The sequence below is a fragment of the Platichthys flesus genome, chromosome 8 (genome assembly GCF_949316205.1).
Source record: "Platichthys flesus chromosome 8, fPlaFle2.1, whole genome shotgun sequence".
In the NCBI taxonomy this organism is placed as follows: domain Eukaryota; kingdom Metazoa; phylum Chordata; class Actinopteri; order Pleuronectiformes; family Pleuronectidae; genus Platichthys; species Platichthys flesus.
The window spans coordinates 27,302,800-27,374,888 of record NC_084952.1 but is presented as its reverse complement, the minus strand read 5'-3'; the positions used below and the strand labels follow the sequence as shown (position 1 = coordinate 27,374,888).

The 72,089-nt window shown below is 40.6% G+C and overlaps 1 protein-coding gene and 1 long non-coding RNA gene across 3 annotated transcripts; one reads left to right on the top strand and one right to left on the bottom strand.

Moving 5' to 3' along the window:
* The first annotated feature begins 39,576 nt into the window (after positions 1 to 39,576).
* LOC133958571 (uncharacterized) lies at positions 39,577 to 40,672 on the top strand. Its single transcript, XR_009921699.1, has 3 exons — positions 39,577 to 39,805; positions 40,204 to 40,280; positions 40,534 to 40,672. It is a non-coding gene; the product is annotated as an uncharacterized LOC133958571 (long non-coding RNA).
* A 4,910-nt stretch (positions 40,673 to 45,582) lies between these two features.
* polr1h (RNA polymerase I subunit H) lies at positions 45,583 to 69,751 on the bottom strand. 2 transcript variants are annotated; one of them, XM_062393462.1, is made up of 5 exons: positions 69,623 to 69,751; positions 69,085 to 69,204; positions 47,177 to 47,280; positions 46,978 to 47,087; positions 45,583 to 46,137 (listed from the first exon to the last, which is right to left on the bottom strand). In XM_062393462.1, exons 2-5 carry the CDS (start codon positions 69,200 to 69,202, stop codon positions 46,113 to 46,115), a joined length of 357 nt encoding a protein of 118 aa, XP_062249446.1. In that variant the 5' UTR covers positions 69,203 to 69,204; positions 69,623 to 69,751; the 3' UTR covers positions 45,583 to 46,112. The 2 variants fall into 2 exon arrangements, with proteins under 2 accessions (XP_062249446.1, XP_062249445.1); XM_062393461.1 differs by having other exon boundaries at positions 69,524 to 69,683.
* Between the last annotated feature and the right edge of the window lie 2,338 nt (positions 69,752 to 72,089).

The following is a 72,089-nucleotide window of genomic DNA, read 5'->3' as shown; positions in this document are numbered from 1 at the left end:
AGCACATGTAAAGCCCAACATTGAGTGCTGAGAAATTCCTAGAAATGTCTCACTCTTTGTGTTAGGTAAAAAAATGACATGGGACACTTGTAGGCACTTTACATTAAAGCAAGAATGCCTAGAAATGTCCCAAATGTTTTGTTAGGGAAAAATACAAAACATGGTAGAAAAAAATTGCCAGCACCAGCCAAGTCTGGGGAGCAAATGTAAAGCCCAACATTGAGTGCTGAAAAATGCCTGGAAATGTGTCACTCTTTGTTTTAGGTAAAAAAATGACATGGGAAACTAGTAGGCACTTTACATTATTGCAAGAATGCCTAGCAATGTCCCAAATGTTTTGTTAGAGAAAAATTAAATACATGGGAAAAAAATTCTCCATTACCAGCCACGCCCAGGGACCCACTCTAAAGCCCCACCTTGAGTGCTGAAAAATGCCTAGAAATGTCTCACTCTTTGTGTTCGGTAAAACAAATACAAATACATGGGACACTTGTAGGCACTTTACATTATAGCAAGAATGCCTAGCAATGTCCCAAATGTTTTGTTAGGGAAAAATTAAATAAATGGGAAAAAAAATTATCCATTACCAGCCACGCCCAGGGACCCACTCTAAAGCCCCACCTTGAGTGCTGAGAAATGCCTAAAAATGTCTTTATCTTTGTGTTAGGTAAAAAAATGACATGGGACACTTGTAGGCACTTTTCATTGAAGCAAGAATGCCTAGAAATGTCCCAAAGGTTTTGTTATGGAAAAATTAAATACATGGTAAAAAAAATTCTCCAACACCAGCCACGCCCAGGGACCCACTCTAAAGCCCCACCTTGAGTGTTAAGAAATGCCTAGAAATGTCTCACTCTTTGTGTTAGGTAAAAAAATGACATGGGACACTTGTAGGCACTTTACATTGAAGCAAGAATGCCTAGAAATGTCCCAAATGTTTTGTTAGGGAAAAATACAAAACATGGTAGAAAAAACTTGCCAGCACCAGCCAAGCCTGGGGAGCCACTGTAAAGCCCAACATTGAGTGCTGAAAAATGCCTGGAAATGTGTCACTCTTTGTGTTAGGTAAAAAAATGACATGGGACACTTGTAGGCACTTTACATTATAGCAAGAATGCCTAGCAATGTCCCAAATGTTTTGTTAGGGAAAAATTAAATACATGGGAAAAAAAATTCTCCATTACAAGCCACGCCCAGGGACCAACTCTAAAGCCCTACCTTGAGTGCTGAAAAATGCCTAGAAATTTCTCACTCTTTGTGTTCGGCAAAACAAATAAAAATACATGGGACACTTGTAGGCACTTTACATTATAGCAAGAATACCTAGAAATGTCCGAAATGTTTTGTTCGGGAAAAATGAAATACATGGGAGAAAAAAATCTCCAGCACCAGCCAAGCCTGAGGAAACACTCTAAAGCCCAACCCTGAGTGCTGAAAAATGTCTAGAAATGTCTCACTCTTTGTGTTAGGGAAAAAAATGACATGGGACACTTGTAGGCACTTTACATTATAGCAAGAATACCTAGAGATATTCCAAATGTTTTGTTAGGGAAAAATGAAATACATGGGAGAAAAAATTCTCCAGCACCAGCCACACCCAGGGACCCACTGTAAAGCCCCACCCTGAGTGCTGAGAAATGCCTAGAAATGTCTTACTCTTTGTGTTAGGTAAAAAAAATTACATGGGACACTTGTAGGCACTTTACATTTTAGCAAGAATGCCTAGAAATGTCCCAAATGTTTGTTAGGGAAAAATACAAAACATGGTAGAAAAAATTGCCAGCACCAGCCAAGCCTGGGGAGCCACTGTAAAGCCAACATTGAGTGCTGAAAAATGCCTGGAAATGTGTCACTCTTTGTGTTAGGTAAAAGAATGACATGGGACACTAGTAGGCACTTTACATTATAGCAAGAATGCCTAGAAATGTCCCAAATGTTTTGTTAAGGAAAAATGAAATACATGGGAGAAAAAAATCTCCAGTACCAGCCAAGCCTGAGGAAACACTCTAAAGCCCAACCCTGAGTGCTGAAAAATGCCTAGAAATGTCTCACTCTTTGTGTTAGGTAAAAAAATGACATGGGACACTTGTAGGCACTTTACATTATAGCAGGAATGCCTAGAAATGTCCCAAATGTTTTGTTAGGGAAAAATACAAAACATGGTAGAAAAAAATTGCCAGCACCAGCCAAGCCTGGGGAGCCACTGTAAAGCCCAACATTGAGTGCTGACAAATACCTAGAAATGTCTCACTCTTTGTGTTAGGTAAAAAAATTACATGGGACACTTGTAGGCACTTTACAGTACAGCAAGAATGCCTAGAAATGTCCCAAATGTTTCGTAGGGAAAAATACAAAACATGGTAGAAAAAAATTGCCAGCACCAGCCAAGCCTGGGGAGCACATGTAAAGCCCAACATTGAGTGCTGAGAAATTCCTAGAAATGTCTCACTCTTTGTGTTAGGTAAAAAAATGACATGGGACACTTGTAGGCACTTTACATTAAAGCAAGAATGCCTAGAAATGTCCCAAATGTTTTGTTAGGGAAAAATACAAAACATGGTAGAAAAAAATTGCCAGCACCAGCCAAGTCTGGGGAGCAAATGTAAAGCCCAACATTGAGTGCTGAAAAATGCCTGGAAATGTGTCACTCTTTGTTTTAGGTAAAAAAATGACATGGGAAACTAGTAGGCACTTTACATTATTGCAAGAATGCCTAGCAATGTCCCAAATGTTTTGTTAGAGAAAAATTAAATACATGGGAAAAAAATTCTCCATTACCAGCCACGCCCAGGGACCCACTCTAAAGCCCCACCTTGAGTGCTGAAAAATGCCTAGAAATGTCTCACTCTTTGTGTTCGGTAAAACAAATACAAATACATGGGACACTTGTAGGCACTTTACATTATAGCAAGAATGCCTAGCAATGTCCCAAATGTTTTGTTAGGGAAAAATTAAATAAATGGGAAAAAAAATTATCCATTACCAGCCACGCCCAGGGACCCACTCTAAAGCCCCACCTTGAGTGCTGAGAAATGCCTAAAAATGTCTTTATCTTTGTGTTAGGTAAAAAAATGACATGGGACACTTGTAGGCACTTTTCATTGAAGCAAGAATGCCTAGAAATGTCCCAAAGGTTTTGTTATGGAAAAATTAAATACATGGTAAAAAAAATTCTCCAACACCAGCCACGCCCAGGGACCCACTCTAAAGCCCCACCTTGAGTGCTAAGAAATGCCTAGAAATGTCTCACTCTTTGTGTTAGGTAAAAAAATGACATGGGACACTTGTAGGCACTTTACATTGAAGCAAGAATGCCTAGAAATGTCCCAAATGTTTTGTTAGGGAAAAATACAAAACATGGTAGAAAAAACTTGCCAGCACCAGCCAAGCCTGGGGAGCCACTGTAAAGCCCAACATTGAGTGCTGAAAAATGCCTGGAAATGTGTCACTCTTTGTGTTAGGTAAAAAAATGACATGGGACACTTGTAAGCACTTTACATTATAGCAAGAATGCCTAGCAATGTCCCAAATGTTTTGTTAGGGAAAAATTAAATACATGGGAAAAAAAATTCTCCATTACAAGCCACGCCCAGGGACCAACTCTAAAGCCCTACCTTGAGTGCTGAAAAATGCCTAGAAATTTCTCACTCTTTGTGTTCGGCAAAACAAATAAAAATACATGGGACACTTGTAGGCACTTTACATTATAGCAAGAATACCTAGAAATGTCCGAAATGTTTTGTTCGGGAAAAATGAAATACATGGGAGAAAAAAATCTCCAGCACCAGCCAAGCCTGAGGAAACACTCTAAAGCCCAACCCTGAGTGCTGAAAAATGTCTAGAAATGTCTCACTCTTTGTGTTAGGGAAAAAAATGACATGGGACACTTGTAGGCACTTTACATTATAGCAAGAATACCTAGAGATATTCCAAATGTTTTGTTAGGGAAAAATGAAATACATGGGAGAAAAAATTCTCCAGCACCAGCCACACCCAGGGACCCACTGTAAAGCCCCACCCTGAGTGCTGAGAAATGCCTAGAAATGTCTTACTCTTTGTGTTAGGTAAAAAAAATTACATGGGACACTTGTAGGCACTTTACATTTTAGCAAGAATGCCTAGAAATGTCCCAAATGTTTGTTAGGGAAAAATACAAAACATGGTAGAAAAAATTGCCAGCACCAGCCAAGCCTGGGGAGCCACTGTAAAGCCAACATTGAGTGCTGAAAAATGCCTGGAAATGTGTCACTCTTTGTGTTAGGTAAAAGAATGACATGGGACACTAGTAGGCACTTTACATTATAGCAAGAATGCCTAGAAATGTCCCAAATGTTTTGTTAAGGAAAAATGAAATACATGGGAGAAAAAAATCTCCAGTACCAGCCACGCCCAGGGACCAACTCTAAAGCCCCACCTTGAGTGCTGAAAAATGCCTAGAAATGTCTCACTCTTTGTGTTCGGTAAAACAAATAAAAATACATGGGACACTTGTAGGCACTTTACATTATAGCAAGAATGCCTAGAAATGTCAGAAATGTTTTGTTCGGGAAAAATGAAATACATGGGAGAAAAAAATCTCCAGCACCAGCCAAGCCTGAGGAAACACTCTAAAGCCCAACCCTGAGTGCTGAAAAATGTCTAGAAATGTCTCACTCTTTGTGTTAGGTAAAAAAATGACATGGGACACTAGTAGGCACTTTACATTATAGCAAGAATGCCTAGCAATGTCCCAAATGTTTTGTTAGGGAAAAATTAAATACATGGGAAAAAAAATTCTCCATTACCAGCCACGCCCAGGGACCAACTCTAAAGCCCCACCTTGAGTGCTGAAAAATGCCTAGAAATGTCTCACTCTTTGTGTTCGGTAAAACAAATAAAAATACATGGGACACTTGTAGGCACTTTACATTATAGCAAGAATGCCTAGAAATGTCAGAAATGTTTTGTTCGGGAAAAATGAAATACATGGGAGAAAAAAATCTCCAGCACCAGCCAAGCCTGAGGAAACACTCTAAAGCCCAACCCTGAGTGCTGAAAAATGTCTAGAAATGTCTCACTCTTTGTGTTAGGTAAAAAAATGACATGGGACACTAGTAGGCACTTTACATTATAGCAAGAATGCCTAGCAATGTCCCAAATGTTTTGTTAAGGAAAAATTAAATACATGGGAAAAAAAATCTCCATTACCAGCCACGCCCAGGGACCCACTCTAAAGCCCCACCTTGAGTGCTGAGAAATGCCTAGAAATGTCTCACTCTTTGTGTTAGGTAAAAAAATGACATGGGACACTTGTAGGCACTTTACATTAAAGCAAGAATGCCTAGAAATGTCCCAAAAGTTTTGTTAGGGAAAAATTAAATACATGGTAGAAAAAATTCTCCAGCACCAGCCACGCCCAGGGATCCACTCTAAAGCCCCACCTTGAGTGCTGAGAAATGCCTAAAAATGTCAAAATCTTTGTGTTAGGTAAAAAAATGACATGGGACACTTGTAGGCACTTTACATTAAAGCAAGAATGCCTAGAAATTTCCCAAAGGTTTTGTTAGGGAAAAATACAAAACATGGTAGAAAAAAATTGCCAGCACCAGCCAAGCCCAGGGACCCACTCGAAAGCCCCACCTTGAGTGCTGACAAATGCCTAGAAATGTCTCACTCTTTGTGTAAGGTAAAAAAATGACATGGGACACTTGTAGGCACTTTACATTATAGCAAGAATGCCTAGATATGTCCCAAATGTTTTGTTAGGGAAAAATGAAATATATGGGAGAAAAAATTCTCCAGCACCTGCCACGCCCAGGGACCCACTCTAAAGCCCCACCCTGAGTAATGAGAAATGCCTAGAAATGTCTCACTCTTTGTGTTAGGTAAAAAAATTACATGGGACACTTGTAGGCACTTTACATTAAAGCAAGAATGCCTAGAAATGTCCCATATGTTTTTATAGGGAAAAATACAAAACATGGTAAAAAACAATCTCCAGCACCAGCCAAGCCCAGGGACCCACTCTAAAGCCCCACCTTGAATGCTGAAAAAAGCCTCGAAATGTGTCACTCTTTGTGTTAGGCAAAAAAAAAAATTACATGGGACACTTATAGGCACTTTACATTATAGCAAGAATGCCTAGAAATGTCCGAAATGTTTTGTTCGGGAAAAATGAAATACATGGGAGAAAAAAATCTCCAGCACCAGCCAAGCCTGAGGAAACACTCTAAAGCCCAACCCTGAGTGCTGAAAAATGTCTAGAAATGTCTCACTCTTTGTGTTAGGTAAAAAAATGACATGGGAAACTAGTAGGCACTTTACATTATAGCAAGAATGCCTAGCAATGTCCCAAATGTTTTGTTAGGGAAAAATTAAATACATGGGAAAAAAAATTCTCCATTACCAGCCACGCCCAGGGACCAACTCTAAAGCCCCACCTTGAGTGCTGAAAAATGCCTAGAAATGTCTCACTCTTTGTGTTCGGTAAAACAAATAAAAATACATGGGACACTTGTAGGCACTTTACATTATAGCAAGAATGCCTAGCAATGTCCCAAATGTTTTGTTAGGGAAAAATTAAATACATGGGAAAAAAAATTCTCCATTACCAGCCACGCCCAGGGACCAACTCTAAAGCCCCACCTTGAGTGCTGAAAAATGCCTAGCAATGTCCCAAAGGTTTTGTTATGGAAAAATTAAATACATGGTAAAAAAAATTCTCCAACACCAGCCACGCCCAGGGACCCACTCTAAAGCCCCACCTTGAGTGCTAAGAAATGCCTAGAAATGTCTCACTCTTTGTGTTAGGTAAAAAAATGACATGGGACACTTGTAGGCACTTTACATTGAAGCAAGAATGCCTAGAAATGTCCCAAATGTTTTGTTAGGGAAAAATACAAAACATGGTAGAAAAAACTTGCCAGCACTAGCCAAGCCTGGGGAGCCACTGTAAAGCCCAACATTGAGTGCTGAAAAATGCCTGGAAATGTGTCACTCTTTGTGTTAGGTAAAAAAATGACATGGGACACTTGTAGGCACTTTACATTATAGCAAGAATGCCTAGCAATGTCCCAAATGTTTTGTTAGGGAAAAATTAAATACATGGGAAAAAAAATTCTCCATTACAAGCCACGCCCAGGGACCAACTCTAAAGCCCTACCTTGAGTGCTGAAAAATGCCTAGAAATTTCTCACTCTTTGTGTTCGGCAAAACAAATAAAAATACATGGGACACTTGTAGGCACTTTACATTATAGCAAGAATACCTAGAAATGTCCGAAATGTTTTGTTCGGGAAAAATGAAATACATGGGAGAAAAAAATCTCCAGCACCAGCCAAGCCTGAGGAAACACTCTAAAGCCCAACCCTGAGTGCTGAAAAATGTCTAGAAATGTCTCACTCTTTGTGTTAGGGAAAAAAATGACATGGGACACTTGTAGGCACTTTACATTATAGCAAGAATACCTAGAGATATTCCAAATGTTTTGTTAGGGAAAAATGAAATACATGGGAGAAAAAATTCTCCAGCACCAGCCACACCCAGGGACCCACTGTAAAGCCCCACCCTGAGTGCTGAGAAATGCCTAGAAATGTCTTACTCTTTGTGTTAGGTAAAAAAAATTACATGGGACACTTGTAGGCACTTTACATTTTAGCAAGAATGCCTAGAAATGTCCCAAATGTTTGTTAGGGAAAAATACAAAACATGGTAGAAAAAATTGCCAGCACCAGCCAAGCCTGGGGAGCCACTGTAAAGCCAACATTGAGTGCTGAAAAATGCCTGGAAATGTGTCACTCTTTGTGTTAGGTAAAAGAATGACATGGGACACTAGTAGGCACTTTACATTAAAGCAAGAATGCCTAGAAATGTCCCAAATGTTTTGTTAGGGAAAAAAAGAAAATATGGTAGAAAAAATCTCCAGCGCCAGCCAAGCCCAGGGACCCCCTCTAAAGCCCCACCTTGAGTGCTGAAAAATGCCTAGAAATGTCTCACTCTTTGTGTTCGGTAAAACAAATAAAAATACATGGGACACTTGTAGGCACTTTACATTATAGCAAGAATGCCTAGAAATGTCCCAAATGTTTTGTTAAGGAAAAATGAAATACATGGGAGAAAAAAATCTCCAGTACCAGCCAAGCCTGAGGAAACACTCTAAAGCCCAACCCTGAGTGCTGAAAAATGCCTACAGATGTCTCACTCTTTGTGTTAGGTAAAAAAAATGACATGGGACACTTGTAGGCACTTTACATTACAGCAAGAATGCCTAGACATGTCCCAAATGTTTTGTTAGGGAAAAATACAAAACATGGTAGAACAAAATTGCCAGCACCAGCCAAGCCTGGGGAGCCAATGTAAAGCCCAACATTGAGTGCTGAAAAACGCCTGGAAATGTGTCACTCTTTGTGTTAGGTAAAAAAATGACATGGGAAACTAGTAGGCACTTTACATTATAGCAAGAATGGCTAGCAATGTCCCAAATGTTTTGTTAGAGAAAAATTAAATACATGGGAAAAAAATTCTCCATTACCAGCCACGCCCAGGGACCCACTCTAAAGCCCCACCTTGAGTGCTGAAAAATGCCTAGAAATGTCTCACTCTTTGTGTTCGGTAAAACAAATACAAATACATGGGACACTTGTAGGCACTTTACATTAAAGCAAGAATGCCTAGAAATGTCCCAAAGGTTTTGTTAGGGAAAAATTAAATACATGGTAAAAAAAATTCTCCAACACCAGCCACGCCCAGGGACCCACTCCAAAGCCCCACCTTGAGTGCTGAGAAATGCCTAGAAATGTCTCACTCTTTGTGTTAGGTAAAAAAATGAAATGGGACACTTGTAGGCACTTTACATTAAAGCAAGAATGCCTAGAAATTTCCCAAAAGTTTTGTTAGGGAAAAATTAAATACATGGTAGAAAAAATTCTCCAGCACCAGCCACGCCCAGGGACCCACTCTAAAGCCCCACCTTGAGTGCTGAGAAATGCCTAAAAATGTCAAAATCTTTGTGTTAGGTAAAAAAATGACATGGGACACTTGTAGGCACTTTACATTAAAGCAAGAATGCCTAGAAATGTCCCAAAGGTTTTGTTAGGGAAAAATACAAAAAATGGTAGAAAAAAATTGCCAGCACCAGCCAACCCTGTGGAGCCACTGTAAAGCCCAACATTGAGTGCTGAAAAATGCCTGGAAATGTGTCACTCTTTGTGTTAGGTAAAAAAATGACATGGGACACTTGTAGGCACTTTACATTGAAGCAAGAATGCCTAGAAATGTCCCAAATGTTTTGTTAGGGAAAAATACAAAACATGGTAGAAAAAAAATGCCAGCACCAGCCAAGCCTGGGGAGCCACTGTAAAGCCCAACATTGAGTGCTGAAAAATGCCTGGAAATGTGTCACTCTTTGTGTTAGGTAAAAAAATGACATGGGAAACTAGTAGGCACTTTACATTATAGCAAGAATGCCTAGCAATGTCCCAAATGTTTTGTTAGGGAAAAATACAAAACATGGTAGAAAAAAATTGCCAGCACCAGCCAAGCCTGGGGAGCCACTGTAAAGCCCAACATTGAGTGCTGAAAAATGCCTGGAAATGTGTCACTCTTTGTGTTAGGTAAAAAAATGACATGGGAAACTAGTAGGCACTTTACATTATAGCAAGAATGCCTAGCAATGTCCCAAATGTTTTGTTAGGGAAAAATTAAATACATGGGAAAAAAAATTCTCCATTACCAGCCACGCCCAGGGACCAACTCTAAAGCCCCACCTTGAGTGCTGAAAAATGCCTAGAAATGTCTCACTCTTTGTGTTCGGTAAAACAAATAAAAATACATGGGACACTTGTAGGCACTTTACATTATAGCAAGAATGCCTAGAAATGTCAGAAATGTTTTGTTCGGGAAAAATGAAATACATGGGAGAAAAAAATCTCCAGCACCAGCCAAGCCTGAGGAAACACTCTAAAGCCCAACCCTGAGTGCTGAAAAATGTCTAGAAATGTCTCACTCTTTGTGTTAGGTAAAAAAATGACATGGGACACTAGTAGGCACTTTACATTATAGCAAGAATGCCTAGCAATGTCCCAAATGTTTTGTTAGGGAAAAATTAAATACATGGGAAAAAAAATTCTCCATTACCAGCCACGCCCAGGGACCAACTCTAAAGCCCCACCTTGAGTGCTGAAAAATGCCTAGAAATGTCTCACTCTTTGTGTTCGGTAAAACAAATAAAAATACATGGGACACTTGTAGGCACTTTACATTATAGCAAGAATGCCTAGAAATGTCAGAAATGTTTTGTTCGGGAAAAATGAAATACATGGGAGAAAAAAATCTCCAGCACCAGCCAAGCCTGAGGAAACACTCTAAAGCCCAACCCTGAGTGCTGAAAAATGTCTAGAAATGTCTCACTCTTTGTGTTAGGTAAAAAAATGACATGGGACACTAGTAGGCACTTTACATTATAGCAAGAATGCCTAGCAATGTCCCAAATGTTTTGTTAAGGAAAAATTAAATACATGGGAAAAAAAATCTCCATTACCAGCCACGCCCAGGGACCCACTCTAAAGCCCCACCTTGAGTGCTGAGAAATGCCTAGAAATGTCTCACTCTTTGTGTTAGGTAAAAAAATGACATGGGACACTTGTAGGCACTTTACATTAAAGCAAGAATGCCTAGAAATGTCCCAAAAGTTTTGTTAGGGAAAAATTAAATACATGGTAGAAAAAATTCTCCAGCACCAGCCACGCCCAGGGATCCACTCTAAAGCCCCACCTTGAGTGCTGAGAAATGCCTAAAAATGTCAAAATCTTTGTGTTAGGTAAAAAAATGACATGGGACACTTGTAGGCACTTTACATTAAAGCAAGAATGCCTAGAAATTTCCCAAAGGTTTTGTTAGGGAAAAATACAAAACATGGTAGAAAAAAATTGCCAGCACCAGCCAAGCCCAGGGACCCACTCGAAAGCCCCACCTTGAGTGCTGACAAATGCCTAGAAATGTCTCACTCTTTGTGAGAGGTAAAAAAATGACATGGGACACTTGTAGGCACTTTACATTATAGCAAGAATGCCTAGATATGTCCCAAATGTTTTGTTAGGGAAAAATGAAATATATGGGAGAAAAAATTCTCCAGCACCAGCCACGCCCAGGGACCCACTCTAAAGCCCCACCCTGAGTGCTGAGAAATGCCTAGAAATGTCTCACTCTTTGTGTTAGGTAAAAGAATTACATGGGACACTTGTAGGCACTTTACATTAAAGCAAGAATGCCTAGAAATGTCCCATATGTTTTTATAGGGAAAAATACAAAACATGGTAAAAAACAATCTCCAGCACCAGCCAAGCCCAGGGACCCACTCTAAAGCCCCACCTTGAATGCTGAAAAAAGCCTCGAAATGTGTCACTCTTTGTGTTAGGCAAAAAAAAAAATTACATGGGACACTTATAGGCACTTTACATTATAGCAAGAATGCCTAGAAATGTCCGAAATGTTTTGTTCGGGAAAAATGAAATACATGGGAGAAAAAAATCTCCAGCACCAGCCAAGCCTGAGGAAACACTCTAAAGCCCAACCCTGAGTGCTGAAAAATGTCTAGAAATGTCTCACTCTTTGTGTTAGGTAAAAAAATGACATGGGACACTAGTAGGCACTTTACATTATAGCAAGAATGCCTAGCAATGTCCCAAATGTTTTGTTAAGGAAAAATTAAATACATGGGAAAAAAAATTCTCCATTACCAGCCAAGCCCAGGGACCCACTCTAAAGCCCCACCTTGAGTGCTGAGAAATGCCTAGAAATGTCTCACTCTTTGTGTTAGGTAAAAAAATGACACGGGACACTTGTAGGCACTTTACATTAAAGCACGAATGCCTAGAAATGTCCCAAATGTTTTGTTAGGGAAAAATTAAATACATGGTAGAAAAAATTCTGCAGCACCAGCCACTCCCAGGGACCCACTCTAAAGCCCCACCTTGAGTGCTGAGAAATGCCTTAAAATGTCAAAATCTTTGTGTTAGGTAAAAAAATGACATGGGACACTTTTAGGCACTTTACATTAAAGCAAGAATGCCTAGCAATGTCCCAAATGTTTTGTTAGGGAAAAATACAAAACATGGTAGAAAAAAATTGCCAGCACCAGCCAAGCCTGGGGAGCCACTGTAAAGCCCAACATTGAGTGCTGAAAAATGCCTGGAAATGTGTCACTCTTTGTGTTAGGTAAAAAAATGACATGGGAAACTAGTAGGCACTTTACATTATAGCAAGAATGCCTAGCAATGTCCCAAATGTTTTGTTAGGGAAAATTTAAATACATGGGAAAAAAAATTCTCCATTACCAGCCACGCCCAGGGACCAACTCTAAAGCCCCACCTTGAGTGCTGAAAAATGCCTAGAAATGTCTCACTCTTTGTGTTCGGTAAAACAAATAAAAATACATGGGACACTTGTAGGCACTTTACATTATAGCAAGAATGCCTAGAAATGTCCGAAATGTTTTGTTCGGGAAAAATGAAATACATGGGAGAAAAAAATCTCCAGCACCAGCCAAGCCTGAGGAAACACTCTAAAGCCCAACCCTGAGTGCTGAAAAATGTCTAGAAATGTCTCACTCTTTGTGTTAGGTAAAAAAATGACATGGGACACTAGTAGGCACTTTACATTATAGCAAGAATGCCTAGCAATGTCCCAAATGTTTTGTTAAGGAAAAATGAAATACATGGTAGAAAAAATTCTCCAGCACCAGCCACGCCCAGGGATCCACTCTAAAGCCCCACCTTGAGTGCTGAGAAATGCCTAAAAATGTCAAAATCTTTGTGTTAGGTAAAAAAATGACATGGGACACTTGTAGGCACTTTACATTAAAGCAAGAATGCCTAGAAATGTCCCAAAGGTTTTGTTAGGGAAAAATACAAAACATGGTAGAAAAAAATTGCCAGCACCAGCCAAGCCTGGGGAGCCACTGTAAAGCCCAACATTGAGTGCTGAAAAATGCCTGGAAATGTCTCACTCTTTGTGTTAGGTAAAAAAATGACATGGGAAACTAGTAGGCACTTTACATTATAGCAAGAATGCCTAGCAATGTCCCAAATGTTTTGTTAGGGAAAAATTAAATATATGGGAAAAAAAATTCTCCATTACCAGCCACGCCCAGGGACCCACTCTAAAGCCCCACCTTGAGTGCTGAAAAATGCCTAGAAATGTCTCACTCTTTGTGTTCGGTAAAACAAATAAAAATACATGGGACACTTGTAGGCACTTTACATTATATCAAGAATACCTAGAGATGTACCAAATGTTTTGTCAGGTAAAAATGAAATACATGGTAAAAATGATTCTCCAGCACCAGCCAAGCCTGGGGAGCCACTCTAAAGCGCAACATTGAGTGCTGAACAATGCATAGAAATGTGTCACTCTTTGTGTTAGGTAAAAAAAATGACATGGGACACTTGTAGGCACTTTACAAATAAAGCAAGAATACCTAGAAATTTCCCAAATGTTTTGTTAGGGAAAAATACAAAACATGGTAGAAAAAAATCTCCAGCACCAGCCAAGCCCAGGGACCCACTCGAAAGCCCCACCTTGAGTGCTGACAAATGCCTAGAAATGTCTCACTCTTTGTGTAAGGTAAAAAAATGACATGGGACACTTGTAGGCACTTTACATTATAGCAAGAATGCCTAGAGATGTCCCAAATGTTTTGTTAGGGAAAAATGAAATATATGGGAGAAAAAATTCTCCAGCACCAGCCACGCCCAGGGACCCACTCTAAAGCCCCACCCTGAGTGCTGAGAAATGCCTAGAAATGTCTCACTCTTTGTGTTAGGTAAAAAAATTACATGGGACACTTGTAGGCACTTTACATTAAAGCAAGAATGCCTAGAAATGACCCATATGTTTTTATAGGGAAAAATACAAAACATGGTAAAAAACAATCTCCAGCACCAGCCAAGCCCAGGGACCCACTCTAAAGCCCCACCTTGAATGCTGAAAAAAGCCTCGAAATGTGTCACTCTTTGTGTTAGGCAAAAAAAAAAAATTACATGGGACACTTATAGGCACTTTACATTTTAGCAAGAATGCCTCAAAATGTCCCACAAGTTTTATTAGGGAAAAATAGAATACATGGGAGAAAAAATTCTCCAGCACCAGCCAAGCCCGGGGACCCCTCTAAAGCCCCACCCTGAGTGCTGAAAAATGCCTAGAAATGTCTCACTCTTTGTGTTAGGTAAAAAAATGACATGGGACACTTGTAGGCACTTTACATTATAGCAAGAATGCCTAGAAAAGTCCCAAATGTTTTGTTAGGGAAAAATTAAATACATGGGAGAAAAAATTCTCCAGCATCAGCCAAGCCCGGGGACCCCCTCTAAAGCCCCACCCTGAGTGCTGAAAAATGCCTAGAAATGTCTCACTCTTTGTGTTACGTAAAAACAAAACTAAAAATGACATGGGACACTTGTAGGCACTTTGCATTATAGCAAGAATGCCTAGAAATGTCCCAAATGTTTTGTTAGGGAAAATTACGATACATAGTAGAAAAAAATATCCAGCACCAGCCACGCCCAGGGACCCACTCAAAGAGCCCCACCTTGAGTGCGGAGAAATGCCTAGAAATGTCTCACTCTTTGTGTAAGGTATTAAAATGACATGGGACACTTGTAGGCACTTTACATCATAGCAAGAATGCCTAGAAATGTCCCAGATGTTTTATTAGGGAAAAATGAAATACATGGTAGAAAAAATTCTCCAGCACCAGTCAAGCACGGGGACCCACTCTAAAGCCCCTCCTTGAATGCTGAAAAATGCTTAGAATTGTGTCACTCTTTGAGTTATGAAAAAAAAAATGACATGTGACACTTGTAGCCACTTTACATTATAGCAGGAATGCCTGGAAATGTCCCAAATGTTTTGTTAGGGAAAAATGAAATATATGGGAGAAAAAATTCTCCAGCACCAGCCACGCCCAGGGACCCACTCTAAAGCCCCACCCTGAGTGCTGAGAAATGCCTAGAAATGTCTCACTCTTTGTGTTAGGTAAAAAAATTACATGGGACACTTGTAGGCACTTTACATTAAAGCAAGAATGCCTAGAAATGACCCATATGTTTTTATAGGGAAAAATACAAAACATGGTAAAAAACAATCTCCAGCACCAGCCAAGCCCAGGGACCCACTCTAAAGCCCCACCTTGAATGCTGAAAAAAGCCTCGAAATGTGTCACTCTTTGTGTTAGGCAAAAAAAAAAAATTACATGGGACACTTATAGGCACTTTACATTTTAGCAAGAATGCCTCAAAATGTCCCACAAGTTTTATTAGGGAAAAATAGAATACATGGGAGAAAAAATTCTCCAGCACCAGCCAAGCTCAGGGACCCACTCTAAAGCCCAAGCTTGAGTGATGAAAAATGCCTAGAAATGTCTCAATTCATTTGTTAGGTAAAAAAAAAAAAAAAATACATGGGACACTTGTAGGCACTTAACATGATATTAAGAATGCCTAGAAATGTCCCAAATGTTTTGTTAGGGAAAATTTAAATACATGGGAGAAAAAATTCTCCAGCACCAGCCAAGCCAAGGGACCCACTCTAAAGCCCCAGCTTGAGTGCTGAAAAATGCCTAGAAATGTCTCACTTTATGTGTTAGCTACAAAAAATAAAAATACATGGGACACTTGTAGGCACTTTACATTATAGCAAGAATGCTTAGAAAAGTCCCAAATGTTTTGTTAGGGAAAAATTAAATGAATGGGAGAAAAAATTCTCCACACCAGCCACGCCCAGGGACCCACTCTAAAGCCCCACCTTGAGTGCTGAGAAATGCCTAGAAATGTCTCACTCTTTGTGTTAGGTAAAAAAATGACATGGGACACATGTAGGCACTTTACATTATAGCAAGAATGCCTAGAAATGTCCCAAATGTTTTGTTAGGGAAAAATGAAATACTAGGGAGAAAACAATCTCCAGCACCAGCCACGCCCAGGGACCCACTCTAAAGCCCCACCTTGAGTGCTGAGAAATGCCTAGAAATGTCTCACTTTATGTGTTAGCTACAAAAAATAAAAATACATGGGACACTTGTGGGCACTTTACATTATAGCAAGAATGCTTAGAAAAGTCCCAAATGTTTTGTTAGGGAAAAATTAAATACATGGGAGAAAAAATTCTCCACACCAGCCACGCCCAGGGACCATTCTAAAGCCCCACCTTGAGTGCTGAGAAATGCCTAGAAATGTCTCACGCTTTGTGTTAGGTAAAAAAATGACATGGGACACTTGTAGGCACTTTACATTATAGCAAGAATGCCTAGAAATGTCCCAAATGTTTTGTTAGGGAAAAATTAAATACATGGGAAAAAAAATTCTCCAGCACCAGCCACGCCCAGGGACCCACTCTAAAGCCCCACCTTGAGTGCTGAGAAATGCCTAGAAATGTCTCACTCTTTGTGTTAGGTAAAAAAATGACATGGGACACTTGTAGGCACTTTACATTAAAGCAAGAATGCCTAGAAATGTCCCCAATGTTTTGTCAGGGCAAAATACAAAACATGGTAGAAAAAAAAAACTCCAGCACCAGCCAAGCCCAGGGACCCACTCTAAAGCCCCAGCTTGAGTGCAAAAAAATGCCTAGAAATGTCTCAAATGTTTTGTTAGGGAAAAATGAAATACATGGGAAAAAAAATTCTCCAGCACCAGCCTGGCCCAAGGACCCACTCTAAAGCCCCACCTTGAGCGCTGAGAAATGCCTAAAAAAGTCTCACTTTATGTGTTAGCTACAAAAAATAAAAATACATGGGACACTTGTGGGCACTTTACATTATAGCAAGAATGCTTAGAAAAGTCCCAAATGTTTTGTTAGGGAAAAATTAAATACATGGGAGAAAAAATTCTCCACACCAGCCACGCCCAGGGACCATTCTAAAGCCCCACCTTGAGTGCTGAGAAATGCCTAGAAATGTCTCACGCTTTGTGTTAGGTAAAAAAATGACATGGGACACTTGTGGGCACTTTACATTATAGCAAGAATGCCTAGAAATGTCTCAAATGTTTTGTTAGGGAAAAATGAAATACATGGGAAAAAAAATTCTCCAGCACCAGCCACGCCCAGGGACCCACTCTAAAGCCCCACCTTGAGTGCTGAGAAATGCCTAGAAATGTCTCACTTTATGTGTTAGCTACAAAAAATAAAAATACATGGGACACTTGTGGGCACTTTACATTATAGCAAGAATGCTTAGAAAAGTCCCAAATGTTTTGTTAGGGAAAAATTAAATACATGGGAGAAAAAATTCTCCACACCAGCCACGCCCAGGGACCATTCTAAAGCCCCACCTTTAGTGCTGAGAAATGCCTAGAAATGTCTCACGCTTTGTGTTAGGTAAAAAAATGACATGGGACACTTGTAGGCACTTTACATTATAGCAAGAATGCCTAGAAATGTCCCAAATGTTTTGTTAGGGAAAAATTAAATACATGGGAAAAAAAATTCTCCAGCACCAGCCACGCCCAGGGACCCACTCTAAAGCCCCACCTTGAGTGCTGAGAAATGCCTAGAAATGTCTCACTCTTTGTGTTAGGTAAAAAAATGACATGGGACACTTGTAGGCACTTTACATTAAAGCAAGAATGCCTAGAAATGTCCCCAATGTTTTGTTAGGGCAAAATACAAAACATGGTAGAAAAAAAAAACTCCAGCACCAGCCAAGCCCAGGGACCCACTCTAAAGCCCCAGCTTGAGTGCAAAAAAATGCCTAGAAATGTCTCAAATGTTTTGTTAGGGAAAAATGAAATACATGGGAAAAAAAATTCTCCAGCACCAGCCTGGCCCAGGGACCCACTCTAAAGCCCCACCTTGAGCGCTGAGAAATGCCTAAAAAAGTCTCACTTTATGTGTTAGCTAAAAAAAATAAAAATACATGGGACACTTGTAGGCACTTTACATTAAAGCAAGAATGCCTAGAAATGTCCCAAATGCTTTGTTAGGGAAAAATACAAAACATGGTAGAAAAAAATCTCCAGCACCAGCCAAGCCCAGTGACCCACTCTAAAGCCCCAGCTTGAGTGCTGAAAAATCTAGAAATGTCTCACTTTATGTGTTAGCTAAAAAAAAAAAAAAAATACATGGGACACTTGTAGGCACTTTACATTATAGCAAGAATGCCTAGAAATGTCCCAAATGTTTTGTTAGGGAAAAATTAAATAAATGGGAGAAAAAATTCTCCAGCACCAGCCAAGCCCAGGGACCCAATCTAAAGCCCCACCTTGAGTGATGAAAAATGCCTAGAAATGTCTCACTCTTTGTGTTACGTAAAAAAATGACATGGGACACTTGTTGACCTTTACATTATAGCAAGAATGCCTGGAAATGTCCCAAATGTATTGTTAGTGAAAAATGAAATACTAGGGACAAAACAATCTCCATCACCAGCCAAGCCCAGGGACCCACTCTAAAGCCCCACTTTGAATGCTGAAAAAGCCCTAGAAATGTGTCACTCTTTGTGCTAGGTAAAAAAATGACATGGGACACTTGTAGGCACTTAACATTTTAGCAAGAATGCCTAGAATTGTCCGAAATGTTTTGTTAGGGAAAAATGAAATACATGGGAGAAAAAAATCTCCAGCACCAGCCAAGCTTGAGGAGCCACTCTAAAGCCTAACCCTGAGTGCTGAAAAATGCCTAGAAATGTCTCACTCTTTGTGTTAGGTAAAAAAATGGCATGGGACACTTGTAGGCACTTTACATTAAAGCAAGAATGCCTAGAAATGTCCCCAATGTTTTGTTAGGGAAAAATACAAAACATGGTAGAAAAAAAAATCTAAAGCACCAGCCAATCCCAGGGACCCACTCTAAAGCCCAACCTTGAATGCTGAAAAAGCCCTAGAAATGTGTCACTCTTTGTGCTAGGTAAAAAAATGACATGGGACACTTGTAGGCACTTAACATTTTAGCAAGAATGCCTAGAAATGTCCCCAATGTTTTGTTAGGGAAAAATACAAAACATGGTAGAAAAAAAAATCTCCAGCACCAGCCAATCCCAGGGACCCACTCTAAAGCCCAATCTTGAGTGCTGAAAAATGCCTAGAAATGTCTCACTTTATATGATAGCTAAAAAAAATTAAAATACATGGGACATTTGTAGGCACTTTACATTATAACAAGAATGCCTAAAAATGTCCGAAATGTTTTGTTAGGGAAAAATTACAATACATGGTAGAAACAATTCTCCAGCACCAGCCAAGCCCGGGCACCCACTCTAAAGACCCACCCTGAGTGCTGAAAAATGCCTAGAAATGTCTCAATCTTTGTGTTACGTAAAAACAAAACTAAAAATAACATGGGACACTTGTAGGCACTTTGCATTATAGCAAGAATGCCTAGAAATGTCCCAAATGTTTTGTTAGGGAAAAATTAAATATATGGGAGAAAAAATTCTCCAGCACCAGCCACGCCAAGGGACCCACTCTAAAGCCCCACCTTGAGTGCTGAGAAATGCCTAGAAATGTCTCACTTTATGTGATAGCTACAAAAAATAAAAACACATGGGACACTTGTAGGCACTTTACATTATAGCAAGAATGCTTAGAAAAGTCCCAAATGTTTTGTTAGGGAAAAATTTAATACATGGGAGAAAAAATTCTCCACACCAGCCACGCCCAGGGACCGTTCTAAAGCCCCACCTTGAGTGCTGAGAAATGCCTAGAAATGTCTCACTCTTTGTGTTAGGTAAAAAAATGACATGGGACACTTGTAGGCACTTTACATTATAGCAAGAATGCCTAGAAATGTCCCAAATGTTTTGTTAGGGAAAAATTAAATACATGGGAAAAAAAATTCTCCAGCACCAGCCACGCCCAGGGACCCACTCTAAAGCCCCACCTTGAGTGCTGAGAAATGCCTACAAATGTCTCACTTTATGTGTTAGCTACAAAAAATAAAAATACATGGGACACTTGTAGGCACTTTACATTATAGCAAGAATGCTTAGAAAAGTCCCAAATGTTTTGTTAGGGAAAAATGAAATATACATGGGAGAAAAAATTCTCCACACCAGCCACGCCCAGGGACCCACTCTAAAGCCCCACCTTGAGTGCTGAGAAATGTCTAGAAATGTCTCACTCTTTGTGTTAGGTAAAAAAATGACATGGGACACTTGTAGGCACTCTACATTATAGCAAGAATGCCTAGAAATGTCCCAAATGTTTTGTTAGGGAAAAATTAAAACCATTGGAAAAAAAATTCTCCAGCACCAGCCACGCCCAGGGACCCACTCTAAAGCCCCGCCTTGAGTGCTGAGAAATGCCTAGAAATGTCTCACTTTATGTGTTAGCTACAAAAAATAAAAATACATGGGACACTTGTAGGCACTTTACATTAAAGCAAGAATGCCTAGAAATGTCCCAAATGCTTTGTTAGGGAAAAATACAAAACATGGGAAAAAAAATTCTCCAGCACCAGCCACGCCCAGGGACCCACTCTAAAGCCCCACCTTGAGTGCTGAAAAATCTAGAAATGTCTCACTTTATGTGTTAGCTAAAAAAAAAAAAAAAATACATGGGACACTTGTAGGCACTTTACATTATAGCAAGAATGCCTAGAAATGTCCCAAATGTTTTGTTAGGGAAAAATTAAATAAATGGGAGAAAAAATTCTCCAGCACCAGCCAAGCCCAGGGACCCAATCTAAAGCCCCACCTTGAGTGATGAAAAATGCCTAGAAATATCTCACTCTTTGTGTTACGTAAAAAAATGACATGGGACACTTGTTGACCTTTACATTATAGCAAGAATGCCTGGAAATGTCCCAAATGTATTGTTAGTGAAAAATGAAATACTAGGGACAAAACAATCTCCATCACCAGCCAAGCCCAGGGACCCACTCTAAAGCCCCACTTTGAATGCTGAAAAAGCCCTAGAAATGTGTCACTCTTTGTGCTAGGTAAAAAAATGACATGGGACACTTGTAGGCACTTAACATTTTAGCAAGAATGCCTAGAATTGTCCGAAATGTTTTGTTAGGGAAAAATGAAATACATGGGAGAAAAAAATCTCCAGCACCAGCCAAGCTTGAGGAGCCACTCTAAAGCCTAACCCTGAGTGCTGAAAAATGCCTAGAAATGTCTCACTCTTTGTGTTAGGTAAAAAAATGGCATGGGACACTTGTAGGCACTTTACATTAAAGCAAGAATGCCTAGAAATGTCCCCAATGTTTTGTTAGGGAAAAATACAAAACATGGTAGAAAAAAAAATCTAAAGCACCAGCCAATCCCAGGGACCCACTCTAAAGCCCAACCTTGAATGCTGAAAAAGCCCTAGAAATGTGTCACTCTTTGTGCTAGGTAAAAAAATGACATGGGACACTTGTAGGCACTTAACATTTTAGCAAGAATGCCTAGAAATGTCCCCAATGTTTTGTTAGGGAAAAATACAAAACATGGTAGAAAAAAAAATCTCCAGCACCAGCCAATCCCAGGGACCCACTCTAAAGCCCAATCTTGAGTGCTGAAAAATGCCTAGAAATGTCTCACTTTATATGATAGCTAAAAAAAATTAAAATACATGGGACATTTGTAGGCACTTTACATTATAACAAGAATGCCTAAAAATGTCCGAAATGTTTTGTTAGGGAAAAATTACAATACATGGTAGAAACAATTCTCCAGCACCAGCCAAGCCCGGGCACCCACTCTAAAGACCCACCCTGAGTGCTGAAAAATGCCTAGAAATGTCTCAATCTTTGTGTTACGTAAAAACAAAACTAAAAATAACATGGGACACTTGTAGGCACTTTGCATTATAGCAAGAATGCCTAGAAATGTCCCAAATGTTTTGTTAGGGAAAAATTAAATATATGGGAGAAAAAATTCTCCAGCACCAGCCACGCCAAGGGACCCACTCTAAAGCCCCACCTTGAGTGCTGAGAAATGCCTAGAAATGTCTCACTTTATGTGATAGCTACAAAAAATAAAAACACATGGGACACTTGTAGGCACTTTACATTATAGCAAGAATGCTTAGAAAAGTCCCAAATGTTTTGTTAGGGAAAAATTTAATACATGGGAGAAAAAATTCTCCACACCAGCCACGCCCAGGGACCGTTCTAAAGCCCCACCTTGAGTGCTGAGAAATGCCTAGAAATGTCTCACTCTTTGTGTTAGGTAAAAAAATGACATGGGACACTTGTAGGCACTTTACATTATAGCAAGAATGCCTAGAAATGTCCCAAATGTTTTGTTAGGGAAAAATTAAATACATGGGAAAAAAAATTCTCCAGCACCAGCCACGCCCAGGGACCCACTCTAAAGCCCCACCTTGAGTGCTGAGAAATGCCTACAAATGTCTCACTTTATGTGTTAGCTACAAAAAATAAAAATACATGGGACACTTGTAGGCACTTTACATTATAGCAAGAATGCTTAGAAAAGTCCCAAATGTTTTGTTAGGGAAAAATGAAATATACATGGGAGAAAAAATTCTCCACACCAGCCACGCCCAGGGACCCACTCTAAAGCCCCACCTTGAGTGCTGAGAAATGTCTAGAAATGTCTCACTCTTTGTGTTAGGTAAAAAAATGACATGGGACACTTGTAGGCACTCTACATTATAGCAAGAATGCCTAGAAATGTCCCAAATGTTTTGTTAGGGAAAAATTAAAACCATTGGAAAAAAAATTCTCCAGCACCAGCCACGCCCAGGGACCCACTCTAAAGCCCCGCCTTGAGTGCTGAGAAATGCCTAGAAATGTCTCACTTTATGTGTTAGCTACAAAAAATAAAAATACATGGGACACTTGTAGGAAGTTTACATTATAGCAAGAATGCCTAGAAAAGTCCCAAATGTTTTGTTAGGGAAAAATTAAATAAATGGGAGAAAAAATTCTCCACACCAGCCACGCCCAGGGACCCACTCTAAAGCCCAACCCTGTGTGCTGAAAAATGCCTAGAAATGTCTCACTCTTTGTGTTAGGTAAAAAAATGACATGGGACACTTGTAGGCACTTTACATTAAAGCAAGAATGCCTAGAAATGTCCCCAATGTTTTGTTAGGGAAAAATACAAAACATGGTAGAAAAAAAAATCTCCAGCACCAGCCAATCCCAGGGACCCACTCTAAAGCCCAATCTTGAGTGCTGAAAAATGCCTAGAAATGTCTCACTTTATATGATAGCTAAAAAAAATTAAAATACTTGGGACATTTGTAGGCACTTTACATTATAACAAGAATGCCTAAAAATGTCCGAAATGTTTTGTTAGGGAAAAATTACAATACATGGTAGAAACAATTCTCCAGCACCAGCCAAGCCCGGGCACCCACTCTAAAGACCCACCCTGAGTGCTGAAAAATGCCTAGAAATGTCTCAATCTTTGTGTTACGTAAAAACAAAACTAAAAATAACATGGGACACTTGTAGGCACTTTGCATTATAGCAAGAATGCCTAGAAATGTCCCACATGTTTTGTTAGGGAAAAATTAAATATATGGGAGAAAAAATTCTCCAGCACCAGCCACGCCCAGGGACCCACTCTAAAGCCCCACCTTGAGTGCTGAGAAATGCCTAGAAATGTCTCACTTTATGTGTTAGCTATAAAAAATAAAAATACATGGGACACTTGTAGGCACTTTACATTATAGCAAGAATGCCTAGAAAAGTCCCAAATGTTTTGTTAGGGAAAAACTAAATACATGGGAGAAAAACTTCTCCACACCAGCCACGCCCAGGGACCCACTCTAAAGCCCCACCTTGAGTGCTGAGAAATGCCTAGAAATGTCTCACTCTTTGTGTTAGGTAAAAAAATGACATGGGACACTTGTAGGCACTTTACATTAAAGCAAGAATGCCTAGAAATGTCCCCAATGTTTTGTTAGGGCAAAATACAAAACATGGTAGAAAAAAACATCTCCAGCACCAGCCAAGCCCAGGGACCCACTCTAAAGCCCCAGCTTGAGTGCTGAAAAATGCATAGAAATGTCTCAAATGTTTTGTTAGGGAAAAATGAAATACATGGGAAAAAAAATTCTCCAGCACCAGCCTGGCCCAGGGAGCCACTCTAAAGCCCCACCTTGAGTGCTGAGAAATGCCTAGAAATGTCTCACTTTATGTGTTAGCTAAAAAAAATAAAAATACATGGGACACTTTTAGGCACTTTACATTAAAGCAAGAATGCCTAGAAATGTCCCAAATGCTTTGTTAGGGAAAAATACAAAACATGGTAGAAAAAAATCTCCAGCACCAGCCAAGCCCAGTGACCCACTCTAAAGCCCCAGCTTGAGTGCTGAAAAATCTAGAAATGTCTCACTTTATGTGTTAGCTTAAAAAAAAAAAAAAATACATGGGACACTTGTAGGCACTTTACATTATAACAAGAATGCCTAGAAATGTCCGAAATGTTTTGTTAGGGAAAAATTACAATACATGGTAGAAACAATTCTCCAGCACCAGCCAAGCCCGGGCACCCACTCTAAAGACCCACCCTGAGTGCTGAAAAATGCCTAGAAATGTCTCAATCTTTTTGTTACGTAAAAACAAAACTAAAAATAACGTGGGACACTTGTAGGCACTTTGCATTATAGCAAGAATGCCTAGAAATGTCCCAAATGTTTTGTTAGGGAAAAATTAAATATATGGGAGAAAAAGTTCTCCAGCACCAGCCAAGCCCAGGGACCCAATCTAAAGCCCCACCTTGAGTGATGAAAAATGCCTAGAAATGTCTCACTCTTTGTGTTACGTAAAAAAATGACATGGGACACTTGTTGACCTTTACATTAAAGCAAGAATGCCTAGAAAAGTCCCAAATGTTTTGTTAGGGAAAAATGAAAAACATGGGAGAAAAAAATCTCCAGCACCAGCCAAGCCTGAGGAGCCACTCTAAAGCCCAACCCTGAGTGCTGAAAAATGCCTAGAATTTTGTTACTCTTTGTGTTAGGTAAAAAAATTACATGGGACACTTGTAGGCACTTTATATTATACCAAGAATGACTAGAAATGTCCGAAATGCTTTGTTAGGGAAAAATTAAATACATGGGAGAAAAAAATCTCCAGCACCAGCCAAGCTCAGGGACCCACTCTAAAGCCCCACCTTGAGTGCTGAGAAATGCCTAGAAATGTCTCAATTCATTTGTTAGGTAAAAAAAAAAAAAAATACATGGGACACTTGTAGGCACTTTACATTTTAGCAAGAATGCCTAGAATTGTCCAAAATGTTTTGTTAGGGAAAAATGAAATACATGGGAGAAAAAAATCTCCAGCACCAGCCAAGCCTGAGGAGCCACTCTAAAGCCCAACCCTGAGTGCTGAGAAATGCCTAGAAATGTCTCACTCTTTGTGTTAGGTAAAAAAATGACATGGGACACTTGTAGGCACTTTACATTATAGCAAGAATGCCTAGAAATGTCCGAAATGTTTTGTTAGGGAAAAATGAAATACATGGGAGAAAAAAATCTCCGGCACCAGCCAAGCCTAAGGAGCCACTCTAAAGCCCAACCCTGAGTGCTGAAAAATGCCTAGAAATGTCTCACTCTTTGTGTTAGGTAAAAAAATGACATGGGACACTTGTAGGGACTTTACATTATAGCAAGAATGCCTAGAAATGTCCGAAATGTTTTGTAAGGGAAAAATTAAATTCATGGGAAAAAAAATTCTCCAGCACCAGCCACGCCCAGGGACCCACTCTAAAGCCCCTCCTTGAGTGCTGAGAAATGCCTACAAATGTCTCACTTTATGTGTTAGCTACAAAAAATAAAAATACATGGGACACTTGTAGGCACTTTACATTATAGCAAGAATGCTTAGAAAAGTCCCAAATGTTTTGTTAGGGAAAAATTAAATACATGGGAGAAAAAATTCTCCACACCAGCCACGCCCAGGGACCCACTCTAAAGCCCCACCTTGAGTGCTGAGAAATGTCTAGAAATGTCTCACTCTTTGTGTTAGGTAAAAAAATGACATGGGACACTTTCAGGCACTCTACATTATAGTAAGAATGCCTAGAAATGTCCCAAATGTTTTGTTAGGGAAAAATTAAAACAATGGGAAAAAAAATTCTCCAGCACCAGCCACGCCCAGGGACCCACTCTAAAGCCCCGCCTTGAGTGCTGAGAAATGCCTAGAAATGTCTCACTTTATGTGTTAGCTACAAAAAATAAAAATACATGGGACACTTGTAGGAAGTTTACATTATAGCAAGAATGCCTAGAAAAGTCCCAAATGTTTTGTTAGGGAAAAATTAAATACATGGGAGAAAAAATTCTCCACACCAGCCACGCCCAGGGACCCACTCTAAAGCCCAACCCTGAGTGCTGAAAAATGCCTAGAAATGTCTCACTCTTTGTGTTAGGTAAAAAAATGACATGGGACACTTGTAGGCACTTTACATTAAAGCAAGAATGCCTAGAAATGTCCCCAATGTTTTGTTAGGGAAAAATACAAAACATGGTAGAAAAAAAAATCTCCATCACCAGCCAATCCCAGGGACCCACTCTAAAGCCCAATCTTGAGTGCTGAAAAATGCCTAGAAATGTCTCACTTTATGTGATAGCTAAAAAAAATCAAAATACATGGTACATTTGTAGGCACTTTACATTATAACAAGAATGCCTAGAAATGTCCGAAATGTTTTGTTAGGGAAAAATTACAATACATGGTAGAAACAATTCTCCAGCACCAGCCAAGCCCGGGCACCCACTCTAAAGACCCACCCTGAGTGCTGAAAAATGCCTAGAAATGTCTCAATCTTTGTGTTACGTAAAAACAAAACTAAAAATAACATGGGACACTTGTAGGCACTTTGCATTATAGTAAGAATGCCTAGAAATGTCCCAAATGTTTTGTTAGGGAAAAATTAAATATATGGGAGAAAAAATTCTCCAGCACCAGCCAAGCCCAGGGACCCACTCTAAAGCATCACCTTGAGTGCTGAAAAATGCCTAGAAATGTCTCACTTTATGTGATAGCTAAAAATAATTAAAATACATGGGACACTAGTAGGAACTTTACATTATAGCAAGAATGCCTAGAAATGTCCCACATGTTTTGTTAGTGAAAAATGAAATACATGGGAAAAAAAATTCTCCTGCACCAGCCACGCCCAGGGACCAACTCTAAAGCCCCACCTTGAGTGCTTAGAAATGCCTAGAAATGTCTCACTCTTTGTGTTAGGTAAAAAAATGACATGGGACACTTGTAAGCACTTTACATTAAAGCAAGAATGCCTACAAATGTCCCAAATGTTTAGTTAGGGAAAAATGAAATACATGGGAGGAAAAAATCTCCAGCACCAGCCAAGCCCAGGGACCCACTCTAAAGCCCCACCTTGAGTGATGAAAAATGCCTAGAAATGTCTCACTCTTTGTGTTAGGTAAAAAAATGACATGGGACACTAGTAGGCACTTTACATTATAGCAAGAATGCCTAGCAATGTCCCAAATGTTTTGTTAAGGAAAAATTAAATACATGGGAAAAAAAAATCTCCATTACCAGCCACGCCCAGGGACCCACTCTAAAGCCCCACCTTGAGTGCTGAGAAATGCCTAGAAATGTCTCACTCTTTGTGTTAGGTAAAAAAATGACATGGGGCACTTGTAGGCACTTTACATTAAAGCAAGAATGCCTAGAAATGTCCCAAAAGTTTTGTTAGGGAAAAATTAAATACATGGTAGAAAAAATTCTCCAGCACCAGCCACGCCCAGGGACCCACTCTAAAGCCCCACCTTGAGTGCTGAGAAATGCCTAAAAATGTCAAAATCTTTGTGTTAGGTAAAAAAATGACATGGGACACTTGTAGGCACTTTACATTAAAGCAAGAATGCCTAGAGATGTACCAAATGTTTTGTCAGGGAAAAATGAAATACATGGTAAAAATAATTCTCCAGCACCAGCCAAGCCTGGGGAGCCACTCTAAAGCGCAACATTGAGTGCTGAACAATGCATAGAAATGTGTCACTCTTTGTGTTAGGTAAAAAAAATGACATGGGACACTTGTAGGCACTTTACAAATAAAGCAAGAATAACTAGAATTTTCCCAAATGTTTTGTTAGGGAAAAATACAAAACATGGTAGAAAAAAATCTCCAGCACCAGCCAAGCCCAGGGACCCACTCGAAAGCCCCACCTTGAGTGCTGACAAATGCCTAGAAATGTCTCACTCTTTGTGTTAGGTAAAAAAATGACATGGGACACTTGTAGGCACTTTACATTATAGCAAGAATGCCTAGAGATGTCCCAAATGTTTTGTTAGGGAAAAAAACAAAACATGGTAGAAAAAAATCTCCAGCACCAGCCAAGCCCAGGGACCCACTCTAAAGCCCCACCTTGAGTGCTGAAAAATGCCTAGAAATGTCTCACTCTTTGTGTTCGGAAAAAACAAATAAAAATACATGGGACACTTGTAGGCACTTTACATTATAGCAAGAATGCCTAGAAATGTCCGAAATGTTTTGTTAGGGAAAAATGAAATACATGGGTGAAAAAAATCTCCAGTACCAGCCAAGCCTGAGGAAACACTCTAAAGCCCAACATTGAGTGCTGAAAAATGCCTAGAAATGTCTCACTCTTTGTGTTAGGTAAAAGAATGACATGGGACACTAGTAGGCACTTTACATTATAGCAAGAATGCCTAGCAATGTCCCAAATGTTTTGTTAGGGAAAAATTAAATACATGGGAAAAAAAATTCTCCATTACCAGCCACGCCCAGGGACCAACTCTAAAGCCCCACCTTGAGTGCTGAAAAATGCCTAGAAATGTCTCACTCTTTGTGTTCGGTAAAACAAATAAAAATACATGGGACACTTGTAGGCACTTTACATTATAGCAAGAATTTCTAGAAATGTCCCAAATGTTTTGTTAGGGAAAAATGAAATACATGGGAGAAAAAAATCTCCAGTACCAGCCAAGCCTGAGGAAACACTCTAAAGCCCAACCCTGAGTGCTGAAAAATGCCTAGAAATGTCTCACTCTTTGTGTTAGGTAAAAAAATGACATGGGACACTTGTAGGCACTTTACATTATAGCAAGAATACCTAGAGATGTACCAAATGTTTTGTTAGGGAAAAATGAAATACATGGGAGAAAAAATTCTCCAGCACCAGCCACGCCCAGGGACCCACTGTAAAGCCCCACCCTGTGTGCTGAGAAATGCCTAGAAATGTCTCACTCTTTGTGTTAGGTAAAAAAATTACATGGGACACTTGTAGGCACTTTACATTTTATCAAGACTACCTAGAGATGTACCAAATGTTTTGTCACGGAAAAATGAAATACATGGGAGGAAAAATTCTCCAGCACCAGCCACGCCCAGGGACCCACTGTAAAGCCCCACCCTGAATGTTGAGAAATGCCTAGAAATGTCTCACTCTTTGTGTTAGGTAAAAAAATTACATGGGACACTTGTAGGCACTTTACATTATAGCAGGAATGCCTAGAAATGTCCCAAATGTTTTGTTAGGGAAAAATACAAAACATGGTAGAAAAAAATTGCCAGCACCAGCCAAGCCTGGGGAGCCACTGTAAAGCCCAACATTGAGTGCTGACAAATACCTAGAAATGTCTCACTCTTTGTGTTAGGTAAAAAAATTACATGGGACACTTGTAGGCACTTTACATTACAGCAAGAATGCCTAGAAATGTCCCAAATGTTTCGTAGGGAAAAATACAAAACATGGTAGAAAAAATTCTCCAGCACCAGCCACGCCCAGGGACCCACTCTAAAGCCCCACCTTGAGTGCTGAGAAATGCCTAAAAATGTCAAAATCTTTGTGTTAGGTAAAAAAATGACATGGGACACTTGTAGGCACTTTACATTAAAGCAAGAATGCCTAGAGATGTACCAAATGTTTTGTCAGGGAAAAATGAAATACATGGTAAAAATAATTCTCCAGCACCAGCCAAGCCTGGGGAGCCACTCTAAAGCGCAACATTGAGTGCTGAACAATGCATAGAAATGTGTCACTCTTTGTGTTAGGTAAAAAAAATGACATGGGACACTTGTAGGCACTTTACAAATAAAGCAAGAATAACTAGAATTTTCCCAAATGTTTTGTTAGGGAAAAATACAAAACATGGTAGAAAAAAATCTCCAGCACCAGCCAAGCCCAGGGACCCACTCGAAAGCCCCACCTTGAGTGCTGACAAATGCCTAGAAATGTCTCACTCTTTGTGTTAGGTAAAAAAATGACATGGGACACTTGTAGGCACTTTACATTATAGCAAGAATGCCTAGAGATGTCCCAAATGTTTTGTTAGGGAAAAAAACAAAACATGGTAGAAAAAAATCTCCAGCACCAGCCAAGCCCAGGGACCCACTCTAAAGCCCCACCTTGAGTGCTGAAAAATGCCTAGAAATGTCTCACTCTTTGTGTTCGGAAAAAACAAATAAAAATACATGGGACACTTGTAGGCACTTTACATTATAGCAAGAATGCCTAGAATTGTCCGAAATGTTTTGTTAGGGAAAAATGAAATACATGGGTGAAAAAAATCTCCAGTACCAGCCAAGCCTGAGGAAACACTCTAAAGCCCAACATTGAGTGCTGAAAAATGCCTAGAAATGTCTCACTCTTTGTGTTAGGTAAAAGAATGACATGGGACACTAGTAGGCACTTTACATTATAGCAAGAATGCCTAGCAATGTCCCAAATGTTTTGTTAGGGAAAAATTAAATACATGGGAAAAAAAATTCTCCATTACCAGCCACGCCCAGGGACCAACTCTAAAGCCCCACCTTGAGTGCTGAAAAATGCCTAGAAATGTCTCACTCTTTGTGTTCGGTAAAACAAATAAAAATACATGGGACACTTGTAGGCACTTTACATTATAGCAAGAATGCCTAGAAATGTCCCAAATGTTTTGTTAGGGAAAAATGAAATACATGGGAGAAAAAAATCTCCAGTACCAGCCAAGCCTGAGGAAACACTCTAAAGCCCAACCCTGAGTGCTGAAAAATGCCTAGAAATGTCTCACTCTTTGTGTTAGGTAAAAAAATGACATGGGACACTTGTAGGCACTTTACATTATAGCAAGAATACCTAGAGATGTACCAAATGTTTTGTTAGGGAAAAATGAAATACATGGGAGAAAAAATTCTCCAGCACCAGCCACGCCCAGGGACCCACTGTAAAGCCCCACCCTGTGTGCTGAGAAATGCCTAGAAATGTCTCACTCTTTGTGTTAGGTAAAAAAATTACATGGGACACTTGTAGGCACTTTACATTTTATCAAGACTACCTAGAGATGTACCAAATGTTTTGTCACGGAAAAATGAAATACATGGGAGGAAAAATTCTCCAGCACCAGCCACGCCCAGGGACCCACTGTAAAGCCCCACCCTGAATGTTGAGAAATGCCTAGAAATGTCTCACTCTTTGTGTTAGGTAAAAAAATTACATGGGACACTTGTAGGCACTTTACATTATAGCAGGAATGCCTAGAAATGTCCCAAATGTTTTGTTAGGGAAAAATACAAAACATGGTAGAAAAAAATTGCCAGCACCAGCCAAGCCTGGGGAGCCACTGTAAAGCCCAACATTGAGTGCTGACAAATACCTAGAAATGTCTCACTCTTTGTGTTAGGTAAAAAAATTACATGGGACACTTGTAGGCACTTTACATTACAGCAAGAATGCCTAGAAATGTCCCAAATGTTTCGTAGGGAAAAATACAAAACATGGTAGAAAAAAATTGCCAGCACCAGCCAAGCCTGGGGAGCACATGTAAAGCCCAACATTGAGTGCTGAGAAATTCCTAGAAATGTCTCACTCTTTGTGTTAGGTAAAAAAATGACATGGGACACTTGTAGGCACTTTACATTAAAGCAAGAATGCCTAGAAATGTCCCAAATGTTTTGTTAGGGAAAAATACAAAACATGGTAGAAAAAAATCTCCAGCACCAGCCAAGCCTGGGGAGCCACTCTAAAGCCCAACATTGAGTGCTGTAAAATTCCTAGAAATGTGTAACTCTTTGTGTTAGGTAAAAAAAATGACATGGTACACTAGTAGGCACTTTACATTATAGCAAGAATGCCTAGAAATGTCCCAAATGTTTTGTTAGGGAAAAATATAATACATCGGAGAAAAAAATCTCCAGCACCATCTGAGCCCGGGGACCCACTCTAAAGCCCCACACGGAGTGCTGAAAAATGCATAAAAATGTCTCACTGTTTGTGTTAGGTAAAAAAAATAAAAATACATGGGACACTTGTAGGCACTTTACATTATAACAAGAATGCCTAGACATGTCCCAAATGTTTTGTAAGGGAAAAATTAAATATATGGGAGAAAAAATTCTCCAGCACCAGCCACGCCCAGGGACCCACTCAAAAAGCCCCACCTTGAGTGCTGAGAAATGCCTAGAAATGTCTCACTCTTTGTTTAAGTTATAAAAATGACATGGGACACTTGTAGTTATTTTTCATTATAGCAAAAATGCCTAGAAATGTCCCACACGTTTTGTTAGGGAAAAATACAATACATGGTAGAAAAAATTCTCCAGCTCAAGCCAAGCCCGGGGACCACCTCTAAAGATCCATCATGAGTGCAGAAAAATGCCTAGAAATGTCTCACTCTTTGTGTTAGGTAAAAAAAAAATACATGGGACACTTGTAGGCACTTTACAGTGTAGCAAAAATGCCTGGAAATGTTAAAAAAATGTTGTTCCAGAAAAATATAATACATGGGAGAAAAAAATCTCCTGCACCAGCTGAGCCCGGGGACCCACTCTAAAGCCCCACCTGGAGTGCTGAAAAATCTAGAAATGTCTCACTTTATGTGTTAGCTAAAAAAAAATAAAAATACATGGGACACTTGTAGGCACTTTACATTATAACAAGAATGCCTAGAAATGTCCGAAATGTTTTGTTAGGGAAAAATTACAATACATGGTAGAAACAATTCTCCAGCAGGACCAGACACACAATCAGATACACCCAACGTGTATTAGGACTCCTAATACCCTCATATGGGGTGTTTACGTCTCAAGAAGAGATTCAGTCACTATCAGCAGTGTTAGAACGTCACGTGAATCTTTCTACAGCCCCCATAACAGCTACATCAAGACGCTTAAACGATGTAGAAAGTGTAGCAACAGAGAACAGAATGGCCTTGGACCTTTTGATGGCATCCGAGGGTGGTGTTTGTCAAGTTATTCATACTGAATGTTATTCCTATATTGCTAGTAATGCTAAAACAGAATACTGAACAAGGGATGAAGGATCTGCATGAAGTACACATGTGGGACAATTTTTTCGAAAGTGTTTGCTACCCTCTCATCCATGGGTACATACTTTTTGTTCCGCACACTGATTCTAAGCATTGTCATGTTTTTGATTGCTATTTCTGTTATCACGTGTATGATTGGTCTGATACTCAAACAATGCACTAAGGCCATTGTTATCGCTATTTAAATTGACCTAAACCCTATCCTTGACTGGTTTCCACCATATGATGATGTTGATAATATAGCAAATAACTGAAGTAACCTCAATCGTCAACTCCTGAAAGAGCGGGATTTCCCCTACCATATAAAGTGTTGTTGATCTAATATGATCAAAAGGAGGGATTGTAAGGGAAATATAACAGTTGACCATAATATAATCATGTGTATCTCCCCTTTGATTGATCATGATTGAATCTCTAACAATGTAACCTTGATCATACTGTTTCCTGTACTAATGAATGACTCTTGGCCTGATTACTCTAGACACAGTAATCTGATTACTCTAGACACTGTAACCTGATTAGTCTAAACACATTACTTTATTACCCTAGACACAGTAAACTAATTAGTCAAGACACTGTAACCTGATTATGCTGTATCCTGTACTACTGAATGAAATTGACCTGATTGCCTTAACTAGGCATTGTTTGTATTCATGTGATCAGAGAATCTCAACTTTTGACTGTTTAACAAACCCCCCTCTAGAATGGGAGGGGTTTAGCCAAATGTATAAAAACATAGAACTGTTTCCTATCTGTGTGCATATTACAAACTAACCTTTGTGGTATGCACCAAGCTCTGAGCATTAAAGTGTGAGAATACTGTAACAGAATTGTTTCCTCGTTGTTAAGGTGGGATTGTAGAAATTGCCACGACAACTGTTTCTCACAGACAGACTCGGATGCAGTGGCGTCACTAGGCTGTTTTATTCGGGGCTAAAGCCCCGGATCTAATTTGATTAGCCCCGAATCTAATTTTTTGGTAAAAAAAAATAAATAAATAAAAAATCGAAAAAAAAATCGACTTTCCGACGGTCCTTGAACGCCCCTCATTTACCGCACGAGAACAGAGCAACAAGTGCGTCAGTACACTTCAGCAGCCAGTCTCTCACTGTTTACAACAGGTGAGTAGTGAGCACAAGCCCTAGATTTCACAATGTCTTTATTATATGTCAGTAATTAAAATGTCTGTAAACGTTTTGAAAACCTTACTTATGGTAAATGTATATAATGTTATAATTGAATGCAAATGTATATCATGTACTTTGTCTGCAGCTAGAATGCTCTAGCTAGCTAATGTTAATGACTAGTACTGTGATGGACCAGAGGCAATAAGCCTGCTACTATATCTATTATTTTCGTCTGTAGTCTAAATGACCGCTTTGTACATGAAAGTTGATGACAGTAATATGAAGATATGATATGAAATTAAAAGAATAACAGTTAGAAATATTAATATTAATACATGATTCTCATGGCTACAGGGAATGAGACCGGCTGCATAAGTGTACTGACTCATTTATGTTTGTTAACAGAGAATTATAACGACATCTGCTGTAGAGTCCCAACCCCCTGGGACCTGCAAACAACAATATCAAAAAGAAGGATTTCAATGTTTTTTGCTCCAAAAGTGGTTGGCAGCCAAGGAGGTAATGGGAATAGAAGGTTTTTTTGTTGTTCTTGTTCTTGTTGAACTCTTTAAGCATATAATGGCACATCCTTCATTTTCAGGTATGATAGCAGATAAGGATGCAGTCAGGGTTCATGCAGGAGACCAAAGGGAGGAGAGTGCAAGTTCAGGTACCTGTAGGCTATGTTAAGAGTGTCTATGTAACAAAGTCGACCTGGTGAATTCCCTCTCAGTATAAAAAGAGGTAAAGACCTCCCACTTGCGCCAAAAAATAGGTCATTTTGTCCTTGGCATAACTAATAGCACACACGTTTATTTGGTGGTCAATTGTGGTCGCAAATCAGAGGACCTGGTTTCGAGACCAATGAAGGCAAACTAGCAGGAGGAAGCAATACTGACGAGCAACACAATGACACTTACATGTAGTATTTAACATATTTTAGTAACCTAATTATAATGTTTGAAATTAAAATTTCTAAATGCAATAATTTGATAGAATATTGATCTTAAGTTTACAGTAGGCTACTGCTTAACTTTTTTTTATTTATTCTTTTATACATTTTCAGAGATAAGGGCAGAGTCAGCATACATAGATGCAGCTGCCAGTGATGCTGCTGACCAGAGTGAGGACAGTGCAAGTGCAAGTGCAGGTACCTGTAGGCTATGTGAGGAGTATCTATACCAATATCTCTAGTCCAGAATTGTATAATATTCAGCAGTGTATCCCAGTATACATCCTTGCCAGTGCCCATTAATTGCAAGTTGTGGATAGCAGAGTTTTATTTAATCATGTTTAAAAAAGGGGGGGAGAAGGAGGCCATAGCTTTATTTCACTTTTTTCCCCTTTTTGGAAATACAGGTGGCTCAGGGTCAGGGAGCACAGGGAACCTGTTAGGAAAGAATGATTTAGGGACACGAGAAACAGGCCCAAAGCAACCCAGACGGGACCAGTACCCCTCCACTAGTTTTGGAAAGCATCAACGGTCTTTCCAGAACAAATGGTTTGAATCTTTTGACTGGCTGGAGTATTCTTTGAGCAGAAACTCTTCACACTGTTTCTCATGCAAGCTCTTTGGGAAACACAACCCTAGAGCCAGCATTCCCTCCTCAGCACTGAGGGCTTTAATAACTGGAAAAGGGCCTTGGATAGCTACCGAGAGCATGAGGCAAGTGCTGTCCACAAGTCATCTATCCTGGCCTGGAAGAATTACAGAGCTACGCTAACAGAAGGCGATGTTGTCGACCAAATGAATGTTGGAAATTCCAGTCAGATTAGTGAAAGGAGAGAATACCTGCGGCGCATTGTGGCCGTCACTAGCCTTTTAGGGAAACAAGGCATTGCTTTCCGTGGTCATGATGAAACCAGCTCCTCCCTGAATCAGGGAAACTTTTTAGAAGTAATGAAGCTCCTTGAAACCTTTGACCCCTTCCTCCAGAACTACCAGGCCCCTTCTCATTCAACATATCTGTCTCCTGCCTCGCAGAACAGCATGATCGAATGTTGTGCTGATGAAGTGACTGCAACCATCGTAGAAGAGATCAAGGCATCGGAAATGTATGCAGTGATGGCTGATGAGGCAAGAGATGGCCACGTTGAACAGCTTGCTGTTTGTGTGCGCTATGTTACAGCTGACGGTGGAGTCAAAGAGCGTCTCCTTGAACTTGTCACCCTTAAGGGATTGAATGCACAGTGCATCACTGACGCAATTGAAAATGTATTGGAGTCGAATGGCCTTAATGATCTCCTGTGTGTCGCTCAGGCTTATGATGGAGCTTCCGTTATGAGTGGTTCAGTAAGTGGAGTTCAAGCTCGCTTTCGTGAGAAACACCCAGAAGCAGTGTACGTACACTGCTATGCTCATGAGCTGAACCTGGTTCTCTGCCATACGTGCAGGGCTGTTCCAGAAGCAAGTGACCTGTTTGAGACATTGGAGAGTGTCTACTGTTTCTTCAGTGTATCAATCGTAAACCATCAGAGATTCTCTGATGTCCAGATGCTCCTGGGCTTGAAGAAGAGTGAGCTTGTCCAGCTGTCAAAAACCCGATGGGCATGTCAGGTGAAGTCTGTGAGAGCAATGCTCTTCACATAATAAAAATATGTGAAGAATACATATATGACTATGTGACTCATTTATTATCTAAATGTTTAATGTTGGTGCTTATGAATGAGGCACTTTTTTGTTAAGACAAAGGGAAGTTTGTGAAAATCTATATTTTTACCATTGGTATTAATAAACTGCATACATTGTTTATTTTGTTATTTGTTATTATTTTCAAAAATTGCATGCGCAGTTACGTTTTGGCCCTGGGCTAAGCCCCGGATCTTTCAGAAACCTAGAAACGCCCCTGCTCGGATGTGTTTAAAACTGAAGCTACACTGGAGGATTCTTCCATCAACATACAGGAGTATGATGAATTAGTGACTGGATACATTAGCACCTGTGTTGATAACATTGTGCCCATCATATAAGTCAGGAAGTTTCAAAACCAGAAGCCCTGGATGAACAGTGAGGTACGTCAGATGCTGTGTGCCCGGTCTCTTGCATTTCAATCAGGGAATGAGATGGAGTACAAAACAGCAAAGTACAGACTGAGAAAAACCATCAAAGAGGCTAAAAAGCAGAACATACAACATTAAACAGCTTTGTGATGAACAATGGTACCCCACAAGGATGTGTTCTCAGCCCAATGCTCTACACACTGTTCACACACGACAACACCGTCCTGAAATTTGCTGACAGCAACACAGTCATTGGACCTATTACTGGCACAACGAAACAGCTTATAGGAGTGAGGTGGCAAGTCTGGTGACATGGTGTGAATAGACCAATCTCACCCTCAACACAGACAAGACCAAGGAGATGATTGTGGGCATGAGAAAGGAGAGGCCACTGTTCATCCGTGGGCTCGAGGTGGAGAAGGTAAGCAGTTTCAAATTCCTGGGCGTCTATAACATTGATGACCTCACCTTGACACTAAACACCAACCAGCTGTTCAAGAAGCACAACAGGGGCTTTACTTCCTGAGGAGGCTGAGGAAATTCGGGATGTCACCAATGATCCTCAGCAACTTCTACAGCTGCATCATTGAGAGCATCTTGATCAGCTGCATCATTATGTGGTATGGGAGCACCACTGTTACCGACTGGGTGGGCTGAGAAATGAGTGCGTTCCTGAATAATATCATGCGGGGGGTGTACAAAACAAGATGTTCCAAACTTTTTTCTTAAAATGGAATGAGTGAATGTCCGCAGAGTGTTTGATTTCATACTTTGAGGGTACTTATTGACCACCTTCAAGTAATTACGGAAAGTAAAAGCCCAGAAAATGTATTTGACACAATATCGGCCCCTAAATACTCACTGGCCCTGACACCAACCTGGACTATACCTAACTAGGGTTGACAAATTCCGGGAATATTCCTTGGGAATATACAGGAATATATGGGAATTTACGGGAATTAACAGGAATTAAAGGGAATAAACTGGAAATTGTGTGGGTAATTTATACTAACTGTATTTACCTCATCATATACAGACATAAATATTACATTACATTACATGTCATGTCATGTCATTTAGCTGACGCTTTTGTCCAAAGCGACTTACAATTAGTACACTCAACATTCATGAGGGGCCATTTAGGGGTTCAGTATCTTGCCAAGTACACTTCGGTATGCAGTTGGGAGAGAGTGGGGTTTGAACCGGCAACCTTCTTGTTGGAAAACCATCACTCTAACCACTAGGCCACACCGCCCCAAATATAAACATTTTGTTTTGTCATAGGCGGATTTGGGCCCTGAGGAAACTTTGGGCACTTGACTATATGCTTATGGATCTTTGTGTCATTCTTAACATAGGTCTTTGCACAGTATTTGCAAATGTACAAAGCCTTTCCTTCTACATTGGCTGGGGTGAAATGTCTCAACACATGAGATAGTGCAAATGGCCTTGTTATGTAGAATAAGATGAGAAAAAAACTTGTAAAAAAACCCTGGTGCAATGCCAGAGATATAAATAATGAGCCAAACAATTGGAATCGTCTTTAAAAATATTTTACAATTCATGAATAAATGAATAGAAATAGGCTAGATCAGGGGTAGGCAACCTTTACTATCGAAAGAGCCATTTCGCCCCCTCTTCCCCCAAATTAAATCTTTCTGGAGCCGCACAACATATTTGATAACACAGGTTATAAAGTTATATATATATATATAGTTATACAATATATAAAAACTATAGTTTGTTGCATTTATTAAATAATAGAACGACAATAAAAAAAACTGTTGACATTTAACTGCTATTTTTACCTGTTACAAAATCACCAAACTCTTATGAATTGGAAAACAAAATACATGTGTGGGCCTACTTTGGAATAAATTAAACACAGAACTCAGCTTTTTTTGCTCATCTCCAGCTTGGTACTTTTCAGCAGATGCTGTGTGCTTGCTCTGGAAATATCTTACATTACGTTTCTTATTGTTTGCTAATTCCTCGTCACATATCAAACATACATGTAAGACAGCATTGGTGGCAGTGAAAGCAAAGTAATCTGTCCACGCAGAATTAAACTATATTTCCCTCCCAGACTTTTCTTTGCTGGGATTTATCCATGATTAGTTTACCGAGGCTGGGGGTCAGAACAATAGATTAGCGAACTGCAGGGAAGAGTGCCGGGACGTAATAGGATGTGACCATAGACTGTATATATAGATGGACGGAGGGTCCGTGACGTCACCCATTGGTTTCTGCACAGTGAGAATGAGGCTAGTAGGACGCGTTCCCCCGGCGCCATCTTGCCGGTGCTTGCTCCTCCTCGGTCCTGGTTAACGAATCAATGGGCAAGAGGAGGAGCGCGAGTGAAGACTGACAACCGAGCGATGCTCGCGCAGCTCAGCGTGTCCAGGTTAGCTCAGTGCTAAGGAGCTAGGCTACATGCTACCCGACGCTGCTAACCGGTTAGCGCTGTGCTGTAGCTGGTCGCAATCTTTACGAACTCACTAGAGGTAAGTAACCTTGAAACTACAACAAAACCTATGCTTTATCTATCATCATAATCATATGCTTACATGCCTCAAGTGGTTTTTAATGTTATTGTTATAAAAATTACCGTTTATTTAACACATCTAATGAAAAGATTGAAGCAAGTTAACTAGAGAGTTGTTTGTTTAGGTGTGACTTGATTTTAATAAGTTAATATCAGGACACTACATGTGTAAGCTGCATGTGATAGTAACTATGTTTCACAAATGTGCTGATACAGGCTGGTATATCCTACATTCCCACCTCGTTTATTTAGCCTTTTATGGGATTTTATAGTGAATTGGACAGATTAGATATGATTATAATCTCCACACCAGTGTTGTAAACAGTTCTCAATAATTATATACTTATTTTTCCACAGAGGGAAGTGGAGAGACTTTATGTGGACTGTTTTCAACAACTCTGTGGGAGATTATCACCTTGAATATTACAGATGAGGTAGAAATACATTTTATCTACTTGTACTATGTTTTATTTCTGTCAGTACATTACATTTCATTTGGCTGACACTTTGATCCAAACTTACTTACAATGTGTGGTTCAACTATGAGGGTACAAACCCAGAGCCCAGTACATCGGTTCTGTCTGAAATCTGTGGTGCTGAACACAGAATAAACTGTAAGAACCAGTCTTTGCTGCAACATACACAACATAAGACATTATTTTATAATGAGTTTCTTCTTTTCATTAGATGAAGCACTGCAGCATCGGATCTGTCCTCAGCAGCAACATGATGGAGATCGGCAGCTTCAGGCTGGTCATCACGAGGACGACCTGCACAAGCTTCATCGGCCCAACACTTCACGTTTTCTCCCTCAACTAAAGATGGCCTGCAACTGTCTAGAGTTGGCAATCATTGCTATGTATCATGGATAATAGATTTAATTTCTATATTCATTATGGTTGGTTAAAATAAATTATTATCTTTTACAATCTGATTTGATACACTTTAGATAAAAACCCAGTGCTTTATTTTTCTAATTCCCCATAAGAGACAGAACACCGTCAGCACAGCTGAGTCCTTCAGGCTCGTCCGTCCCTAATAAAATGACAGGAGACATAAAAGAATGGCATTATTGTATAGGAAGTGTTACTTATGAACAAAGTGTCTGTCCAAAAAAATTTGTGGATATTCAACTCTGTATTTGAATTAAACAGTGCACTACCAAGACAATGCAGTATGGAGTTCTTCCACATTATCTTTGCTTCGATTGTTTGTAAGGTAAGAAAACAGGTCTGTACCTGGAGTCAGTGCATAGGTGATGAAACTTAGTGTTCAGTCTCGTTGGAGTCCTGTTCTGTCTCCTCATGTTGGACATCCACTGGTGCAGGCTGTCTGAGTCACCTGGAGGAAAACTCGAAAACACACCGATATGTGATACGCTGATTTTACAAAATTCATTGTAAATAGAGTAGAAATGTACAGTACACAGTTCATGGTAAAATTGTAGTTGCTATGTAACAATCAAGTTGCTTGATTTCTCAGAAGTTATTAAAGCATTTCTGTTTACCCTTTTGTCATTGCTCAAGTGTTGTCTCTCAAGTGTTGACTGCAGAGGCTCGGAATCCAGTTCTGTCTCTTCATGTTGATCACCCACAGGTCTAGCCTCTCAGGATCACCTAGAGGAAAACTAAACAAATAAAAAATACGTAAAAAACAATATCTGTCAGGTTACCATCTTCATACTTATGTATATGCAAACAATAAAATGTCAATAACTTCACTCTTTTTAGATATCCCAGTTCACATAATCCATCTGTTGCATTGCCTCTTTGTGTTATTATGGGCCTATTTGTTACACTTATACTAAGTTATTTCATATTCATATACTAACTATTTCATGCCATATTCACGTTTCTAACACAAGTGAGATAGGTTTAATAGAGTTTGAAAGTGAACAATTATGGAACACAAACTTAGTATTCACTGTAACCACAGATGACATCATCTAGTGAAACAAATATATATAAATATAATAACTATTATTATTATTAACTACCCTTGCCAGATGTATATAGCCTTAACATTAACAAATAGGGTTAGTCTCGATAATCAAACTCATGCTAAAGAGATAATATAACATCATTTAAGCTTTCATTCCTGTGACCAGGCTTACATATGTGCGCAGTAGTTTTATATGACGCACCAACATTGATCGCTGTAACTAATAATCCCCATGTCTACATTGAAACACTTCTCCACTATGTCTAAAATGCGCACCGGTTTACTGTGACTAGCATTCACGCTCCATAATGTAGCATGAGGACCGCATCGGGCTGTGCTGCTCAGAGAGGAACCTACAGGCTATGCGGTGAACACAAGCTTAAACAACATTACCTTAATCTCGACATAAGCTAACAAGCCATGCATCGTGAGCAACATTACCTGCTAATCATTGCTACGCTTCTAATATATGAATTAAATAAAAATCGATTTTCACTCACCGGAAGAACTTGACAACAGAGCTGTGAGACGGTCTGTTAATTCAATGAACTGCACAGCCAGCCATGGTTTGTGTCGAGTAAATCGACGGGGTTCCGCCGACATGAAGCTACGAGTGGACCGAGCAGCTTGCAGGTGGCTTGAGGGGAGCTAACGAGCGGCTAGTGACAAGGCTGTGGCCGCATCGGAGCCTGTGCCCAGGTGTCATCAATAGACCACGCCCCTAATTATGCGTAATTTTAAACCTCAATATCGCTTAAACGGGGGAGTTAGAAAAAAATTCATCCCCCTCAGAGTTGTCATGAATAAAGAACCTCGCGATTGAGACTAAAACCAAAGGTTGAACCATGCTGTAAACAGGTTTAATTCTGCTGTAAAGTTGGGCATTTTAACATTGGAGTCAATGGGACTTTCTGTTTCTTGGAGCCAGCCTCTAGTGGCCACCCAGTGAACTGCAGCTTTTTACACTTCCGTATCGGCCTCATCGCTCAGCCCAGGATGTTGCCCCTTGGATGTGACGCATATTTTAGTTGCTAAAATATTAAAACAAAACGTGAGAGCAGGTCAGACTGGAGGCCGACACAGAAACTGCAGATCGGTACAAACCACCTGCAGTTTCTGCTCTGATCAAGAAGCTTAGGCGCTGATCTCTGATCAGCTGAGACCAGAGAAACTCGTTGTTTTCACTGTTTCCACTGTTGAGAAGCAGCCGGTCAGTCACTAAGAGGCTGCTCCACGTGAACGAGCTCCGATCTCACTGTGTCTCTCTGAGCGAGTGAGCGTGGGCTCAGGACGGGGGGCGGAGCCCAGGCTCTGTGTGTGTGTGTCGGCTATCTGGGAGCACGTACACACACATACACACACACACACACATTCACCCGCTCCTGGTATTTCATGATGGCCTGATACGATGATTATTTAAAAAATGAACGAGAACGTGACGTTCACTCACGTTCATCATATGAAAGAACTGATTCGTTAAGTTCACCGTTCGCGAAAAACGCAACACGCAACATGCACTGTACAGGGAGCCACTGCAGAGGTGCTGAAGAGCCGCATGCGGCTCCGGAGCCGCTGGGCTAGATGAACAGATGAACAATCCTCAATCAGCATGTAATATATTTTCCCCAGTAATATCATCAAAACTTTTCTGACTATTCCTTCACACTAAAGCAGGCCTCAATAGCCCTGCTGTAGTGTGCAGGATGCTGGCAATTATTTGTTCATGAGAAATGCACAGTGCAGGGTTGAAATTCAACGTGCAGCATGTGCTGCATTCCATACATCTTTAAAATAGAGTTTTGAATGATGTTTTTATTGCTCAGCGTTTAGTTAGCGTATTTATTTATTTTTTTCAAAATTCCCAAAATTCCCTAGTTCAATATTCCCATGGCAAAATGTTGAATGTTTAATAAAAATGTTGTGAAAGCAAATATGAAGATATTCTATATTCTCTTCTATTCTTAACCCTAGGCTGAACAAAGCAAAAATTCCCCTCCCACTACAGCAAACCCAACTTAAAGCCTCTTCCCAAAGCCCTGGTGCCTATTCTTTATCTAACACTGTATTTTCAGTCATTTGCCACTTTATCCCCATGGTAACTTGTGCTGTACCTCTAACCTGGTCAGGAGCATGTTATGTTCAAAATCTGTCGGTCAGATCACTAGAAAACCAAAGTCATCAGTCCGGTCCTACTGGACCTTGAAACAGTGATAGCTTAATACATCAACTAAACAAAACCATTTTGGTTTAATTTTAACTTAGATTATTCAATAAGAGATCCTGACAGTGGATGCTTTTAGTCTCATTCATCAGTGCAGCTCAGAACATGAGTGGAAATGACAACACTTTATTTCCCATGATTAGAAACAAACATGATTTGACCCCAGTCTGTAGTCCCCACATGCTTCAATAAGACCATCATTCCCAAAAAAACTAAAATCCTCTGCCTGAACGATTACCGCCCAGTAGCACTAACTTCCATCATCATGAAGTGCTTTGAGCGGCTGGTCCAACCAATCATCACCTCCTCCCTCCCTGACTCTCTGGACCCTCTTCAGTTTGCATACAGGTCGAATAGGTTGACTGCAGATGCCATCTCCCTCACCCTCCACACTGCCCTCTCCTACCTGGACCAGAGGGACACATATGTGAGAATACTGTTCGACTACAGTTCAGCATTCAACACCATCGTGCCCCTGAAGCTCGTCACCAAGCTCAGAGACCCTGGGCTCAAAATCGCCTTCCGTGAGTGGATACTGAACTTCCTGACGGTCAGACCACAGGGGTTGCGGATCGGCAGCACCACATCCTCCACCCTGACTCTCAACACCGGTGCCCCTCAGCAGCTTCAAGTTCCTCGGGGTCCACATCACTGATGACCTGACCTGGACCCATCACACAGACTCCATCAGGAAGACGGACAGACAGCGGATTTTCTTCCTCCACAGGCTGCGGAAGCTCCACATGGACTCCAGGATTCTCTGCAACTTCTACACACCATAGAGAGCATCCTGACTGGCTGCATCACCGCCTGGTATGGCAGCTGCACCTTCCTGAGCCGTAAGGCTATAAAGAGGGTGGTGAAGTCTGCCCAGCACATCACCAGGACGGCGCTACCATCCATAGAGGACCTCTACACCCAGCGGTGCAGGAAAAAGAGCAGCCGGATTATTAAAGACCCCTTTCACCCCAGCCATAAACATTTTTGCCTGCTGCCGTCTGGCCGACGGTACCGCAGCATCCGGGCCCGCACCACCAGGCTCAGACACAGTTTCATCCCCCAGGCCATAAGACTTTTAAACTCCTCTCTGTGACATATTTGCATTATTGTTGTTTTATTTTCTCCTCAGGTGTTTATATATATTTAGATGTATATACTTTATTTTCTATTTTAAATTTTGATATTCTATTTTATACTATTTCTGTTTTATTTTATAGGTTGTTATTACTTGAGCATTGCTAGAAAAGGGCCTGAGACTTTGGCTTCGACCACACCTCATATGGTACTGTGTGCACCAAGATGACGTGGCAAGGTCTGACTCTAGGGGGAAGTGGTTTAGACTAGATTAATGGATGAGAAGGAAAGGAAAAGAGTGTAGAAAGGAAAAATCTCCAGTTAAAACCTGTGAAATACATCTGCAAGCCTCACCATCAATGCTGCCTATGATAGTCTGCCATCACCCAAGAATCTAAGCCTTGGATGGATCCCACATGCCCAACTCCTGCAACACTAAAGCCCATTCTAGTATGCTGCAAGACCAGTCTCAATCAAGGATGAAACATCAGACACACAAGCAAGCCGCACAATAATAGTTTTAATATCATTTTATAAAAAACATTATAAATGAAGTAAAATAAAATTTTGTTTTCAAATGTATCTCAAAACATTCATCATCAGTTATACTTATGTTATCGGTTATACTTTTTCAATGAAAACAGAAAACTTCCGTGATGACGAACCTGTAAAGCACACGAAAGCTTTAGAAAAAAAGATATTAAGTGAATAATAATCTGAGCGGAGATTATTTAGTCAGATTTGACTGCATGAATGCTAATAATTACCTCTGCGAAGAAGTTTACATTTTCCTTCCCGTCCATTTATTTTTTGGATTGTCAACAGACATATGCAAACCAAGATAGAAACCATAGAAATTTGGTACTGACTCAGGGGTTGGTAGTTCATGGCTGTTGGCAGAGGTATGTGCACTAGTGAACTAATTTGAGTTTAGAAAGGCACAGTCGCTGATATACTCTGCAGTCCACAACATCTGACCCCTAACACAAGCAGACATGGAGAGGAGTGGAGAAGGTTAAGCAGATTTCTCTCAGGAGTCCTCCTTCTCCTGATACCTGTAACACCCCAAACAAAAAAAATTTAATAAAAATTACAGAGAAAAAAGTTTCACAACACAGTGTGTTACCATTCATTGTTTTGAAATGTGGGTTGAGTAAAGCATATGTGCTAAAAAGGATGATGTTAGAGCCAATCCGCACATCTCTACAGTGAATCTATGTGAATGCTCTTCTTTCCCCATTACACAACTGGCCGCAACACCATTTGTTTATAAAGTGAGGGTAAGCCTATTTGCCAAATCAAGACCAGACAATAGGAGGTGACTGAAAGATGGCTACACTGGTTGCAGTAGAGCTTAATTCTCATTTGCACTATCAAGCTTAGGGTTCTAGTAGAATTTCAACAGGGTCTAAAAAAGTTGACAATTCTAAAATTAAATAGTCATAATTTTAGGATTTAAAAATCTTAAATATATAACATTATTTTTGTAATCATATATTGGACCTGAAATACATGGATTATTATTTATGATGTCCATGTCCATTTGGGATTTAATGGCAAGCATAGTTTATAATGAATACAGACTTAACAACCTTCAGAAAAATGTAAATCATTATGTTGTCAGGTATATATTGTGGTAATGGCTACTAACAAATCAAATGGACACTGAGAAGAATAAAAAAACGGTTTAAACCAGTGGTCCAACCTTTTCAAGCCCAATATCTCTTTTAATTCCAAACATAAGACGAGATCTACCACCCTGATATATTCCTAAGAAAACACTTCTGAGGTTCATATTCATTATTTTTCATTCATATTTACAGCATCCATTCCAGACACAATATTTAGCACTGGAGCTGACTGTAACCTGCCTACTAAATACACAGAATGCTTACCTGCAGTGTATACAGGAAAAGAAGACAGTTTGTCCTTCATCTGCCGATCTCATCTGCCTGGTGTGGTAAACCATTCCCTCTTTATTGCAATGAGAGCACCGTCTGTCAATCTACAAGAAGAAAAAGCCCTCATTGATACCGTGTAAAGTTGAGATCATCACACACAACAATCAGTGAACAGCAGTCAGTCCGTTCTTACCACAGGTCCCTTTAGTTCAGTGTCCTCATCTTCATCCAGAGCGACTGATGACTGCTCAACAAGGTTAAAGATAACCATAGATTGGATTTCTTGACCTGAAAACTCTGGACAAAACTCAAGTATGTAAGGAATAATCCATTGCAATCTATGTCACTATCAAAAGACATGTATAATATGATACAAGATATAATGCATGTTTGCATATGGAAATTTTTCCCAGATCAAAGTAGAAAATAATGTGTCTGACACTTTACAGTGTCAGACACATTTTCCTTCTTTAAAAATGGTCAGACAGCCATAACAAGGAAGCCAGCACCTCTCTCTTTGTGAGACAGAAGTTACTAGTATTGACGCACACACACCTGAACGCAATGTTCACTTAATAACTCAGTCCACCTTGATATGTTTGTTCATATTGGGCCTTCTACACGCCCACAATTAACCATCAATGGTTGATCAATGCAAAGCACCTCATGAACATTACTCTCTCACCGCAGTATTTATAGTTAAAAAGTTAAAGTTAAAGTAGCTTTATTGTCAATTTCTTAACATGTTCAGAACATACAAGGAATCGATACAACGTTTCCCACTGTCCCACAGTGAAACATATAAAGTGCCCAGGCACAACAGATAAGACATTTCCTAATACTAAGTAAACATACAGAATTTTTTAAGTACAGCAGCATAAGGTTCTCTAAAAGTGTAAACGTAGTGATTTAAGTGATAAAGTGCAAACAGTACAAGAGACAGTTTATTGCAGAAGTAAAAATACAGATTTTTTTTTTGTACAGCAGCATAAGGTTCTCTAACGTTTAAACGTAGTGATTAAGTGATAAAGTGCAAACAGTACAAGAAGTACAAGAGACAGTTTGTTGCAGAGTCCTGAGTGTTTTTAGTTTTTTTGGGGGGGATTTAAGCCTCCAGTCAGACTAGAGGATATGGCTGGGGGGAGTGAGGGGAGAGAATTTAGCTTCCTGACAGCTTGGTGTATGAAACTATTTCCGAGTCTGGTGGTGCGGCAACGGAGGCTCCTGTACCTTCTTCCAGAGGGTAGGAGGCTGAACAGACCATGTGCAGGGTGGCTGGTGTCACTCACGATCAAGGTGGCTCTCCGGGTGAGGCGGATGGTGTAAGTGTCTTGCAAGGAAGAAAGTGGGGCACCAATGATCTTACCAGCTGTGTTGACTATGCGTTGCAGTCTCTTCCTGCTGTGTGCAGTGCAGCTACTGCCCCACACAGTGATGCAGTTGGACAGGATGCTTTCAATGGTGCCCCGGTAGAATTTTTTCAGGATGGGTATGGGAGCTCTCGCTTTCTTGAGTTTGCGGAGGAAGTAGAGGCGTCGCTGGGCTTTTCTCACCAGTGATGAAGAGTTGGTGGCCCAGGAGAGGTCCTCGCTGATGTACACCCCCAGGAATTTGGTGCTGGTCACTCGCTCCACAGCAGCACCATCGATGGTCAGTGGGGGGTGCTCAGTGAGGCTTTTCCTGAAGTCGACCACCAACTCCTTTGTCTTGCTGACATTCAGCAGGAGGTTGTGGTCTCTGCACCAGGTGGTCAAGAGGTTGACCTCCTTCCTGTAGTGGGTCTCATCGTTCTTGGTGATGTGACCCACCAGAGTTGTTTTGTCCGCAAACTTCACCATGTGATTTGTGCTGTAGGTTGATGTGCAATCGTGAGTCAGCAGGGTGAAGAGCAGGGGACTGAGCACACATCCTTGTGGGGCCCCTGTGCTGAGTGTGATGCTGCTTGAGGTGTTGTTGCTGACCCGTACTGCTTGTGGCCTCTCACTGAGGAAGTCCAGAATCCAATTGCAAAGGGAGGTGTTGAGCCCCAGCTGGTCCAGTTTACAGATGAGTTGTTGTGGGATTATGGTGTTTAACGCTAAACTAAAGTCTATGAAAAGCATTCTCACATGTGAGTCTGTATTTTCCAGGTGGGAGAGGGCTGGGTGGAGAGCAGAGCAGATTGCGTCGTCTGTGGAACGTTTAGCCCGATATGTGAACTGAAAGGGGTCCAGGGTGGGGGGGGAGGATGGACTTGAAGTGAGAACTGACTAGCCGTTCAAAGCACTTCATAACGATGGGGGTCAGTGCCACAGGGCGATAGTCATTGAAGCAGGATGGAGCCGGTGTCTTTGGCACAGGTATGATAATGGAGGTCTTGAGATGTGATGGAACAGCAGTCTGACTCAGAGAAGTGTTGAAGATATCCGTGAAGATGTCTTTAAGCTCCTCTGCGCAGTCCCTCAGTACACGGCTTGGAATGTCGTCTGGGCCTGTTGCTTTCCTGGGGTTGATAGTGGAGAGTGCCCTCTTCACACTTTCGGCAGACAGGCACAGAACCTGGTCGTAGGGGGGGGGGCTTGTGTTGTTTGTTGCTTCGAACCGTGCAAAGAAGGTGTTGAGGTCATTAAGCAGAGAGATGTTGTCGTCGCAGGTCTGTGATGCAGGTTTGTAATCCGTGATGGTCTGGATGCCCTGCCACAGGCTGCGCGTGTCTCTTTTTGGAGTAGTCCTGTTTTGCTCTTCCGATGCCACGGGACAGGCTGGCTCTCACGGTTCTCAAGCCAATTCTATCCCCGGCTCTGAAGGCTTTGTATCTGGCCCTCAGCAGCCGATGGACAGCTCCTGTCAGCCATGGCTTCTTGTTAGCCCGAGTGATTTTGTGTGGGTCACATCATCTGTGCATTTGCGGATGTAGGAGAGAACAGTGTCTGTAAGCTCCTCATTGTCTATGTGGTTGTTGTATGTAGCTGCTTGCTTGAACATATCCCCTCTCTGTTGTCGCAAGACAGTCCTGGAGAGCACACCTTGATCCATCCGGCCACACTGTAATCTCTTTCCGGACCGGTCTTTCCACTTTCACTCTGGGCATATATGCTGGCATTAGCATGACAGTGATGTGGTCGGAAAGTCCGATGTGGGGGAGGGGGGAGGCCTTGTATGCTCCTTTGTGTGCGGTATAAACCAGGTCCAAGGTGTTTTTCTCCCTTGTTGGAAAATGAACATGCTGATGAAGTTTTGTTAAGACAGTTTTAAGATCAGCATGATTAAAATCTCCAGCGATGATTATAAATCCATCTGGGTGTGCTGTCTGTTGTTCGCTGATAGCCTGATAAAGTTCACAAAGTGCTGCATCCCTGTCACTGCAGCTGGAGGTTGGAGGGATATATACCGCGATTATTAAAACCGCAGTGAATTCCCTCGGAAGATAGAAAGGACGGCACTTTATGATCATGAACTCCGCCAGTGGTGAACAGTGTCTGCATACTACCACAGCGTCCTGGCACCACACATCACGTTTGTAAACACAAACTCCTCCACCACGTTGTTAACCTCCGTTGACGAGGGCTCTGTCCGCTCGATAGCATGTTAGCTGCTCAGAATGTACAGCGGAGTCGGGGATGTTATCATTAAGCCATGTTTCAGTGAAAACAAGCACACAGCAGTTACTCACTGTCCGATTCGCTGACCTCAGCAGTCGTATATGATCCATTTTATTGTCCAAGGATCGTACGTTAGCCATGATGATGGATGGTATGGCTGGGCGAGTTGGGCTAGCCGCTAGCCTAGCTCGGATGCCTCCGCGCTTGCCCCTCTTCTGCTTCCTCGCACACAGTTTGCGACGTCTCTTTATCGGGGCTGTGGTTGCAGTCGGGTCCGGTGTAGTCGCGGGCTGGCGGAGTAATCCGAGCTCCTTGATGGTTGTCGTGCTGTTGTTGTATCCAACCCGTTGTTAATCTTGCTCTTGCAGAGGTCTAACAGAGCCTGTTGACTGTACTTATAATCCAACGCAGACAGACGAGAAGAACACGGAAAACTTCCGGACAAACACTTAAATAAACAAAACACTGCTTTGTTGGGAGCGCAAGTGGTCGCTGCGTCTACACGCGCCGCCATTATATATTTAGAGCCAGCGGACATACTACTTCAAACATCAGTGTGATCATAACCTCCACACTGGGATATTATTTGGAAATATAAGTTTGAAAGTGAATAGTTTTTCTGTGTACTCTGTGTGTCTGATGGCACATTTATGTTCACTGCAGCGATTTTCAACACACTTGTCCTTGACGATACACGCAGTGTAAGAAAAGATTAAAAACTATTAATGAATCGACTATAAAACTCCACTGTTTTATCGTATCTGAACATAATTTGCTCACGTCTGCATCGTAATTTTCCTGTCTCCAAAATGTTACTACGCATGGGTCAGAGAAAAGGCCGAATTATAGTCGGGTTGCACGCACGCATGCACGCAAGACATGCAACACGCCCTTTTCATGCCCTCTGGCAGCTTGTGTGCGTCCGCCAATTTTTCTAACTACACGACAAAGTGACGCAAGCCTCACGCAGCCCGCAAGGCTTGCTATTGGTCTGCTTACTACATTCCGTCCGGAGTTTAGTTTCCGGTTTCATGCCCCACAATATGCGGAAATCACGGAAAATTTAGATGAACGAATATGGACCAAATAGATGAGCACTTGGCCGAAGAGATCCGAAAGTATGACTACTTGTATAACCCGTCACTGACTGGCCAATTTGTCCGCCAGAAATAGGCTATGAGGAGCCGGAGTGGCGAACTAAATAAACAGTCGACGAAGAAGAAGACTCTTCCTTGTGTGCTTTGTCTTCGACAAACAACGTTACTCTGCCTAGTGTTCTGGCGGTGAATTGCGTTGCAACACGCGCAGCACGTTAGAGAAGCATTAACCAAAACGAGTCCGTCGATGCAACTGCGTGGCCTTCCGCGGTTGACTCTTGACTCTTTAACGTGAGAGGCCCAATGTCCTTATGGACTTCTTTTAGGATAAATTGTAACTATTATAAATAAAATCGACCACATAATGGCCTCAGTTGACTCTTGTGGTCATCTGACCAAAAGAGTCTCATCGTAGAAAACTAACTTGCATCTTTGATCCCTTTCCTACAATAATCGCTTCAAGAAATAATGCCCCTGATAAATTGTAATTTACTCAATACAGTCAATTTACACAGGTTTTAGCCAACTACAAACCGATATCCAACCTCCCCTTCATGTCTAAAATCCTAGAAAAAGTTGTAGCCAATCAGCTGTGTTAATTTCTCCAGGAAATTGAACTATATGAAGACTCTCAGTCAGGGTGTAGAGTTTATCAAAGCACGGCGACATCCTTGGCAAAAGTCCCTAATGACCTTCTAATAGCTTCAGATCAAGAGTTTGTTTCTGTCCTTGTACTGTTAGATATCATTGCAGCATTCAACACTATCAAACAATCCAATATTAATGTATAGCCCATATTCACAAATCACAATTTGTCTAATATGGATTTAAAAGGTGTGACATTATCTGCCCTTAACCCTCAACAAGATTTAGAAAAAAAAAAATTAAAACAATGTAATGGGGTAAAAAGAACGTAGAGACCTCAGCGAGAGCCACACTTCAGTACGGACAGAAGTGCAATATGTGCGACCTGTTATGAAGAACATCAGAATATTAAGAGAATTAAAAGCATTGATTTGAAGAAACAGTGTCTGATCAGACATTTTACATCAAGCTGTCCTGTTGTAATTATATTCCTTGATCAGCAGCCACCACGATCAGGATCCACCATCATGATCGGATACCACCATAGTCCGCAATCATGATCCACTGCTGTCATCAGGATCCACCATCAGCTTCCACCTTGATCATGGTCCGCCACCTTTATCATATGCTAACACGATACAGGATCCACCATTACCGACACGATCAGCCAGCACGATAAAGGCCATTACAATCACAGGATGTGGCCACAGCCACAGCCGGGGATCTGCGAAAGATAACGCATAGGGACTCCAGGGAAGAGGTCAAGTCAGTAACATGTATTGAGACTTAATTTCTATGATGTTTTAAGGAGGGCGAAGAGGAAAGAATTTCCATGTGTTGTGTGTCCCCCAACATGCTAGACATACAGCAGCATAACTAAGAGCAGGTCTATGACAAGCCTGGACATAAAAGGTTTTAAGCCTACTCTTTAATGTGGAGAGGGGGTCAGCCTCCTGAACTGAAACTTGGAGATGATTCCACAGGAGAGGAGCTTGATAGCTGAAAGCTCTGGCTCCTACTCTACTTTTAGAGAGTTTAGGGACAACAAGTAAAGGCCAATATATCTTGTCCGAGTCCATTACGGACGGATCGGACAGACACTTTTTGATTTATAGTTCTACGAGACTTTTTGTTCTGAAAACAATTCACTGCCAGAACAGTAGTTGGCGCAACGGAAGTCGAGCTTAGAGGAGCCTACTTCATGAGGTATATAAAAAAAGTCCGCGCTGGTTTATTTACGCCCCCCCGGCTCCTCACACACGGTGAACGATGGCAACCAACTAACAGAAAAAGGCTGTTGATGACGCAACAGTTTTGGCTGATATAAAGTGACACCCAGCAGGTCATAATGCTCATGTTATTGTGTCGTAGCGCAGCGGTACCCCGGTCAAACTGCGTTGCTAATTCAACAGCTGCAACAACTTGAAGCTACACTGAGGCAACCGTCTTCCCCCCCAGCTTCCACACACAGTCAGCACGGACACACGATACTAACTACTACCAAGTGCTTGCTTCTAACCTGACGGTGTTTGACAGCCATGGGATTAAAGTCAGCGGGTTTTTGCGCTGGTCCCACCGCAGTTAACATGGTGGCTAGCCTGCTAGCCCCGTTATGAAAGTTTGTTATAACCGTGTGTGACTGTACACACATGCCAGCCACCGTCAGCCGGACAACGCCGCTGGCTTAACACACTTGTCACATTAATCATAGAGTCGTAGTTGTGATTTAGGTTTATTGTGATTTAGGGAATGAAACAGGAAGTTTGAGGTCCGGAAATGATGTTGTCCCGAAATGATGCCGTTAGCGGACCAATCACAGACAAGGGCTATCCGCCATGCCGACGTGTAGTAGAAAAATCAGAGCTGAAAGAAAAGCTCTCCGATGAGCCCAGAAGAGGCCCGGAGAAGGCGTTCCACGGCAAAGAAGGCGGTCCTATCTAGGAGCATAAATCGGCCTGAAGCCTGATTTATGGGAGCGCAGTGCTCTAATAGGGTGTTACTTAGAGCTCTTTAAGGTATGATAGTGCCATATTATTAAGGACCATGTAGGCGAGGAGGACATATTTTAATTATATTCTAGATTTAACCAGAAGCCAGTGTAGTGAAGCTAATACAGGAGAAAAACGTGTGTTCTCTTTTCCTAGTTCTTGTCAGGATATGCGCTCCAGCCTTTTGAAAAAGCTGAAGAGTCTTTAAAGGAGTTAATGATGGAGCCTGATAATAAGGAATTACAATAATCAAGTCTAAAAGTAATAAAGGCATGGACAATTTTTTCTGCATCTTTTTGAGACAGGACAAGCCTGATTTTTGAGATGTTACATTGGTAAAAATTTGTTCTAATTGAATATCAAAGGACAAATGCCGATCAAAGATGTCTCCCAAATTCCTGACTGTTTCATAAGAGCAAGGGCACTGTCATCTAGCGCAGCTATATCATGAGATATTGAGTCTTTAAGGTGTTTGGGGCCAAGTATTAGAACCTCTGTTTTCATAATAGTTTAGTAATTGATTACACGTTTCTGGATTTATTGATAGGTATAATTGGGTGTCATCCACATAGAAGTGGAAATTTACAGAGTGTGTCCTGATAATGTTTCCTAGTGGAAGAGTATATAACTAGGGCTACGTTGTAGCACTAACGGGCCTGAGCACAGGCGGTTTCTAGTCTGTTGCGGTCGGTGAAGAGTGAGCGATCGATGACAAGGCGCACGTCTCCGTGTTGCGAGCATTTTAAGCTCTGCGGCAAGGATAAACACTTCACTTCCTGTAGCCAGCAGGTGCCATTATGATTTAACTCATGGTGTCTTAGTAGATGTCTTCAGGTCGCGCCTTTTGACGTACATGTCTAGTTTGGACTCGATTGGACCAAACATGTCCAAGATAAAGAAGCTCGTGTTTTGATGGCGTTTCATCAAACTTTGACGCCACGGTCACACGGTATGACGAAAAGTAGATTTTTTTGATAACTTTAGATCTCCATCTTGTTGTGATGACACTGGCTTAAATTTCAAGTTGATCTGATGAAAGCTTTATGACAGTACTGCAAATAATACTTTTTGTAATTTGTCATATATGCTATACACGTCAAAGAAAATGTTTATGCATTAAAGCATTACAGCCAAGTCTTTGTTCTAATACTCTTTGTATGGCATCCCACCTGATGGTAACTCCTCCTATGTCACTGGATCTAACAACAAGTGGTGATGTCAGATGATGGATCATGAACATAGTGCCACCTGATCCTGGGTGCAACTGCGGCACACCTATCTTTTTTCTGAACAGATACTGTTGAATTACCTGTCCATTAAATGCAACCACTGAAACCAAATAACTTGTTGTTTTTATGTCTGTAAGTAAAATGTATTTACACAGTCATAGTTTAACGCCATAGTTAGTGTACGTGCCTCTCTGCATTACATGCATGCCAGCATTATCTTTGATCTCATGTCTCTGTATCTCCTTCATCATGATAATGACACCTGATGATGCCAGTGGATACTGCAACATATTGTGATGTATTCTACTCACTCATGCTCAAGTTGATATTTGTTCCATCCATCAATTGTTCATTTGACAATAACTTTTACATGCACGTTAATGTATAAAGCTGTATTTAACGCAGATTTGTATCCTGTAGTACATGCAATGTTTATTGCAGTGACCATTACAGCAATGTCTTTATCCTCATATTCATAATATGTCTTCCCTCCTGATGGTGAATCCTAATGTTGGATCTAACAAGAAATAGTGATGTCATATGTTGCATTGTGAACATACTGCGTGCAACTGCTTCCAGACTATTGTTTTATACACAGCTACTGTTGCATTACCTGGCCATTAAATACAACCATTGACTCAAATGAGATGGCTATTTTGATGTTTGTAAATATATTGTGATAATATATTAATAGCGTGTATACCAATAATACCAATAACTAATGTGAGAACCAGAATAAACACTGTCTCTTTAACTCTAGGTAACACAGCTTTTTACCAGGTGTACCGGCAATATTAATTCACTAGAGGGCAGTGTAAGACCATGAAACACAGGCATGATTAAAATGAAAACACTTATCAAACTGAAGCCTGAAACATGCTTCTGCGTTTTCACGGGCCCGTAAGCGCAAGAGCCCTTCCGGGTCCCTTACGTGCTTATGTATCCCTCCTTACGTGCTGACGGGTGTCGACCCCCTTTTCTAAAATTTACGGCAAAGCTCCGCAAGCTCACTCAGCCCGCAAGGCTGTGATTGGTCTGCTCTACATCCCTTCTGGAGCTACATTTCCGGTTTCATGCCCCATAATTCCGGCAGAAATCACAGAAGATTTAGAAGAACGAATATGGACCAAATAGAAGAGCACTTGGCAGAAGATATCCGATAGTATGATCACTTGTATAACCTGTCACTGACTGGCGGATTTGTCCGCCAGAAAAAGGCTACGAGGAGCCGCAGTGGCTATGTAAACAATCGACGAAGAAGAAAGAAGGCGTCTCTAAGGTCGTCTCGACAAAAAGCATTACTCCGCCTAGTGTTCTGGCGCGGAATTGCTTTGTAAGACGCGCAACGGTTGGGGAAGCATGAATGAAAACGAGTCTTGCGCCACAGCGGCGTGAAAAGACGCAGACGCAGTCGCAGAAGCATGTTTCAGGCTTTAGAAGCCACACCACGGTCACACGGTTTGACGAAAAGTTACAATTTTGATAACTTTAGATCTTCATCTTGTGTAGAAGAGACTCATCTAATTTTTAAGTTGATCTGATGAAGGCCCTACCACGAGTACATAAAAACGTAAGACCTACCATAAACAAGACATGTCCTGTTGCCCCCAGGGGGCGCTGTCCTTTTAAGTCATGATTTCTAGGTAGATGTCTTCCGTTCGCGTCTCTTGTCTTATATGTGTAGTTTGGAGTCGATTGGACAAAATATGTCCAAGGTACAGAAGCTCGCTTTTGTTGGCGTTTAGTCAAACTTTGAGGCCACGCCACGGTCACACAGTGTGACAAAAAATCAATCATTCTCCAGCTTGTTGTGATGACACTCAAGTCAATTTTAAGTTGATCTGATGAAAGCTCTCCGACAAGTACTTCAAAATGTAACATGTACCAAAAAACAAGACATTTCCTGCTGCTACCAGAGGGCGCTGTCATTTTAAGTCACAATTTCTGTATAGATGTCTTCAAGTCACGACTATTGTCTTATGTGTGTATTTTGAAGTCAATTGGTCCAAATATGTCTAAGACACAGAAGCTCGTGTTTTGATGGCGTTTTCATCCAACTTTGACACCACGCCACGAAAAGTTTGTTTTTTTAATAACTTTACATCTTCATTTTGTTGTGATGACACTCGTCTAGACTTTAAGTTGATCTGACAAAAGCTCTCCGACGAGTACATCAAAATAAAAAACATGGAATATGCCCAAAATTGACACTAACTGCAAAATGGCGGGCTTCCTGTTGTATTTTTCATAATGCTCCAAGAGGCTTTTTTTTGCATCTGGTCATGATACACAATTGTCTTCATTTTCGAGAGGATCAGTGAATGCTAAATGAGGGGCTCTCCGTAAATGATTTTCTTCTCCGTTGGTGGTGCTGTTGAGCCATTTTGCCACGCCCATTTTCAAATACCCCAGAATACGTACATTTTCACGACTTTCTAACCAACTGCAAACTTTTACAACTTTTTGAGCATGATAAAGCCCTCAAAAAGCCAATTCACTATCGGAAGAAATAATAATAACTAGGGCTACGTTGTAGCACTAACGGGCCCGAGCACAGGCGATTTCAAGTCATGTTTTAATGGCGTGTAATCAAACTTTGACGTCACGCCAAGGTCACACCGTGAGACAAGAAATCGTTCTTTTAATAACTTTTCATCTCCATCTTGTTGATGTCACTCAACTAAATTTCACCTTGATCTGAAGAAAGCTCTACAACAAGTACATCAAAGTAAAAGTGTGGAATATGGCTAAAATAGCTACCAAATCCAAAATGGCGGGCTTCCTATGTGGTTTAGCATATCTGTCCAAGAGACTTATTTCTTTGTCATGAAAAGACACATGTCCCTATCGATTTTTGTAGACGTAGACCAATCGTAGTGCCGGGGCTGCCCTTTAGGGGGCGCTAGTCAGTTATTTTTGACACGCCCATTCCTTTAAACTATCTGTATATCTTCAGGGGTGGGCTGTTGATACACACATGTAGTTTGAGGGCGCTGGACCCATGAACACGGAAGTTACAGCAATTTCATGGCGAGTTGAACTTTGAAGAATGTGTTATAGAACCTATTACTTTGCCTGATCATGATCATGGCCCAGGAAGGCTGACTTTATACTTGGGTAAGAGAGGCATTTTAAATACTGGTTATTAAATGTTTCCTTGCAAACAGACCCAACTATGCAACAACAAATTAAAAGAAACTATAGAAGATTACTTTTTAATAAATAATAATGGATCAGCCTTTGCAGTTTGCCTATTCTGCAAAGGCTGCGCTGAGGGGTAAATGTATTGAAATAGGTTTCAAGTTAAATCGACAAAGACTTGAAAAGGCAAAACAATTGGATAGCGATATAAAAAGATTAGGACATGAGCATAAAACTACTGGGGATGCTACCATATTGAGGCAACTTTACTGCTGCAGCAGAGATGCTTTGGATGATTTAGATCCTTTCAGTTGAGGAAAGAGCAGTCAAGTAGTAGGGTACCTAAATTAAGACACCTGACATCTTTGGCTGAGATTTGATCAAAACCTTTATGATGCACCAGATGAGGCTCAAAATGTGGCAAAATTGAAAGAAATCTTCCAAAACGTTAATTTGTTAAAGCTAACGGAGACAGAGGCAAAGCAGTCAACAGCCCCAATTTTAGAAAGTGAAATAAGAGAAACCATTAAATGCCTTAGGTCCCCTGGTACGGATCGTTCAAGACTTTCATTATGAACTTATACCTAAACTTTGTGATGTTTTTAAATATGCCTTGGACAAAAATGACCCACCAAAGAGTTGGTTCGAGGCAATAACAACAGTAATTCATTAGGAGGGGAAGAAGCCACTTGAGTGTGGCTCCTATAGACCAATTAGTTGAAGAGACCACATTTTCCAGTATTAGCTTCGCTACACTGGCTTCTGGTTAAATCTTAAATCATTTTACGGACCCCGGGCCGCATCCAGCCCTTTGGCTGTCTGTGACCAGCCCGCGTGAGGTCAACGGAATATTAGGAATCAAATGTAAATAGGTGAAAATCATGCAAAGAATACAACAACATTTATTTTATTTTGCCTGATGTACATCCTGAATGCCCACGAGAGGATGATGTTTTGGCGAACGGAGTTAAGAAGAGATCTGAGTTAGCTGTTAAAGTCCGCAAAAATGTCAGCCCACGTTAAGACAAGAAATATCGATGGGAAAGCTGTGTGCTTAGTTTGTGGAGAAAAGATCGCTGTTTTTAAGGATTACAATTTGAACCGCCATTACGAGACAAAGCACGGAGAGACTTTTACGGACGAAACGTAACGAGAAGGATCGAGGACATCGCGGGAAATCTCGAGCTCAAGATGCTAAAGTAGTCGATTTTGACTTTTTCTCCTTGGCTCTGGATGAGGGCTGTGATGTCCGCGACACAACCCAGTTACTCATCTTTGTACGTTGGATGACGAAAGACTTTGACTTTACTGAGGAGCTGGCAGCAATATGGTCAATAAAAGGGACAACTTTTGAAGCGGATGCAAGACAAAGTGAGGGAAATTAACCCACAGTCATGAAAAACCTGGATAAGTCATGGAATTGTTAAATGTTTATTTCCAGTCCTGGAAAAGTGTTTGAAAAAATTAAATCCCAAAAGTTTTGGAGAAGTCATGGAGATTTGTTATATTCATATTTTCATGTCGTTAATTTACGCTGAGCTTTAATTAATTCATATGCTTTTAAAAGAAATACGCTCATAATATAAGCAGGCGTACTATCTCATACTAATTGAAATGTTCGGTGGGGAAGCAGGTGAGATAATGCACTACGCCAGGGAAGTGTAGATTTAACCATGCTTGGCTACAAATGGAAAAGTACATGCCATGTGTTACAACAGACGTCAATCAAACTATTGACTCATTCATTTGTGTAATTAAAGGTTCACTGTATGCTTTGAAATTCTCATTGTTAGCTTAAATACAAAATTTAGTCTCTTTTGCATGTATACACTGAGATCTCACAAAATGTCTGGTCATGGAAAGTTGGTATGGAAATCCATGGGTCAAAATGTGTATGAACCCTGTTTATTATACATCAGGAGGTGTTGTGTAAGTCAATGCTAAAAATGAATCATGTTACTGATGTTGTAACTAAATTAGTTAACTGTATCAGAGCAAGAGCATTGACTCTCAAACAGTTTGTTGCACTTTTGGTGGAGCATAAGACTGAACATGGGGATATACCACAAAGCTGTCAGATGGCTCAGTCTGGACCAAGTGCTTAAACAATATGGGACCTTAGAGCAGAGATTCAAGAGTTTTGTGAAAAGAAAGGCAAGGACAGCCCAGAGCTCTCAGATGCAGACTGGATGGAAGATCTTGCATTTGCTGTTGATGTCACTGCATTAATGAATGAGCCAAATACTAAACTGCAAAGCAAGGGCCTATTTGCACAAGAAATGTACAGCCTGGTGAGACTTTCATGAGAAAGTTGCAGTTTCTTTCAAGCCAGTTGGAGGGTAACATTCTCAACCACATGCCATCTCTGAAAGAAGCCACACCATCAGTTGATCACCTTCGCAGGTACACTGCTGGCAGAGCACTTAAAGTCAGTATCACTGCTGGAGTTTTATTCTTCTCTCAAAGAGGAGAACTTTTCATACGTGAGGAGGCATGGTCAGAAGATGTTGGTTCTCTTTGGATCTACTGACATATGTGAACAAACATTTTCTGTGATGAAGTTTAACAAATCCTGATACTGATCCTCTCTGACTGATGATCACCAGCATCGTCAGCTGTCCTTCGCATATCCACCTCAGATATTCAACCTGACTTCAGTGCACTTGTTCCTGCCCAAAACAGACTTGATTTCTCTCACTTAACAAGAAAAAAAAAGCAAATGGGGTGATTAGACTATATGCAAATAGTAATAGCGCTTTGTATACAGTTAATTTAAAGCTGATCTTTGGAATACTGCAAAAAAATTGCATTATTTGTTCACAACTGTTCTTGTAAATGTTGATTAAAGTGTGATATATTGTTGGCGTTATTACTTTGCCTGCCTCACTTTTTCATTGCCTAACCATAACATTTACTCTTACCTGTAGAAGCTTATCAAATTAATATGAGTAGAATTAAATTCAGCTTATTGGTCCGGCCCTCCACAACTGTTCATGTTTCTTATGTGGCCCCTGTGGAAAATTAATTGCCCACCCATGTTCTGGAGTAGTGATTCTTAACCATAGGGCTAAGAATCACTTGCGGCCCATACTTGGGCCGCAAGCGCCACCTAGAGGGCCGCAAGAAACTTTCGGTTTTGCACCTGTGGGCCGCTTGGGCCGTGGGACCGCATAGGTTATCAACTGATTACACCAGATATGTTAATTAATGTGTACGCGTGGATTCGGGTGACGCCAGAGCTACTAGGCTATGCTATCCATGAGACGCTCAGTTACAATGCAGCCTCCGACCACATGGTGGCGGTACTGAGTTAGTTGTTTAACAAGCTCACAGAACAACAGAAGAAGATCGACATTCAGCTAGGTAGTGATGGAGAAGTTTTTAAAGAGGAAAAATGAAGATAAAAGTGGTGCTGGACCCCCCCAAAAGACAAAATGTGTGCGTAAATACAATCCCGACTTCATTCGGTATGGATTTGTGAACGGGGGTAGTGAGGAAGAGCCGAGAGCCCAGTGTGTGGAGTGTGGGCTGACGCTATCTAATGAAGCTTTAAAGCCCTCGAAGCTACAGCGGCACCTAGAGACCAAGCATCCGACGCTCGTGGGAAAGCCGGTAGAATTTTTTAAGAGAAAAGAAAATGGGCTGCAGATGCAGAAAAAATCTATTGTGTCACTGTCTGGCAACTCTAAATGTGCACTGAAAGCAAGCTACCTCGTAGCCAGACGTGTGGCACAGAGTAAAAAACCATTCACCATAGCGGAGGAGTTGGTTCTCCCTGCCGCCGTGGATATGTGCCGTGAGATGATCGGAGAGGCCGCTGCAAAGAAGCTGCTGACCATCCCACTCTCCAACGACACTGTGAGTCACCGTATCGCGGACATGGCCTCAGACATACAGCAGCAACTTCTTGATAGAATAAAAAGTAGTACATTTTTCTCTTTGCAAATGGATGAGTCCACGGATGTCACAAATGCCGCACTGCTGTTGGTTTTTGTTCGCTATCGCTGGGACAGTAGTTTGCACGAAGACATTCTGTTCTGTGGAGAGCTACCAACACGAGCTACGGCTCAGGAATGTTTCCGCTGCATTGATAAATACTTTACTGAGAACGGCCTGGACTGGCAGAACTGTGTCGGGTGTGTAGTGACGGCGCAGCGTCAATGACTGGCAGGCATCGCGGTGTCATCAGACAGATACTGAAGCGTGCACCAGAAGCTAAATGGACACACTGTTTTCTCCACCGTGAAAGCCTTGCAGCGAAAAAGATGTCACCAGAGTTCCACGAAGTGATGACTATATGTGTGAAAACCATCAACTTTATTAAAAACAATGCTGTGAACTCCAGATGTTTTGCCAAGCTTTGTGAGGACATAGACGCAGATCATGTCAAGCTGCTCTATCACAGTGAAGTGAGATGGCTCTCAAGGGGACTGGTCCTCAAGCATTTGTTTGAACTGAAGAATGACGTCTTCACTTTCCTCACTGAGAAAAAATCTCCTTTTGCACATTACTATGCTGACACAAAGTTCACAGCAAAACTTGCCTACCTCTGTGACATTTTTTCACTACTGAACCAGCTGAACATCTCTCTTCAAGGAAGAAACAGCAACATATTTTTTGTTGCAGACAAAGTTCAAGCTTTCAAGAGGAAACTTGCTTTTTGGACAAAGAGGGCCCAGGAAAAGAGGATGGACATGTTTCCACTTTTGTCTGACATTTTGGAAAACTGCCCTCAGGTGATGATCAGTGACTCAGTCTCTCAGCACCTCTCACAACTGGCAGAGAAATTTGATGAGTACTTTCCTGAGGATCCCAGAGAGGGACACATGTGGATTTTGGACCCATTTTCTGTGGATCCCACTGCAAATGATGTTGCTTTGCCCTCATGTCTGGAATCACAGCTTCTGTAAGTTTCCACCGACAGCACTTTAAAATTGCAGTGGGGCAAACTAGACCTGGGCTCCTTCTGGATTGCTGTCTCAAAGGAGTACCAATGTCTTGCACTGAGGGCTGTGAAACTCCTTCTCCCATTCACAACTACATACCTGTGTGAGTCAGGGTTCTCCATTGTGGCCACAAATAAAACCAAAGCCCGAAACAGACTCAGAACAACGCTGGAGGCTACTTTGAGAGTGAGCCTTTCCCCCATTCCACCTAGATTGGATCTGATTGTGTCTCAGAGGCAGGCCCAGGTGTCTCATTAAGAGTTGAAGATAAAAAAAATAAGTTGTAGCTTGTTAAAAACGTACTGTTTTGACTGTTCATTGATTTGGTTTTTTATTTGTTCAAGATATAAAGAGCAACATCTGGTTCTGCAATGCAAAAATGAAAACTGCTGAAGCAATTGTTAAATGAATCTGCTGATTATAAGGCTATAGTCATTTGCACTTTATTTCAATTTAATTTAGAGTTTATTTATTTAATTTAAAAACATATATTATAGAATATAAATATATATTCTATAATTAATTATATAACAATATAATTATTAATATATAGTATTTATTTTTGAATGCATTTATTTTATCACCACCTTTTTTATTGATTGATGATTTTTATTTTGGAAACAAAACACTTTTCCTGTGTTGTGATTCGAGTTTAATATGTAAATAGCCTATTACAAATGCATTTAAGGCAGATTAAACTGTTCAAATTCATGACATTTTCTTCCTTGTATTTCTTGCTCCGTGTATTATCAGCAAAAGTTATTGAAAGTTTAATAAAAATCTTTGTGGTGATCACATTTTATCATGTCATTGTATTATTTATTTAGCTTGTTAGCTTGTTAAACTGTACATGGATTTGATCTATTATTGAATAGAAATGAGTGAGATCAATTAACTACAGTGTTAACATTTAATGGGCCCCGGGTCACTTTGCACTGAAAAAATTGGGCCTCAGAGTCAAAAAGGTTAAGAACCCCTGTTCTAGAGCACTACGCCCCCAGAATTCAGGCTTACTTGTCATCCCTAGAGTCTTCAAAGTAGAGTAGGAGCCCTAGCTTTCAGCTATCAAGCTCCTCTCGTGTAGAATCATCTCCCACTTTCAGTTGGGGAGGCAGACACCATCTGTACGTTTAAGAGTAGGCCTAAACCCTTCCTTTACAATAAAGCTTATAATTAGAGCCGGTCCAGGCTTGTCTAAGATCTGCTCTTAGTTATGCTGGTACAGGGCGGAGTTTCTCCTTACAGCTTTTTCTTCCTCCTCTCCCTCCTTATCACATCATAGAAATTAATATCTTATCAATACATGTTACTGAATTGACCTTTTCCCGGAGTTCCTTTTCCTTATTGTCCGCAGGTCAAGGGCTGCGGCCACATCGTGGATTATGATATGTGGATCACGTATCAGACATCTTGATTGTAATGGTGGATCCTGTATGGCCGATGCTGTATCGTGCTGGCTGATCGTGATATATTGGGGGATCCTGTATCTTGTTGGCATCTGATAATGGTGGTGGACCACGATTGAGGTGGCAGCTGATGGTGGATCCTTATGGCGGCAGTGGACAATGACTGTGGACTAAAGTGGCCTTTTAAAGTTTCTGTCGTTTTTCCTTACTCTTGTTTAGGGTAGAGGGTAGAGGATGTCACACCTTGTTAAATCCCTATGAGCCAAATTGTGATTTCTGAATTTGGGCTATAAAAATGAAATTGTATAGTATGTTGAATTTGTATGCAACTGTAAAATTGTGTCGGAAATGAGGTATAGATTCTTAGTTCCATACTAGCGAGCAGTACGCAGAAACATCTTGGAAGATGAATTAACCCTGACCCGACTGGATTTATACTATTTCGCAAGGGGGGAAATAATATTAGGTCTGTAACAAGAGAATCTCTTGTCACCCATCCTTCAAGGATTCTCAGCCTTGATGCAGAGAATGTGTTTGATAGGATGGATTGGTCATATTTTAATTTCACTATGGAGCAAATGGGTTTCAATTTGACATTTATTAGCTTGATTAATACTTTTAATTAAGATCCAATATCTAGTCAGGGTGAACGGATATTGCTCTAAAACATTTTACCTCAAGAAGGGTGTTCGGCAAGGAAATCCAGCCTCTCCCTTTTTGTTTGCATTATATATTGAACTGTTTGCTAAACTAATTAGTATAAATGAAGAAATTGAGGGGATAGTGGATGGGGGGGGGGGGCATGATGCACAAAATATGGTTGTTCACGGATGCTAAACTTTTGTTTATTAGGATCCAGTATAATCTATTCCTGCTCTAATGCGACGTTTGAGGAACTTTGGGGAAATCTCAGGTTACGAGGTCAATGAGGGGAAATCAGAAGCAACGATGATCATAGGAGACTGGCCCAAACAGTCTCCTATGATCATTGACGAAATTAAGATGGTAAAAAAAAGGCTTTAGGTACTTGGGGTTCATTGTGACTCCTAACTCTTCTCAATCATACAAAGTTAATGAACAGATTTATTTCCAAATTCATATGGCAGAATAAAAGGCACAGAGCAAGACTGAAAGGCTTCCTCTCAGACAAAGAGAAAAATGGCTTGATATTGCCCCATTTCAGAAGCTACTACTTGGCATCACAACTTCGATAATGGTCTAATGGATAAGGCTAGATATGGAACAAAATCGCTACATATAGAACAAATCTCTGTAACGAATATGTAAATTTCAGCCCTCCTTTTGATGGAGGCAAAAGTATTGTGAAATGTAAGATTCAAAATGAGTGGGTAAACCATAGCCTAAATGTTTGGGCAAAGACGAGTAAAATGTTGAATTTGTCAGTGTCATTATCTAGGGCAGTGGTTCTCAACCTTTTTTCAGCGACGTAACCCCTTCGAAGAAAAAATTCTGCAGAGTACCCCCTAACCAGCGCAAAGCATTTTAAAACTCCATCAATGTCCATAACATTGCTCATTTTTAGTGGTCTCTCTTGAACTATTTCGAAATAAAGATATAAAAAATAACTATTATTATCTCAATATAAATAAAGATTTGTGCACATCAAAATAATTATCAACTTAAAGTGACCTCTTTTGGGATCATAATAAAGATATGTTCTCAAACTGAACTCATGAACTTAATTATAGATAAACACTTCTTCCCAAAAAATAAATCATTAACTTAGTTTTAAATAAAAGATTAGCTCAAAACATATTTTTTCAATATTTATCATCTTAAAATATCTTCTTTAAGGATCGAAAAGAATACTGACAGGTAGCTTGTTTCCCTCTGCTTCGGGGAGGCTTTTCGCATCGTGTCTTGAGATGACCTGAATTCAGAAAGTTTCCTCTTAAAAAACTCAGGTGGCTTACCAACATGACTTTCATGTTTTGTCTGGAGATACTGCTGAAGATGTGGTGGCTTAATGCCACTGTTGGCTAATCTCTCCCAAAAGAAAAAACAAAAAGTGTAAATAACCCAATCTATGTTATTGTTAATATTGTTGAAGTGGCTTTCTGTTATTTTATTGTGAAATATTTGCTCACTTTAAAGGTCATACAATTACATTTGCGCTTTTGTATTACATGCTTTTATTTTGAAAGGGTACCGGTAGAGACGCGGACTTGTTATGAATCATTAACTTCACAACGGAAAACTTTTACGTTTTAGCGAGGCTCCGAAGAGGCACAAGCTCTCACGGTGTTGTTTAGGGAAGGCTCTCTGCTCTGGTTTCGCCTTCTTTGGTACTTGTCCCTCCGTGTTTCAGCAGCATTGCTGTTTTCAAGGCAGGTGATGACAGGTGGCGTGTGCCAGGTTGGGTCAAACCATCGGTATGGGGGAGACTCTGTTTTTTTAGGATAATTAAATTGAAAAGCCTACTGAATATAACATTTAGTTCATGAACTTACACTTATATTTTATTGAATGTTTGTTAAATAACAATTTTTCAAGGATTTTTGAATGGATGCTAATTTTAAATATATAAAAACAAAATCTCAAGTACCCCCTGGAGTACCTTCAAGTACCCAGTACACGTACCCCCATTTGAGAATCACTGATCTAGGGCAACTAAAAAAGCTTCTACTTGTGACTTTTGCCAGCATAACTGGACAATGGTTTTAGTAGGTGGGCAAGGAAAGGTCTGACCACGATAAACCAGTTATGTGAGGGGACGACTCTCAGGGCTTTCTCACAACTTCAGATCCAATATGGCATTCTGCCTAATCAAATGTTTAGATATTTTTTCCAAAACTACATTATTTGACGACACATAAGGAATGGGATGGAATTAAAAGATTACTGACTTTATTTTCTCTGCTGATTTTCTGTATCACTCAACTCATAAAGAAGTCATCCTAAGCAGAATCTTGCTCTTTAAAAAAATGTAATTGATAAATTCTTAAAATCTTTGGGGGGGTTGAATATTTCTGATTGCAACTGTACCTTGAACCAATGTGGTCATCTGTAATATGGTACTTAGCAAAGTGAACATATAGTATCTATTTGTAGTATTTTTTTGGACACTTTGGAATATAAATGTAACCCCTCAAATCATTAGATGTGTTATGCCATTGGATTGGTAATTTTTCTTTCGTATTTTAAGACCGAGATTATTTGTTTGTATGGTAATGGATTTGTATTTATATAGCGCTTTTCTAGTCTGATGATGACCACTCAAAGCGCTTTACAGTAAAGTTTTACATTCACCCTTTCACACACACATTCATACAGTGCATCTATCCCAGCACTTAATTATTCTATGGGGGGCGATTCAGGGTTCAGCATCTTGCCCAAGGGCACTTCGGCATGCAGATGGGTCAGACTGGGGATCGAACCGCCGACCTTCAGGTTGGAAGACGACCACTCTATCCCTCAGCCACAGCCGCTGTATGTCACACTTGTTTGAATAAATGTTCCAAAAAAATAACTGAAAACACCCAACATGCCTCCATACTGATCGTGTGGTGTCTTCGTAGTGTCTGCAAGCCACGACATTCATATTCGGATCGAAACGAGGTCATTTCCACGATGTTTTCAGCCTAAAACTCCACCAGAAGAGGCTAAGCTAGCTGACATCAGCATTTCCGACGGTCCCTGAATGCCCCTCGTCTGAAGATATCCGGAACAATTAAGATAAAAACACGGTGTAATTTACCTCGTTTCGAGTCAATTATAAATCTCGGGACTTGCGGACACTTAGGTGACACCAGAGGAGCAGTATGGAGGCATGCTATTGGTTTTCTGTTGTTTTATCACGTCTGAACGACTCACCATTGACCTCAATTGTATTGCAGTCTGTTCTAACACTTCACCCATACCTCCATCGACGTATGTTTGAATAGATAATGACTGAATATTCGTTTTTAAAAGATCTATTTCTTTAAGTCCTATGAGACAAATTATGATTTATGAATATAGTCTATACAAATAAAATGTAATCATTGATTGATGATAGTGTAAATGTTGCTCTACTATTCTGCAGCTCTCAGCATGATTACAATTTAAGCCTTTCCTACCTCTGAGAGTGTTGTGAGAACAAGAGCGGAAGGGACAGATAGTTGGTACCTGTTACAGGGATGAAGAAGGAACAGTGAGGGCAATAGACCGTGTCCTGTATTCCGGGAAGAGGAAGAACATTCCCACATTCTGGGCAGAAGTTGGGATCACCACCTAAACAAGACATCTCTTTATGAAGAAAAAAAAGAGAATCAGTAATGCGCTTTGGGGATAAGACAAAATGGTGAATCCTGAAGCGATCAATATTACTAATTAACACAACATTAAACACTATCATACTGTATTGCTGTCACAGTCATGATGTAGAGCGTGTCTTCTATCTAAATAAAACATTTTAAAAAAATCACAGTAACTACGGTAATAGTGGTGATGTGTAATTGGCACGCCAGCACGCAGTTTAAGGTAGTATATCACTTTAGCACGTGATAACTTGAACAAATCTACCACTGTTAGCTACCGTTAGGACAAGACTTAATTATTCACATACTTAATATGTAATGATCGTAAACCAACAAATGAAGAGCAGTTTTCGCAATATTTCCCTTCTGTCTGTAATATTAATTGAAGCGGAGCGTATGCGGATTACATAGAGCAGGGTCCTTCACGTGTTCTCCGTCGCATTGAGCAGCGTCATTTAAGTGCGCTAAAGTCTATTTCTTCTTCTTCTTATTCTTCTCATTCTTCTTTTTCCTTTGTATATCGGTGGTATGCAAACCAGCTTATAGGTGCATTACCCCCATCTTCTGGACTGGAGTGTGGAGCGGAAGCTTGGCAGCCAACAAAGCAAAACTTACATTATTTTCCTGTTTTCCAGTCCAGTTTGGTGCTTGCGTATTTTATAAGTGTATCATTTAATCCTGTATGACAATTCTCAGACGCGTTATTATTTTCTCTCCTCTGCTCTTCTCACCAGTGGGTATCAATCCTAAAACAACAGTTTTCAGAATTGCAACACTCTGCAGATTTAGATTAGTGAGAGAATGTCGATTCCCCCCGACAACAAGGGAAGCAGATGCACAGCCCATTCCGAGGCCATCATCTGTTGCACCATTAAATCCACTTCTAATTTCAGAAAATTTGAGTATGGTATATGCTGAAGTTTTTTTTTTAGATCTTAACAAATGCATTCAATATATACGGCTTTAAGTCCTCCTTCATCTACTCCCTACTCCTTTATACTCTTTCCCCCAAGTACTGCATTCTACTTATGTGATGTCTTCTGATAAAATGAGGAACATAAATTTATTTTGAATCTTGTCAAAAGTTTAAAGAAATAAAAAAATATGTTTGCCAAAATATCAGTTAAAATGTTATAAAAGTTAATAAGCAGGGTTGTAGGTCTCATGTTGTCAATTAATGTGGGATCTTTAAACCCAGTTTAATCAATATAATGATCCCCTGCTTTATGGTAAAGAGTGTGGGTTTCAGAGACTTCTTTTAGCATGTGAAACATAAAGTATTTCAAATAGACCCCAAAATGCCTAAAGATATTACTTGTTAGACCATCTAAGCCCAAAGACAAACATTTCATTGCCATCTACACTTCATCCACACAAATGTTATCTGCCTCTGAAATTCTTGTCTACATTAGGGATCCATTCATTGAGTAAGAGGAGAAGTAAAGATTACTGAAAAATTGCTCTTAGGGTTTGTATATTTATGATGATCAATTAGCAGAGCTTTTACACCGTTTCGCTCTTGTCTAGAGAAATATACTGAGCTCCCTTCACCCTCCTATATCCATCTTGCTCTTGATCTTACATACGCTCCTCTTGTGATATAAATATTGTCTAATCTAATGCAAGGCTTGAAGACGTATTTTATATTTTAAATATTTCCATTTTTCTCTATGAATTGTAAAGTCTTCTTTACAGAATGGTTCACTCTTTGATAGGTTTGAGTTAAATTTCCAATTTCTTTTTGTCTTAGACAGGGGTTTCAGAATAGCTTTAATAATTGTATGAGGCGCTGCAGAAACTGTAGAATTTGACTTCAGTCATGTCCTGTTTTCTAACTCTGACCAAATATCTATTCTGATTTTACTGATCCATCGGTAAATCTTGTTTGGTCTGGACCCAGAATGCAGACACAGACACCCTTAAGGCAGAGTTGATCGGATGATTGAAATCCGGCGTGGAGAGGAGTAAGCAGGGTCAGTAGCTCCCACGAAACATAGACAGATACCCAAGTACACAGGCACGTGCAGAGAAATTTTGGGGGGCAGGTGCTCAAACCCCCAAAAAAGGGCACACAACGCCAAATTATTTATGAAATTAAAAACAATAATAATAAACAAATAAAAAACACAGTAGGATATTTTCAAATTATATATTTATTTTTGTTAACAAACTAGCTCAAATTATCAATTTGAATAAATAAATGAATAACTGGCAAAAACATACAAAACGAGGCCATATTGAATAACCAACTAATATGCTAGGGTTAGGGTTAGGGTTAGTGATGGGCTCCTCTGGACCAGGTAGGGTTACTGATTCTCCATCAATTGTTTTTATACTTGATGGCCTGCAGTTTCCTGTCTTTCTGCTTTTGGGGTATCTCTTTTCTTGGCATTGTGCTGCAAATTTTGTAAATGAGATGAATCAATGTTGTGCATAATGAGCGCCGCGGAGCATGTCTGGACGAAATTCTCACAAGAACTCAAATAAATGCCCCGTCAGATATCAAAACACATTTGGGAGGAATTGATGACAGAGAGAGTAATTTTTATTCTTAAAAATTGATGAATGATGAAAAAATTGGGCTCCAGCAGATAGGCACTTTTCTCATCCAGGGCAAACGGGCCAGTGCTTGAGCACCACTAGGGGTCTATCTGTGCAAGTGCCTGCACATACACATACAAAAGAGTGACACAAGGGAGGACAGTGGAAGACAACGAGAAATCTGGTGTTCAAAACGGAGCTGTGACAGGACCCCTCCTCAATGGGCGCCTCCTGGCAATCTACCAGGATCGTCAGGACGCTGCTAATAGAAGTCCTGGATGAGGGTCAGATCCAGGAAGAGCCCTCAGGGAATCCGGGGCCGTTCCTTTGGAC

Coding starts and splice junctions, on each gene's coding strand:
- polr1h (XM_062393462.1), bottom strand. CDS start 69,202: ATGTCTTGTTTAGGTGGTGATCCCAACTTCTGCCCAGAATGTGGGAAT. Junction 47,088..47,176: donor CTGAACTAAAGGGACCTGTG/GTAAGAACGGAC, acceptor TTCTTCTTGTAG/ATTGACAGACGGTGCTCTCA. Junction 46,138..46,977: donor TTTTCCTGTATACACTGCAG/GTAAGCATTCTG, acceptor GGGGTGTTACAG/GTATCAGGAGAAGGAGGACT.